The sequence below is a fragment of the Lithobates pipiens genome, unplaced genomic scaffold (assembly GCF_037356315.1).
Source record: "Lithobates pipiens isolate NorthernLeopardFrog02 unplaced genomic scaffold, aLitPip1_a1.2 Scaffold_19, whole genome shotgun sequence".
NCBI lineage: Eukaryota > Metazoa > Chordata > Amphibia > Anura > Ranidae > Lithobates > Lithobates pipiens.
In genome coordinates this window covers 351,189,167-351,261,255 of record NW_027507764.1, presented here as the reverse complement: position 1 = coordinate 351,261,255, position 72,089 = coordinate 351,189,167, and positions in this window count along the sequence as shown.

The window sequence follows — 72,089 nt, the reverse complement described above, 5'->3', positions numbered from 1 at the left end:
GCCGCCCAGAGGGCTATTTAAGGGCATCCAGAGGGCTATTTAATCTGTCACTGTGCCTCCTTGCTGTCCAGTCTACAGCGTTTCCTGTGACCCTGCTACCTGTTACCAGCTGACTTGATTCCTGTCTACCCGGCCTGTTCCTGATGACGTCTGCTTGGATTGATCGCTGCCCGCCTTTTACCGACCCGGCCCGTACCTCGACTACCCTTCTGCCTCCATTTGGTACCTGCTCTGCCTGCTAGCATTGATCCAGCCTGTCTGACTCTGCCTGTGTTCCTGCCTGACCTCTGAGCACCTTCCTGCAACCTGTCGATCCAGCCCTCCTGCTGTACTACAGGACACCTCCTCACTGTCAGCTGCCAAGCTCAGGCACCTCTGTACTTCTACTGTTCCAGTGTTCCTGTCAGATTCCTGTGCACCTGCTGAATTACAGAACTCCTCCCAGCTGTCTGCGGTATTCCAGTCACCAGTTCCAGCTTGCTGTTCCTGCCTGCCTTTCTCCAACTACTTCAGAGGTCCGGACCAGTCCCACACCTGCCATCTATCAGGCACTTGTGCCCTCTGAACTCTTGAGTCCCTGTCTCCACTACCAGGGGTTCCCAAGCCAGAGGCTTACGAAAGGCCGCTCCCTGCATTCTGGGCTCCAACAACAGGTACGTGACACAATTCCTTTATTAAATTCTTCTTTCATCTTCTTTCTTCTGGTCTTCTTCCTTCTTCCTTTATTCATCCTTCAGTTTCTTCCCCCATCTTCTTCTTCCTCTATCTTCTTCTTCCTCCGATCCTCTTCTTCTTGCTCCGGTGTTCTCGTCCGGTATCTTCCTCCACAGCGTCTCTTCTTCGTTGTCGGACAGCTCCGCACAATGTGAGGTTCCCGCTGTGTGACACTTCTCTTCTTCTGACAGGTCTTATATAACGAAGGGGGGGGCCACCCGGTGACCCCACCCCTCTGATGAACGGTTCCCCCACCCGGTGACCCCGCCCTCCGTTATATAAGACCTGTCAGAAGAAGAGAAGTGTCACATAGCGGGAGCCTCCCATTGCGTGGAGCGGCCCGAGAACGAAGAAAAGACGCCGTGGAGGAAGATGCCGGACGAGAACACCGGAGCAAGAAGAAGAGGATCGGAGGAAGAAGAAGATGGAGGAAGAAACCGAAGTATGAAGAAAAGAAGAAGGAAGAAGACCAGAAGAAAGAAGATGAAAGAAAACTTTAATAAAGGAATTGTGAAAAACTGTCTCTTGTCATTTTTAACACTTTTGTCACTTTTTTGGTGAAATGGTAGGGTAAGTACCCCCTTACCAGTTCACACAGGGGGGGAGGCCAGGATCTGGGATCCCCTCGTTAAAGGGGGCTTCCAGATTTCGATAAGCCCCGCGCCTGCAGACCCCCAGACCCCCATAACCACTAGCCAGGGTTGTGGGGATGAGGCCCTTGTCCGCATCAACATGGGGACAAGGTGCTTTGGGGGACCTTCCAATGTTGAGGGCATGTGGCCTGGTATGGTTCAGGAGGGGGGAGTCCGGAGGGGGGAGTCTGCTTTTCCTGCGGCCTGCCAGGTTGCGTGCTCGGATAAGAGTCTGCCATGTATTTTGAGGAGGACCCCATGCCATTTTTTTGGCGCGGGGTTCCCCTTAAAATCCATGCCTGTTCTTACCTACTCAATGTAAACGCACATCTTTTAAATTATAAATAAAGTCATGTTTTAATTGACATACTACCCCCAGAGCGGCGCTGCTCTACCTATCTTTTCTATCAGTTTAGTGTGAATCTAGGGATAGTGCAGTCAGTGTGAGTGTAGTGTGACCACCATTTATCTTTACCTTAGTGTGAATCTAGGAATGGTTTAATCAGTGTGAGTGTAGTGTCACCACCATTCCCCTTTACATTAGTGTGAATCTAGGTATAGTTCAGTCAGTGTGAGTGTAGTGACCGTTTATCCCAGTGTATTTTATTGCTTTATTGCAAGTTTAATGCTATATATTTCAGTGCGGTACATGCCATTTAATACAGTTTATTTCAGTGCATTACTGCAAGTTTAATGCTGTATATTTCAGTGCATTACGTGCCATTTTAGAGCATGTTTAACGCAGTATAGTTTAGTGTGTTACTGCAAGTTTAGCACGTTACCTTCTGTTTAATGCAGTATAGTTCAGTGCATTACTGCGAAATTGAACGCCGCATATTTCAGCGCGTTACTTGCCGTTACTGCCATATATTTTAGAGCATACTGCAAGTTTAACGCTGTATATTTCAGTGTGTTAGTGCATGTTTAACAAAGTATATTTCTGTGCATTACAGCAAGTATAATGCTGTATATTTCAGTGCATTACGTGCCGTTTAACACCTTATATTTCTGTGTGTTAGTGTACATTTAATGCAGTATATTTCAGTGCATTACTGCAAGTTTAATGCAGAATAGTTCAGTGCATTACTGCAAGTTTAACCCTGTATATTTCAGTGCATTACGTGCTGTTTAACACAGCTATTTTGGTGCATTACTGCAAGTTTAATGGCATATATTTCAGTGCGTTAGTGCACGTTTAATGCAGTATATTTCAGTGCATTACTGCAAGTTTAACGCCATATATTTCCCTGCATTACCTTCCCTTTAACACAATATAGTTCGGTGCATTACTGCCAGTTTAACGCCATATATTTCAGTGCATTATGTGCCGTTTAGCGATGTACATTTCTATGCATTATTGCATGCTTAACGCAGTATATTTCAGTGCGTTACTGCAAGTTTAACGCTGTATATTTTCAGTACGTTAGTGCACGTTTAACACAGTATATTTCTGTGCATTACTGTACATATACTTATACATATATATACTTGATGCGTCAGTGCATCCACATACACATTTCCACATCTTTATTACATTTTGTCTGGGAGGACAACAAGGAGAGGCAGACATTCCCATCGCACTGTGGACTTGGTCAGTCATCAGGCAGGGCATCATTTCCTCTGTTTAGTGATGTTGCCCATGCTATCTAGCCACAGCATGCAAAGGAGGTGGTGGACTGGCTTACTAAACCATCCTCATCCTTCTCATCCTCCATCACTCAAGCAGCAACTAGTGCTCAGTCCACTATAGCGGCCACAGTGGCTAAACCTGACTCCTTATCCACAGCTATTTCTGCCATAGCCCAGTCAGTTATTTAAACACAGCATCAGCTTCTTGCTCCTTGACGAAGAACAGACATTATTTAATTCAGATGTTGGTTCTGAGGTTGAGGAAGGTAGGAATGTGAGCCTACAGAGAGGGGAGAACACTGGTATACAATTCGGCTGTTATGTTCCCCCAGCTGTAGCGTATTGCCAAGTTGTCTCCAGTGGCAATGAGGATGGAGGAGATGATGATGATGATGAGGTCACTGACTTGGGTGCCAGATGGAGCAGAGGAGGAAAGTGAGGGTGAGGCACAACCCCAATGAGGCAGCCATCAAGGAAGAGTAGAGAGCAGCCACCCTATTCCATCACATTGTGGAGCTGTTATCTCCCGGGCCACTTCCCACATCTCAGATATCTGAGCCTTTTTTAGCACATGTTGCAATTTGCAAACATTGTTTTAGGCATATCAAACGTAGCAAAAACACCAGCCATTTGGGTACCACATGCTTGAAAAGGCATTTAACCTCCCACCGCTCAGCCAGTTGGCAAGAACACCTGAAAGCCACACAAAAAGGGCACAATTCTGTTCCTCCTCCTTACTCACCTCAGTCCCTGCTATACTTCATGACCTCTCAGCAGCCTCCACAGACAGGGATGATGGTATAGCGCAGGGTGTCCCAGGTCTTTGCAGCACATCTGCCAGTAGCATACCACCAGCTGTAGACTGTAGCCAGCAAATTTCTCTGCCCCATCTGCTGCAGCAAAAAAACAAGTACAGTCACTGTCACCCACATGCCCAGTGTCTAAATGCAAGCTTGCCAAAGCTGCTGCCTCTACAACTTCTGCATCTCCGTTTGATGGATTCTGCCCCCTTCCGTGAATTTGCATTATGTGCTGTACCCCAAAGGCAAGTTCCCAGTAGCTATTTCTTTTCACATAAGGCCAATCCAGCTCTGTATCATCACATGGAAGGCAATGTTGTGGCATCGTTGGGCAAGGCAGTCAGCCGCAAAAGTCCACATTACTACTGACATGTGGTCCAGCAAGCATGGTCAGTGTTAATATATTTAGTTCACAGCACACCGGGTAAATCTGCTTGCAACTCAGGAAAATGCAGAACAGGGCACAGTGCTTCAGCTTGTTGTGCCCTCATGTCTCCATACAGCTAGTGGGGATGATACAACATTTTTCAGCTTTACCCCCTCCTCCTCCTACTCCTCCTCCATGTCTTCTTCTGCAGAATTGTCCTATGAACCTATGAATACCCACTAAGCGTTCAATGGGCTATTGAATGAGTCAGGTTAAAAGGTACCATGGAGTGCTTCAGCTGGTGTGTCTAGGGAACATGAACCAGACCGGAGCAAAGATTCTTGCAGCTCTGCAGGGGCAGACCCAGAGGTGGTTCAAGCCCCACCAGCTGGAGCCAGGAATGGTAATGTGCGATAATGGCACAAACCTCCTGTCCGCTCTTAGACAGGGAAAGGTGACACATGTGCCATGCCTGGCACATGTCCTCAATTTGGTGGTGCAGCGTTTCCTAAATAGGTACCCAGGGTTGGAAGATCTGCTAAAGCAGGCCAGAAGAGTCTGTAGACATTTCAGGCAGTCAAACACAGGCAGTTCTAGGTTGGCTGAAATTCAGCAGGAATTCCACCTGCCTGTAAACTGCCCGATTTGTCACATGCCCACCAGGTGGAACTTGACTTTGCCAATGCTACAGTAGCTGCATATGCAGCAGAGGGCCGTCAACAAGTACCTGTGTGAGTATAGCACAACAACAGGCTCAGGGTGGCTCTGCTTTTTTTTCCTACGCTAATGGCTGCTCACAAAGAATGCATGCACTGTACTGTCACCATTAGGTGACCATAAGGATGGTGAGATGTGACAATGCATGCATCAGTGACACTTAGACTCCGCTTGACATTATGGACAGGGCACTCAAGGCAGAGCACTGGGAGGAAGGTGATGGCTTCCTTTGCTCCCAAGGCCCACTTTATGCAGACACCATGGTTTGCACTCCACAGAACACACAAAAGGAGAGGGAGAAGGAGGAGGATTCTGGCAGTTTTGGAGATATTGAAGCAGAGGAAGATGTATGTCAAACAGTAAGAGATGGTTTTCCATCCCCAGAACCCTTGGGAGTAGTACGTGGATGGGAGGAGGCTTCTCCAGATACTATAATCCTTAGTGACCACGAGGAGCCTACTTCTAATGCCTGCGCAAAATTTCAGTGCATAGGCTCCCTCATGCTTCAAAGCCTGTAAAAGGACCCAAGAATATGTGACATAAAGGAGAAGGATCAATTTGGTTGGCAACCCTCCTTGACCACTGTTACAAGGGGAAAGTCTCAGAACTCATCCAGAGAGTGCAGAAGATTACATCTCTTGAGGACACCTTAAAGAGGAGTTTATCAAACACTTTTACCGACTCTGGTAGGTTACAGTGTCGTGAAAAATGTTGAGGCTTCTGTTGGTCAAGAGAGGAGCTGTAGTGATGCATTTCACCATCCAGGGCTGTCAGCTTCCACATTCCATTGGCAGTGTCTGCGTCACATGGTGGATGATAATCTAGGGGTGAAAACAGAGATGGAGAGCTTTCCAGTCGACCAGGCCCTGGTTTACTGGGTCATGAGAATAGACCACTGGCCAGAACTTGCCCAGTATGCAAATGAGCTGCTGGGCTGCCCTGCATCCAGAGTGCTTTCCGAATGGGCAAGCTGGAGGCTTTGTTACTGATAATAGGATGCATCTGTCCACAGACTCTGTGGACCATCTGACATTTATCAAAATGAATCAGTCCTAGATTACCAGCAGCTATGATGCCCCTGATGCTGATGTTGCTTATTAAATGTTTTTGGGATGTGGAATCTCTGCAGGACTTCTAGGCTGCCTAGCATTGTGGGTGTTGATTTATTCTGTAAGAATGCTTTTGGTGTAGGTTTCATGGGCACAATTAACATCCAAAGACCAATTTTGGCAGGTGCATACCATTGCAATTTTTGACAGCAAGGCCAATTCTTGCTTTCATCAAGAGTACCTCTATAGGGTTACGGTGTGAAGGTGCCGCCAACCCCCAAAGATCAATTTTTCTACACCTGTTTGACAGGTGCATATCGTTGCAATTTTTGACAAGTCCAATTCTTGCTTTCATCAAGAGTACCTCTTATAGGGTTGGGGTGTGAAGGTTTCCACCGACACCTAAAGACCATTTTTTATGTACCTGTTATTTCTATCCAAATCTGTGGAAGAGACACCAGAATTTATCCAAAAAACTCTAATCTTGTTCCCAGTGCACTACATTGTTGCCTCATCATACAGACTGGCTGCTCAAGTCGTTGCTTACAAAATAAAGAAAACTTGCAGGGAAAATTAAAAAAAAAAATGTATATATGAACATTCGATGTTGAAAATTGACAAACTCATAAATGTCACCACTGATAAAGTGCAAAGTGGTTAAAGTAAAAAGTCCAAAACGTTCATCCAAAATTGAGTGAATAAATAAATAGTTCTTCAAAATGAATCCACCAAAAAACAAGTAATGCTGAAACTTCACACAACTTCTCTATGCTCAGAGAACTATAATACACTATGGGAGGCATTTATTTCATTTCCACATGCAATCTGGAATCCTGAGTGAAATATTGAGAGCCGATAGCCAGGAGCCCAGAAGTGGAGGATCACCAGAAATATCCTTAAGGCTGATTCATCATTTTATGGAGGTGAGAGTTCTGTGAGCACTGAGCAGTTGTGTGAAGTTTCAGTTGTGTTCGGCCCAGGGTAAGTAAACACTGCTGTAGAGATGGCCATTGAACGTTTTTGCGCATTCTAGACCTAAATCTCATAGAAGTCAAAAACGTATCTCATAGGAGTCAAACAATCAGTTAAATGTCTTAAGATTGCACAATTGAAACTCAAAACTTCTTTTCTGAGATTTAAAGTGCCAATAATGTCACACTCATACACATAAAATATCCATAAATCCCATTCTAGTATGGCAAGTCAAGATTTAGTAATGAGCTAAATCACAAGCAAAAGACATGAATACTATAACCAAGTCAAAATGAAAAGGATGAAGGGAAGAGTTATCAAAGAGATTAGTTGAGGAGGGAAAAATGGCATCTGCCAAAATAGGCTGCAAGTAAATATGTGTAACAATTAATGTTTACAGTGACAGTGGTGAGTGTTAAAAAATCTAACAGCCTTTGTGTTTATTGGTGAAACAGATGGGCTTATAGTCATCCATTAAGATACTGTCATCGTAAAGCTAATGTTCACATTTCTTAGATGAATACTACATTGGCGCTTAGGATGTATGAGCCTAGGATAGCCTCCTGGAGCAAATTATTGTTTTCTGTTTTTATTTGTTTGCTAATGTAAATGTTTCAGCGCTAATTTAACATGTAAACGAAAGTTAAATAAAAGAAAATTTATTGTACTCCAGTGATCAAAGACTATTACTTCCCAAATTGAAATAAAAAATTGAAAAAAAATGACTCCACTCTTTTGCCCCATATGTTTGAATTAATGTAACATAATAGGATTTTAGTGGCAGTATGAACACTTGCTAAAACTGCATACTTAGCAGTGCTGTTATAGAGCATTTGTTGATTTTATTGGAATAAATAAAATAGTGTTTCACTGTGAGTTTACTGCAAAATCATATTTTTGTTTCAGATAAAATGCTATAATATTTTGGTATTTGTATGCAAAACTTACAGCAGAGCATAGTAAAATATAATTAAATAGCTCCATTGGATAGACACAGTTGCATGATGTATATACACATCAAACAAGCATGAAATGTAAAATCACTGAATAAATCCTGAAGGGGTTTTCTAGGATAAACAAAAATAGGACCTTTGCTACTGATATGGAGGGCACTCGTCACAGTTGTATCCTCCATGTTTAACATGCTTCTGCATTTAATCTAGTTTTGTTTTGATTTAAATAATATCTGTATCGCAGCTAGGCTGTGTGAAACAGTAAGAAACTTTAGAAAAGGAGTATTCTCCAGACTTCCACTATGTCATGAATTCAGAATATTATTTTCTGCTATTTTCTGCTACAAAACATACCCAATAAAAATATTGATTGGTTTGCGTAAAAGTTATAGCATCTACAAAATAGGGAATAGATTTATGGCATTTTTATAATTTTTTAATCTTTTACTAGTAATGGCTCGTAATGACTATTAATCTGCGATTTTTAGCAGGACTGCGATATTGTGGTAGACAGATCGGACACCTAAATTAAATTTTTGACAGTTTTTTGGGAACCAGTGACATTATTACAGTGATCAGTGCTAAAAATATGCACTAACATTGTACTAATGACACTGGTAGGGAAGGGGTTAACATCAGGGGCGATCAAGGGGTTAAATGTGTTCCCTGGGTGTGTTTACTAACTGTATGGGGGATGGGCTGCCTGGGACAACACACAGATCCATCTTCCTGCATAGCAGAAAGACAGGATCTCTGTGTCATCTCCTGACAGAACGGAGATCTGCCTTGTTTACGTTAGCAGATCCCCATTCTGTCTCTAAGGGGAGCGATCGCAAGCAGCCAGGAGACATTGAGTCTGCCGGACTCGCTGATTGGCTCCCCCGCTGGCCAATCGTTGCACGCATGTGCCCACAGAAAGCCGTGCACGAGCCCGACACACACCTATGGCGATTCACACAGCCGAGCCAACCTGCCACAGTATAACTGCGGCGGCTGATCCGCAAGCCATTAAATAATAAACATGCTTACCTGCTCTATGCAGTGGTTTTGCAAAGAGCAGCCTGGATCTTCCTCTTCTCAGGTCCCACATTGGCACTCCTGGCCCTTTTCTCCTGCTGGGGGGCATCCAAACAGGTATGCTCCTGACTTGTGGCTCTGAGTATCCAATTACACACTGAAATGCGGCACGGATACGCCCCCTCTGACTCCTGCTTGGCTCACTGGGTGTGAATGACAGCCAATGGCTCCTGCTCCTGCCAAAAGCCAATCAGGAGTGCGAGTCCCCGGAGAGACAAGGGTCTCGTGGACATCACTGGATCGAGAAGTGGCTCAGGTAAGTATTAGGGGGGCTGCTGCACACAGAAGGTTTTTTACCTTCATGCATAGAATGCATGAAGGTAAAAAACCTTGTGCCTTTACAAACACTTTAAGATCAGCAAGGCACTTATATCATCTCTTGGCACATTCTACTAAGTCTTTAGTGCAAGAAATACCATCCCAAAAAAGCCCACGACTATGCAAAGTGAAAAAGTTTGGAACTTTAAACATAAGTACTAAGTTCAGTGAATATGTACAGAGCCTTACTAACTAATAAATGGTTAAAGAAGAAGTACGGTAATTAAAATGCCTCTATATCCCTTGTTACATTTATATATTCTAGCTTTTGTCTATAATGAATAACATTTTTACAACTCTAATTAGTGTAGAATATGCCCAAAATATACAGAAAATTAATATTCTCACAAGTATCCTGTATGTCTGGTTGTGCTGATGTCCATAGGCAAGGCATGCATCCTGGAATTAACGGGTCAGATTTGACATGTTCAAAGGCATAAAGAGGTATGGGTGTACCGATATGTTAATATTAACCATATGACCTTGGGAAGATTTACCCCCCTTCATGACCAGGCCATTTTTTGCAATATGGCAGTAGGTTACTTTAACTGACAGTTGTGTGGTTATGTGAAACTGTACCCAAATACAATTTATGTAATTTTTTCCCATAAATAGAACTTTCTTTTGGTGGTATTTGATAACAATTGCATTTTTTTTATAAACAAAAAAAGGCTGCCAATTTTGAAAAAAACAACATTATTTTTTACTTTCTGTTTTAAAACATATCCAATAAAAAAATTCAAATGTCTTCATAAATTTAGGCAAATATGTATTCTGCTACATGTGTTTGTTAAAAAATCCCAATAAGCATATAGCCATAGACTGAGTATAGCCTCAGATAGAGAAAAAACACAATACACATAACAGTACCATCATCCCAGTTGATAATTGTCCAGAAAATGGGGATTCTAGGAATGCCCCGGTATTCCTAGAATCCCCATTTTTTACCCAATAAGCATATGTTGATTGGTTTAAGTGAACGTTATTGCATCTACAAACTATGGTATATATTTATCTAATTTTTTTTTTCTATACTAGTAATGGCGGTGATCAGCAACTTATAGCAGGACTACAATATTGCGGCAGACAATCGGACACTAACTGACAAGTTTGGCACTTTGGTAATCAGTGACACTACTGTGATAAGTGGCAAAATATGCACTATCACTGTACTATTGACACTGGCTGGGAAGGAGTTAAACATCTAGGGCGATCAAAGGGTTAACATTGTACCTAACCAGGGTTTTTGTGTACAGTGTTAGGTGCTGTTACTAGGCGAAGATATGGATTTTATTCCCTGCTTTGCAGGAACACAAAATCCATTCCTTCCCCCCTGTCAGAACGGAGATCTGGCTTTTTTTACATACTGTAGGCAGATCTCAGTTCTGTGTGTTTTACCAATGATCGGCGGGTTTTGGAGGACATCCAGTGCTCAACACCCACAGATTGGCTGTGACTAGATACAGCAGTAGCAGGCCGCCGGCAGAGTGCTTGCCCCCTGCAGGCTGCGGTGCAGAATTACAATTATATACTGTACATGATCCTGCACAGGAGAGCCACCCTGTAGTAGTAAATCTGCCATGGGGTGGACAGCAAGTGGTTAATATTGTCATACCAGACTAGCTCATTTTTTTGGGGACTTTGAATGAGACGTCTGACATCTAGTGGGTAAGGGTAAGTATCTAGAGTAGCTTTTGTATATTACATATGTATGTACATAGATGGAGTATACCATATAAAAAAAAACAAATAGAAATGCTGAGAGAAAGTTTATTGAAAAAACTCAGTAATGGAAAGATATACCTGATTAACATCAATGGAAAACATACACATGTTCATAAATTCCAGAACGAATTTGCTCTCAACATGTCTATTTTATTTTTATATGGTATACGCCATCTATGTACATACATATGTAATATACAAAAGCTAGACCCACTACCCACTAGATGTTACAGGCCACATTTAAAGTCCCCAAAAAAAAACTACCTACACAATATGCTAATAACATCGGATTGTTAGTACAGTGACTCCAACCGGTTGGGTTGAATAAAAAAAGAACTAGTGGTGTGTACTAGGCATTAGACTCTTAAATTCTTCAGTTCTTTAACAGGCCATATATAGACTGAAATCTATCCGGTTCAACAGGGATTGTCTGAATTTCGATCTATGTATGGCCACTGTGGTTCAACTGCTCTGTTGGAAAATGTCTGCTCAATCAGCACTTCAAGCTATAGACTGTGTATTCTGACGGTGAAGAAGTCTCCCTGCTGTAAGAATACAAAGATACAGAGGGAAGAGTATTCCCCTATACACATTCAGGTAAACGAAAAAGGAATGTGTGACTTTGAATAAGGCAATTGACTTGGTAGAGTGGTTGGTAAACATTATTTATTTGTGACAATAGTATGAAACAAGTAAAAAAGTAATTTCATATATATACATACACATGCACACATGGCATGAACATAATGGATACATTGATACATATATGTCAGCTTAGCAGTACATGAGAATTAACGAATATTGATAAAATGGTACAAATACATACATGTAAATATGCCATAGAAACGGCATTTGGCAATAAGATGAATGATATCAATCTTGAGCATGAGTAATTGTAAATATAGTACAAGATATTTCCTATTAACAGGCATTGGTACACCATATGCAACAGAGCTGCTGTAAAAACAAAGGAAGATACACATACACATTAATAATTACATAGTATTCAAAGAAGATAAAAGGTATATATATATGGGCCAGTGAATAGGTAATGAGCCAGACTTGACTGAGCTCCCCATGGAAACTTGACGTGTTTCATGACTATATGCCATTCATCAGGAGTTAGGTACAGAGATAAACTGTAAATACAAATGGATATGTAGTATTAGTTAATATATTGTACCCCTAAGGGGAGAAAAGACCTCATGGGGAGAAAGGGGTCTATATTTACAGGTCAATTAAAGCTCCGTGCTTGGCTAGCATCGAGGAAGATGGGAACCCAAACTGGTACAAATATTGTCATAATAGGTTTTTATGGTAGCTTTACATGACTTTCTCATTCTTCTTTATATAATAGGACAGTCAACCACCTTTTTTTCTGGTAAGAGTGTCAATCAAAAGTAACATAAAATAGCCAGGAGACAACACCATCTACCTCATTAGGATCATCACCAGCAAACAGTAGGAGGTTAAAGTGGATGTAAACCTGATTCATAAAATGTGACCTAAGCGTATATATCTATAGTGCTTTTTTATCTCTCTCCAAAGCACTCAATCCTGTGTGTTTCTGCTGTTTTGTTGCTCTGATATCAGCATGATAACTTCTGACAAGTTGTCCGTTAACCAAGATAAAACCAACCTGAAATTTTTGTCCTGGGAGGTTGCTATAAATAGATTAGCAGAGAGCTGGTCTATTGACAGCACAGCTCTGCACATTCCTTCCTTCCTTTGCCTATATAGAGTGGGGGAGTGTGCCTTTCCAGTGTATGCCAAGTCTTCACTCCCAGTGCTGAACAGGAAGAGAAAATTTCTAACATGATGTGCACTTTCTAAAGAATATATAAAGCTGAGGACAGCAGATATACATGTAAAACCATATTTAGGAGGATTTGTTTCATCCCTGTGTATCATCTGATGCTGTTCAATTCATTGAGTATATGTGAGGAACACTAGTTTGGTTGTTGGGCAGTGAAGGGTCAAAGAAGCACCACATCCCAAATGTGAAATTTTGTACAAACAGGAAAACGGGACTTTTAAGGTGCCAAGAAATTTCAACTTAACACAGGAATTGAAATATATTCAAAATTTTATTTCATAACAAGTTAAAAAGTAGTAAAAAAATGAATCACATACCATGCGGTAATGTAACAATGCAGCCACTTCTGCTCTACATGTTTTGCCCAGAAGGGCTCCTTCAGGAAACTTAAGAGTGCTCCATGCAATCGATACTATAAATAAAGAAAACAAACATTAGTAAACAATTACAATACAGATATTGCATATCAATTCATAGATTAAAGCAGAGGTCCACCCTAAGGTGGACCTTCCACTCATTGGAACCCTCCCCTCCTCCGGCGCCACAATTGGCACCTTTCAGGGGGGAGGGGGGTGCAGGTACCTGTACAGTACAGGTATCTGCACCCACTTCCGGCGTAGATTCTGCAGAAGGTACGCCCCTTTCTGCAGAATCTACGCCCCTTTCCGAAGGTCCCCCGCTGCCTGCTGGGAAACACACGGATCCCAGAGACAGCGGGGACCATCCTTATTGCGCAGCGCAACTCGCGCATGCGCAGTAGGGAACCGGGAAATGAAGCAGAAAGGCTCCACTTCCTGATTCCCATACCCAAGATGGAGGCGGCAGCACCCGAGAGACGATCGAGAGATCGGCTTCGGGTGCCGACATCGCGGGCGAGCTGGGCGGGTAAGTGTCATTATTTTAAAAGTCAGCAGCTGCAGTATTTGTAGCTTCTGGCTTTTAAAAAAAAAAAACGGCGGACTCCCGGCGGATTCCCGCTTTAACATGACACTTATCATCTATTCGTTTTACTGAAGACTCTATTAGATACATGTGTATTGAATCAAGGAAACAGGCCTACACATTGCTTAAAAACAAGAACTTGATAGATCGATTGAATGCAGGACGTGTTGTGATCATAGGAGGAAGACAGAAAAAAAGCTAAAAACACAAAAAGTATATAAATAGCCTCAAACAACTAGGTAAGGACGATCCTGCACTGGTTGTGGCAATAGCCAGCATAGGCTTCCCACTTAAAAGAATTGTTATATGTAGTATTTACTTTAGTTGTATTGTAGGTTGTAACCAGTAGGTTCACCCTTACCTCTGGGAAAAATAATCAGCCCATGAAAATGGAGAACAAGGGGGAGCATTTGAGATGAATAGCAGGGAAGATATCCCAAATGAGTTGTGCCTGAATCAGTGGGAATCCCTTCCAATTTGATGCTTAGGAGACCTGCTCTCAGTTCAAATTTCAACTTGAGACTTCTAAGGAGATAAATATATATGCAGATGCTATTGGTATTTGACATATAGAGTGTTGCAATTTGGCAGGAGGGTTAGGCCCTAACACACAAGTCACCGCAGCAGGGGAGGCCAAACACCAGTCTCCCACTGAACACATGTCCCAATGTGGGCACCCTGCACAGGAAGACCTGCGCACCACGCCTTCACCATCCATCACTTATAATCTTAACTTTTTGATACATCTTATCCTTATTGTCTATCTGTTCTCACCTGACACTGGTATAGTCCACAGATTGTTGGGAGGGAATGGAGAGACACAATCCCTCTCTCCCACAGCTTCTGTCAGTTGTGGTGGCTGAACACCACTTCTTATCCTCCCCCATCCAGCCAGCATCTGACATCACCCAAGGAATGTGGATGCCTAATTGGGGCCAATCCCCACACACCAGCCAGGTCCAGCGGATATGGTGCCATCTTGGAATATCCCTGCTCACAGCCCACCGCACGGTATATGTGAGGGTTTACATCCACTTTAAGACAATGTTTTATGTAATGTCTTGTAAAGTTTTTTTTATAAATCATCCATGGACCATAGTATACAATGGTAATAGCCTTTTCAGCCCTCAAACTGTTGGCTATCCTTTTGTAAAAAGTTGTGGATAGTCTGTGGCTGCTGTGTGCTCTTCCAAAAATCTCAACACTGTCCACATATATGAGTCTTAAGGTGACTCCTTACACTGCTCACGCTAATGGACTTTCTGTCAGTCCATGAGTCAAATTCTAGACTGATATATAGCTTTACATCTCCACTACTACTACACCTAAGAAAAACCCTGTATTTATGTTAATAAGATGCTTTTATTTTTGTCTCCCTGCCTGAAACTTGGCCATTGGTCACTGGTTAGTTACCACTATTATCATATAAATAATGTGATAATTAGACATATACAATGCTGTAAAATGAATTACAAAATCATTAGGTAAAACGATTCAAGAGGTCAAAATATTAAGTTTGGGCTTCTTGCACAATACTACTGGTTTTGTGGGATAACCATTATATTTGTCGATTTTTAATACATAGGAAAAGGAAAAACAAATATTCTACATTTTCAGAGACCTTTCCAGTATCTAACAAAATCCTACCTGAGGTTCACTGCAATAGAACAGGGATTATACTCATCTCTGTGGTGACCATTGTTTCCTACCCTCCCTTTGTTCCAGCACTGCAGCCTCCATAAGACTTTTCAGAATTTGAGACTTCTGGAAGTATCACATGCCTTGTCCTTGCATATGGTATCATATACCTTGTGTTCCTTGTTATAGGAAATAAAAAATGGTGCTGAAGAAATTTTATTAACTAAAATTCAATGGTTTCAAGTCCATTAAAGTCAAGCATGGATGCAATAATAGAAATATCATGCAGGCGATAAAGCACAACGTCAGCACCATTTAGAGCAAAGCATATAAGCCAGACTAAGTGTAGTATTAAAATCACCATGGTTTTTTAAAGGTGCATCAACTGGAAATTCACATATTTGTAGAAAACAAGCAGGCATGTATAGTGTTAATCCATGGCTGAGTGCGGGGAGTCTCCCATGGGATCCTTGTCAGTAGCATGCAAGATGACGCCGGAGAGGAACTGACATGAGCAGGAGGATGTGCTACCATGGATGAAGGCGGTAACACATTTCAAGGCTTCAGTCTCTTCCTCAGACCTATTTGGCTGTTGTACCAGGCAGTCTGATAAAGGCTATGGGTGGGACTATAGAGGCCACCCAGCTCTGAACTTGCCGATGTTTAAAGGGAACTAGTACGACAACCAACTAGGTCTGAGGAAGAAACAGAAATTTCTAAATACATGACCACCCCAATCCACAGCAGCATGTCCTCCTGCTGATGTCAGTTCTGGTCCGGCGTCACCTTGCGTTCCACACTGGTTGTCATGGTACTTGGCTGCTTCCAGGTTACAGGTTTCCCAGAACCAGCCACCATTCTTCATTGAAGCTGCTACAGACAAGGATTACTACTATACATGCCTACTTGTTTCTACTTTTAATAAACTAAGGTGATTTTAATACTGCACTTAGTCGCCCCCCCCCCCCCGTGTTTTCCCTTCTCTGTCCCATGTTGTGGCTTTTATCTCTGTTCTTTATATATTTGCTATGGCTTGCAGTGATGTAGGAGTTGTAAGAAGGAACAATAGCATGCAGCGAGGAACACAGACATCTGATACTCTCATAAGTGTAGAAAACTGAAGAGTCTTTTTTTAGGTGGGACAGCTAGAACATAGTGAAGGTAGGAAACAAGGGAAAAGGTGAGTATGATCCCTCTTCTATTGCAGGGAACTTTGAATAATATTTTCGAGTCTGACAAGGTCTCTATTGCAGTAGCTATGAAAATGTTTAGTTACATTCAAAATTTGTTGTCAAGGCTGCAAGGGTGATTACAGTATTTCAGAAAGAGACCTGTACACAGGATTTTGTCACAAGAGCTTCAGCTCCAAAATCATAATACTGTAAAACAAAAATCAAGATCAATACAGATTGTTATGACAATGTTTTTCTTTCCACAGGGCCAAGGTAGGAATCTGAATGTGAATCTCACAATGATCAGAGTGATGCTTAACAAATGTGTCAACTCTGCAACGATTGACATTAACAGAAAGCAACAAGACTATAGCTATGAGACAGAAACAGCATGCCTATGATAAAATTAGCACTCAATCCCCAATAGTCAGATCAAGGTTACAATAAATCTAATATATGGAGAAATAGTAAGATACATTGCTGTCAGTGTATATATTCTAGGCCAGGGATATAACAAAAATGTAACTTTTCACTGGCTTTAATATAAAAAGGGTTAGTTCAGCCTTTAAGTTCATAAGTATACAGAAGGTTTGGACCATGTAAGTCAATTTAAACAGTCCGATTTAATGGGGCTTTTATCATGAGTGAACTATAAATGTATTAATTTCACCAATACAGTGGATTTTCTTATGTTTGTACACTTTCTTCTGTCTCACAGATTTACCCACCTGTTTTCTTTCTGTAGGCATAAACATGAAACTACCATTTCATATTTGCCAACATTTAAAACATTTTTTTCCAGGGACAACTTTCTTTGCTGTGCATCCAGCAAGCCATTGTATGCAGAGAATATATTTTGAATAGGGGTGGGGTATTAATTTAAAACAGAAATGGTTCTACAAAAGACAAATTGTTAACCTACTGCCATACTTCATTTAAACAGAAATAACAGAGCTGTACTTAGGGCTAAAGAAAAGTAAAAAACAAAACAAAACAAAAAACAACAAAACATTAGCAGTAACAATAAACCTGTAGACACTGAACCCCCATTTTAAAGGTGCAGGCTACCCTACATGAACAACAACTCTTTTGCATAGTAAAGGAAAAAAAATACATAAAAATTCAGTAACAAAGCTGTCCCATGCATACAGCATACACATTCTATATTATTACGTACTTGGGTTTAGACAGTAGAAACCAAAACATGATAGAACGAATTATTTAGCAAAGATCTTTCTTACAGGGGTGTCAATAAGGTGGTCCAATAAGGTCATCCGTAGTGCTGCAGCTAGTACAGACAGTTGCTAGGCACCGCATCTCCACTGGGTTGCCATAGGTCCTGAGCACTGATGAGCTGAACGTAATTGGGTTCAATTTGGAGCAGGTTTGGAGAGCCAAGTTTGATCAAAATCCTATTGAAGTCAATTGTAGCCAAATGTTAAAAAACTGTAAGCCCTTGTACACACGGTCGGACATTCCGTCGGAAAATGTCTGATCGGACCGTGTTGTCGGATAATCCGACCGTGTGTGGGCTCCATCGGACTGTTTCCGTCGGAATATCCGACCGACAAAGTTTTAGAGCTGGGCTATAAAATTTTCCGACAACATGGTCCGATCGGACTTTGTCCGATCGTTTGTACAGAATTCCAATCGGACAAAGTGCCACTCATGCTCAGATCAAATTCCTAGACCAAAGCTATTGGCTACTAGCCTGAACATAGTACCGTCGTAACGAAATAACGTCATCACATTACGAATGATCGGATTTTCTGACAACTTTGTCCGACCATTTGTATGCAATACCAGTTTCGGACAAAATCCGTCAGACAAAATCTGACGGATTTTGTTGTCGGAATGTCCGACCGTGTGTTACAAGGGCTAAGACCATTTTCCTGGCTAATATGCAGGAATTGTCAAACAAATGGCATGGGGGGCTGAGCACAGCCTAGGTTGATATACCAAAAGAAAAATACATTTTTTAAAATTCATTTAGCGGAGGATCAGTGATTTTAATAAAGGTTTAGATGAAAATACCACTAAACAACACGTCATTTTCACAATCCATGGTCTCCTTGGAGAACATACACCACCGAACAGAGGGAAAGCGTGTTATTCCTGGGCTGGAGACTTACTAGTCGATATTCCTCCAGAAGGTTGGGAACATACAGTATTTTCCATACTGCACACAAGGGCTCAGAAATGCCCCATACACACGATCAGAAATTCTGCCAGCAAAAGTCGGATGTGAGCTTTTGGTCGGGAATGCCGACCGTGTGTATGCTTCATCAGACTTTTGCTGGCAGAATTCCAGCCAGCAAAAGATTGAGAGCAGATTGAGAGCAGGTTCTCTATTTTTCGGTCGGAAAAAGTTCCTATCCGAAAATGAGTTCCTCTGTATGTAATTCGGACACGCAAAAAATCATGCTCGGAAACAATTCGATGCATGCTCGGAAGCACTGACATTTTTTCAGCTCGTCGTTGTGTTGTACATCACCACATTCTTGGCGGTCGAAAGTTCTGAGAACTTTTGTGTGAACGTGTGTATGGAAGGCAAGCTTGAGCAAATTTCATTGGAAAAACCATCCAAGTTTTTCCTGATGGAATTTCTGATCGTGTGAATGGGGTATAAATGTTTCAATTTAGGAAGCTAATTATAAACTTTTGTCCAGGTAGTACAGGACTCCAGCATTGTTACACAAATTTGACCCATCCCATCCCAACCGATGCTGGAGATGTCAGCAGGAAGTGGACATTCTTCTGCATGTATGGAGAGAATGCCCACTCCTCCAATCTTTCTGGTCTGAAGTACACTTAATCATTCTCCAAGTAACAACCAATACCTTAGAGTACAATCCAGCACAATACCTGTTGCATCACACCTCACTTCCTCTCAAAGTGTATTACAAATTACTCGCAATGGTAAATGCAGCTAAATTATGCAAAGTTTCAGAGATGAAGGAATTAATTCATATAGCTAAAGAGTCTCCAGCCAAATATAATTCAAAATGGGCCTGCTGGCTCCATTTTTGAACAACAGATACAGTATCTCACAAAAGTGAGTACACCCCTCACATTTTTGTAAATATTTTATTATATCTTTTCATGTGACAACACTGAAGAAATGACACTTTGCTACAATGTAAAGTAGTAAGTGTAAAACTTGTATAACAGTGCAAATTTGTTGTCCCCTCAAAATAACTCAACACACAGCCAATAATGTCTAAACTGCTATCAAAACAAAAGTGTGTGCACCCTAAGTGAAAATGTCCAAATTGGGCCCAAAGTGTCAATATTTTGTATGGCCTTAACCCTCTTGGGCATGGAGTTCACCAGAGCTTCACATGTTGCCACTGGAGTCCTCTTCCACTCCTCTATGACAACATCTCAGATCTGGTGGATGTTAGAGCCCTTGTGCTCCTCCACCTTCCATTTGAGGATGCCTCACAGATGCTCAATAGGTTTTAGATCTGGAGACATGCTTGTCCAGTCCATCGCCTTTACCGTCAGCTTATTTAGCAAGGCAGTGGTTGTCTTGGAGGTGTGTTTGAGGTCGTTATCATGTTGGTATACTGCCCTGCGGCCCAGTCTCTGAAGGGAGGGGATCATGCTCTTCTTCAGTATGATACAGTACATGTGATGTTCATGGTTCCCTTAATGAACTGTAGCTTCCCAGTGCCAGCAGCACTCATGCAGCCCCAGATCATGACCCTCCCACCACCATGCTTGACTGTAGGCAAGACACACTTATCTTTGTACTCTGCACCTGGTTGCTGCCATCTGAACTAAATAAGTTTATCTTGGTCTCATCAGACCACAGGACATGGTTCCAGCAATCCGTGTCCTTAGTCTGCTTGTCTTCAGCAAACTGTTTGCAGGCTTTCTTGTGCATCATCTTTAGAAGAGGCTTCCTTCTGGGACGACAGCCATGCAGACCAATTTGATGCAGTGTGCAGCGTATGGTCTGAGCACTGACAGGCTGACCCCCCCCCCCCCCCACCCCTTCAAACTCTCCAGCAAACAAATGTCTATTTCAAGAAGACAACCTCTGGATATGATGCTGAGCATGTGCATCGGGAAATCTGACACTCACTGACATTGGGGGGAACTGACTAACGGCCACTAACATCAACAGTGACATTAATTCAGTGATCAGAGATAATACTATACACTGCCACTGTACTTAGGACACTGGCTAGAAAGGGGTTAACATCTAGGGCAATCGAGGTTAAAAGTGTGCCTATGTGTAATGTGTGTAAAATGCAATGCTTTTTACAATGATCTCTCAGGGATGAGAAAATGACAGATTGCCCCTTTTATACAGAGCTCTGTGTTGTTTACCAAAAGGTACAAAACTTTACCTAGAACAGCCACTCGCCAGCAGTAGACTGTGGGTGGGCAGGCAGTAAGTGACTAAATGTGGTGGCTCCATTCGTTTTTCTTTTTCTTTTTTCTTTTATTTTATTTTTACCTGATAATATGGCTGATAAGTCAGTTATTTTTCAACTTCCTTTATCCCAGTATGCATATATGTGGACCCAATGGACTTGGCTTTTTTCCGCAGGGCTGCATATATTTGTATATGTCTTTGTGCTGGGAGTGTGCTGCTCATTATGCGCCCAGCACCCATAGTCTCACCGGGAGCTCTGGGTCCCATACTAAAGATCGGGACCTGAAAATCCTGGTTCTAGATCACCTGATCGCTGTGATAGCCTCTGATTGGCTATCACAATGATCAGTCACTGTGAAGCCCACCCCCGTGTTTTGCTCTCTGTGAATAAAAATCAAAAGAGTGGAGGTATCTTGGATATTTAACTCTTTAAAGCCAACATCCCAAAACATAGAGATTCTACTAAAAAGCAAATCCCCTCAAAATGGCAGGACTTTTCAGGCATAGACTGTAAAACTTACAACATACATGTAAAATCATAAAGTAGCTTCATTATAATATCAAAAAAAGTTCACATAAATAAGAAAAAAACACAAACAATTCAATATGTTCACGTGTACAGCTTAGTTACATGCGACCAAACTTGTTGCAGCACAATATGTGTATATATAGCATCTATGTTGCATCATCACATAACAGAGGCAAACAGAACAGTAATGTGCATACGATGTAGCCTACGCGTTACGGAGTTGGTTGCACTCCTTCTTCAGGGATCATTCATTTATGCAACTCTGTATTATTCAAAATCTGATCTAAAATAATAGATAAAAAAACATTTGTACATATATGTATACACTATTGGTATAACAAGGGAGGGGGGGGAATATTTTTTTTATATTAAATAAAATAAATTCGTTTTTTTACTGTATAACAACAATTTTTTACTTAGAGATGCCGATTCATGTCATACTCACATACACAAAAGTATTCCCCTATTGAGGTCATGGGGTGACCACTTGATATCAATCTTCAGATTGGTATAGTCGCAGATGTAGAAAGTAAGAAGTAAATGAACATCCCATAGAGGGACGGGATGGGAGGTGGAAAAAGCACTTTTCTCCTCTCTCCTTTCTCCCAACACACCGTATAAGACTGTGAAAAAAATATAATATAAATAAAAGTAAAAAAGAGGAAGTCTCCCAAAGACACGAAAGGGATCGCATAGGTAAAGAGATGGAACTTTTACCTAAGCGGTCCCAGTTCCTGTTATGTAAATCTGTGTTGAGCCTACCATAGACATTGAAAACTGCCTCCATGGCACATCAGAGATATCACCACTAGGGATGAGCCGAACACCCCCTGGTTCGGTTCGCACCAGAACTTTCGAACGGACCCCACGTTCGTTACGAACGTTAGAACCCCATTGAAGTCTATGGGACTCGAACGTTCGAAATGGAAAGTGCTAATTTTAACGGCTAATATGCAAGATATTGTCCTAAAAAGGGATTGGGGACCTGACTCCTGCCTCAGGGGACATGGGTCAATGCAAAAAAAAGTTTTAAAAACGGCCGTTTTGGCGGGAGCACTGATTTTAATGATGATTAAAGTGAAAAAAAAAGTGAATTATTCCTTTAAATATGGTGCCTGGGGGGTGTCTGTAGTATGCCTGTGAAGTGCCACGTGTTTCCCGTGTTTAGAACAGTCCCTGCACAAAATGACATTAAACGGAAATAACACCATTTAAAACTGCTTGCGGTTTTAATGTTATATCTGGTTCCTGCAATATGGTTGAAAATCATTGAGAAAAATGGCATGGGTAGCCCTCCCTGCCCATTACCAGCCTATTTGGGTCTTGTACGCATATTAAGGGGAACCCTGTACCCATATTAAAAAAAGGAAATGCGTGTGGCCCCCAGGCCCTATATACTCAGAACAGCAGTATACAGGCGGTGCAAACAAGACAGGGACTGTGTAGGTTTGTTGTGTTAAGTTGAATCTGTTTGTAATTTTCAACTGGTACATTTTTAAAGTGTAGCTCCAGTCAAAAAAACTATTTTTAAGCTTTTTGGAAAACATAGGGAAGGGTTATCACCCCTGTATAATTTGTTTTGTCGTCCATCTTTTTTCATCTCACTTGCTGCTGTCTCCTTGCGTTTGCAAGTAGGAGATGTTTGTAAGTTGGATGTTTGAAAGTAGGGGCCTGCCCTATATGCTCTGCAGAAATGGCGGAACAAGGTGTTGGTTTTGCCACAACATTGTAAGCCCTCAAAGTGACTCTTGGTGGGCGCTGGAGCGCCCTGCTGTGAACGATTATATCAAGAATTGTAATTACATGCCATTGTTGAACAGTGGTAGAAAAATTGACCTTTGGTGGTTGTGGTGCTGGTGCCACAACACTATAAGTCCTCACTGTTACTCTGGGTGGGCACAGGAAGGGGCCCTCCTGTGAAATATTATATCAAGAATTGTAATTACATGTCCCTGTTAAACAGGGGCAGAAAAATTTGGCCTTAGGCACTGCTGCTGGTGCCACCACACTGCAACCTCTTCCATATACTCTAGTTTTTTTGCTGGAATTAGCCCTGCTGCAAAGCATTGCATAAAAAATTGTACTTAAACGCCCCTGTAAAACAGGGGCAGAAAAATTGGGCCTTAGGCACTGGTGCTGGTGCCACCACACTGCAACCTCTGCCATATACTCTAGTTTTATTGCAGGAATTAGCCCTGCTGCAAAGCATTGCATCAAAAATTGTAATTAAACGCCCCTGTTAAACAGGGGCAGAAAAATTGGGCCTTAGGCACTGGTGCTGGTGCCACCACACTGCAACCTCTGCCATATACTCTAGTTTTATTGCAGGAATTAGCCCTGCTGCAAAGCATTGCATCAAAAATTGTAAAACTGTTAAACAGGGGCAGAAAAATTGGGCTGCTGGCATCACCCAGAACCAAAAATGTTCTTCCAACATATCAGCGGAGGAGGAAGAGGATAGACAATCAACATAACAGGACAGTCACTCAGCATCAGCATAGGCAGTCTTGAAGGGATGTGGTATTTCAAAAAAAATTATTCGGTTACATCAGCTTCAGGTGCTTGGTAGCTGTGGGTGATCCAAGACTGATTCATCTTGATGAAGGTCAGTCGATCAACTGATTCGGTGGACAGGCGCACCCTGTGATCGGTAACAAAGCCACCAGCAGCACTGAAGGTGCGTTCCGAAAGAACGCTGGATGCAGGACAGGCCAGTAGCTCAATTGCATACTGTGCAAGCTCTGGCCAGTGATCCATCCTCAAGACCCAGTAAGCCAGAGGATTTTCGGTGGGAAAGGTGTCCAAGTCTGACCTTGCCCCTAGGTATTCCTGCACCATGTAAATTATACGCTGGCGATGGATGCTGGAACCAATCATACCTTGGGGCTGCGGACTAAAAAATTGTCTGAAAGCATCAGTCAGACGGCCACCTTCTCCACCGCTCCTTCTGACCGATGCCTCAGCAACACGTTGTCCAGGACCAGGAGTTTGTAACCTCCCAGTCTCTGGGAACGCGTTGCACAGAGCTTTCTGCAAGGCCTCCCGGAGATGTCTCATCCTCTGCTCCCTCTGCGATGGCAAGATAAGGTCGGCAACCTTACCCTTGTACCGTGGATCAAGGAGAGTGGCCAGCCAGTAATGGTCCCTCTCCTTGATCCGAAGAATACGAGGATCCTTCCGCAGGCTTTGCAGGATCAGGGAGGCCATGCAGCGTAGGTTAGCTGAGGCATTCGGTCCGGAGTCCTCTGGGTCACTAAGGACAACATGATCTGCAGCTACCTCCTCCCAGCCACGTACAAGTCCACGTGTTTCTTGGGACTGTAAATCATCCCTATAAGACTGCTGCTGCTGCTGCTGCTGCTGATGCTGAGTGCCAGCCTCCACCTCCATGCTGACACAATCATCCTCCTCCTCCTCTTCCTCCTCCTCATCCTCTTCCTGTGTGATGGGTGGCACAGCAGGAACACTGTCTGGATAAAGGGGGCCTTGAGATTCAAGGAAGTCCTCCTCTTCCTGCCTCTGTTCTGCCTCAAGTGCCCTGTCCATTATTCCACGCAGCGTATGCTCCAAGAGGTGGACAAGAGGTACAGTGTCACTGATGCATGCACTGTCACTGCTCACCATCCTTGTAGCCTCCTCAAACGGTGACAAGACAGTGTATGCATCCCTGATCATGCCCCACTGGCGTGGTGAGAAAAAAACAAGCTCCCCTGACCCTGTCCTGGTGCCGTAGTCGCACAGGTACTCATTGATGGCCCTCTGCTGCGTGTGCAGCCGCTGCAGCATGGCCAATTTTGAGTTCCATCTGGTGGGCATGTCACATATAAGGCGGTTCTTGGGCAGGTTCAACTCCTTTTGGAGCTCAGCCAGCCGAGCACAGGCATTAAATGATCGGTGGAAATGCACACAGACTTTCCTGGCCTGCTTCAGGACATCATGTAAGCCGGGGTACCTGCCCAAGAACCGCTGCACCGCCAGGTTAAGGACGTGAGCTACACAGGGCACATGGGTCAGTTGTCCCTGTCGGAGGGCGGAGAGGAGGTTGGTGCCATTGTCGCAAACCACCATTCCTGGCTTAAGCTGGCGTGGCGTCAACCACCTCTCGGCCTGCCCCTGCAGAGCTGACAAAACATCCGCCCCAGTGTGGCTCCTGTCCCCCAAACAAACCAGCGCAAGCACGGCATGGCATCGTTTTGCCTGCGTACTTGCGTAGCCCCTGGAACGCCTACGGAGCACCGCTGGTTCTGAGGACAGAGCACTGGAAGAGGCCATGGATGAAGAAGAAGAGGAGGGGGTGGAGGAGAGAGGTGTGTCACAACCAATAGTAGCATTTTGGAGGCGTGGTGGCGGAACAACCTCCAACACTACTGCACCTTGTCCTGCATCCTTCCCAGCTGCCAGAAGAGTGACCCAATGGGCCGTGAAAGACAGGTAACGTCCCTGTCCATGCCTGCTGGACCATGAGTCAGCGGTAATATGCACCTTACCGCTGACCGCCCTGTCCAGCGAGGCAAGGACATTGCCTTCCACATGCCGGTAGAGAGCCGGAATCGCCTTCCGTGAGAAAAAGTGGCGTTTGGGGACCTGCCACTGAGGAACCGCACATTGTACAAACTCACGGAAGGGGGCCGAGTCTACCAACTGAAAAGGCAGCAGTTGAAGTGCTAGCAATTTAGCGAAGCTAGCATTCAACCGCTGGGCATGTGGATGGCTGGGAGTAAACTTCTTCCGCCGGTCCAGCAGCTGGGGCAGGGACATTTGCCTGCTATAATCGGACCTGGGTGTACCACTAGCAGAGTTCCCGGAAGCACTTGGCTGTGACACACCTAATTCTACACCTTCATTCCTCTCAGAGCAGGTTTCAGAGAGAACTGAAGGTCTAGTGGGGTTGGAGATGCCAGCTGATGAGGAGCAAGGAGAGGTCCGCTTTGTTCTTTGGTGTGGGTCTTTGAGGTACGCTTGCCAACGAGCTGCATGGCAGGTCAACATATGTCTGGTCAAGCATGTGGTGCCCAAGCGGCTGATGTTTTGGCCACGTGAGATACGCTTGAGACATATGTTGCAAATAGCAGCGGTGCGATCTGATGCACTCGTCTCAAAAAAGGCCCACACCAAAGAACTTTTAGAATAACGCGCAGAGGAAGCGTTCTGCGCAGGCGGAGCTCTGTGGTGTGATTCAGTCGGTGTGCTGCCCCTAAGCTGGCCCCCGGAGGGCATCCTGCCTCGTTGGACATGTGCCTCCTCCTCCTCCCTCCTTCCAGGCACCCACGTGGAGTCAGTGCCCTCATCATCCCCTCCATCTTCATCGCTGTAGCAAACCTGGCAGTATGCTGCAGCTTGTGGAACATGACTGCCAGATTGCTGTCCTTCTTGAGCATCCCCTCTCTCTGCACTCACGCTACTGCCTTCCTCTAGCTGAGTGTCATCATCAGAGCCCACCAAACACTGGGCATCCTCCTGGAGCATGTACCCAACACTGTGCTCAAAGAGTTCAGGAGACTCCTCAGGAGGACGTGGTGGGTCTAGGGAAGGAGTCACTGATGATGACATTGAGAGGAGGGAAGACGATGCGTTGGCAGCTGCTTTGCTACTACCCTGAGACTGGGTGAGAGAGGATGAGGAGGATGAAGAGGGCTTGGTCATCCACTCTACCAAGTCGTTGGCATGTTGCAGTTCAACATGTCCAGCTGCAGAAAAGAAGGACAAGCATGTCCCATGGCCACGTGCTGATGACAATGCACCGCGTCCACGACCAGCACTGTTGTCTCTAGACACAGAGCCTGCTTGCCCTCTTTTATCGGCTCGCGCCTGTCTGCCTCTCCTTGCTGGCCTTCCAGACATGGTAATGGCCTGAAGGGAGTTGGGTAAAACAGTAGTTGGGTAGTTTATATTGTGCTGGAGGCACACAACACCCACTATCTCCTGCAGATGCCTTTTTTATAGAACAGCAGAGATAAAGGGGTATATACAGATGTATACTGTGCTGTGCTGGAGGCACACACAACTTCCAATAACTCCTGCAGATGGCAATTGGGCTCAAATAGAGAACAGCTATGTAGGTGGATTATAGCGGTATGTACTGGGTACAGAGCACGCAAAAAGCACGCACTATCTCCTAACACTACTGACTGCAAGCTCTATTATTAAAGATGGATCACTAGCTATATAGGTGAGGTGAATATCACGGTGTATACTGCGGTCAGGGCACGCAGACAATAACCAGAAAACACCAGAGATAAAGGGGTATATACAGATGTATACTGTGCTGTGCTGGAGGCACACACAACTTCCAATAACTCCTGCAGATGGCAATTGGGCTCAAATAGAGAACAGCTATGCAGGTGGATTATAGCGGTATGTACTGGGTACAGAGCACGCAAAAAGCACGCACTATCTCCTAACACTACTGACTGCTATTCTATTATTAAAGATGGATCACTAGCTATATAGGTGAGGTGAATATCACGGTGTATACTGCGGTCAGGGCACGCAGACAATAACCAGAAAACAGCAGAGATAAAGGGGTATATACAGATGTATACTGTGCTGTGCTGGAGGCACATACAACTTCCAATAACTCCTGCAGATGGCAATTGGGCTCAAATAGAGAACAGCTATGTAGGTGGATTATAGCGGTATGTACTGGGTACAGAGCACGCAGACAGCACGCACTATCTCCTAACACTACTGACTGCAAGCTCTATTATTAAAGATAGATCACTAGCTATATAGGTGAGGTAAATATAGTGGTGTATACTGCGGTCAGGGCACAGACAATAACCACTACACAACAGCAAGATAGGAAATCAGCCAAAAACGATCGGTGTGTACTGTGTTGAAGGTACACAGAACACCCACTGCTTCAGATGCCAACACACTACACGAGGCCGCCTCAAAGGTGGCCTTATATAGTGTGGGGCGTGCACTACACAGCCTGAGCTATGATTGGCCACAGGCAGGATGCCTGTGGCCAATCATGGCTCTCCTCGCTGCTGGCGCTGCGATTGGCCAAGCATGCGGGGTCACAGTGCATGCTTGGCCAATCATGAGCCAGCAATGCACTGCGCCATCGCAGTGCATTGTGGGCCGTGCGCGCCACACGAATTTTGACGCGAACGGACCAAGAGTTCGGATTTTGCCGAACGGACGAACAGCCAATGTTCGAGTCGAACGTACGTTCGACTCGAACAAGAAGCTCATCCCTAATCACCACCTTCTCTCAAGCATCCCTGGCTTTTTGCATGGGTTCTCTATGCTCTTTCCACTCTACTACTATCTGATTACCCTGCACCCTCCCCTCTTTCAATCTGAGAGTTTCTCTAACCCTGGGAATTCTCCACTATTAGGAGGACAACACTGGCCAGAGTTAATTTAGTATTTCAGGGTGAATCTGGTGGTGGGTAACTTGAGCTGGGGCCTACGGTTCCCCACTGTTCTGGACTTCTGGGTTCTCATGGCTGCAAATTTCCTTGGTTTTTAAAAGATGCGGCTATTGAGGATATGAATCCTTATCCATATGGTTAGTAAATACCTATAACCATACCTCCCAACTTTTTGAGATGGGAATGAGGGACACCTATCAGTAAAAGTATGTAGGCATAGGACACACCCCTTATCACGCCCCCTTAAAGGAGAATTGTACAAAAAAACAAGATTGGTTAAACCCAAAAGTGCTTTTTTTTAACCAATACTATTCCTTTATATTGGCTTTTGGGATTTACAAAGGCAGCAATTTAGAAATCAGATGAAAGGTTTAGCAGTGGGAAACACTTTTTGATAGATAAAAAGAGAAAATGAGGGACAAATTAGGAGGAATGAGGGACAGAGGGACATTGTTCCAAATCAGGGACAGTCCCTCGAAATCAGGGACAGTTGGGAGGTATGCTGTAACAAAACTGTGCAATAATAAAGATGTTTGTGTAACTCTCTACTTGCATTTCCCCTTTGCCCCTTATTTTCTGTACTATAGATACTACTGTGTATACATAACCACTTACCCCTGAAGAAGAAGAAATACGCAATCCTTTTGGGTACTATTCTGGCTCTCGTTGTACCATTTACACATATTTGTGGTTATTCAAATTTTTCAAATGTCATATATTTACTGTAACCGCATCAATATGCTCATGTTTTAATTCTTCATCAAACTTTTTATTATTGGCGTAATAAACTTTGTACTTTTATACTACTATTACCTTTAACTTTGGAGCCTATGCCCCCTTGAAGTCCCATTAGAGGGTTTTTCTAGTATTTTTTAAATTTGGGAATGTGAGCATTAGGGATGAGCTTCGTGTTCGAGTCGAACGTACGTTCGACTCGAACATTGGCTGTTCGTGCGTTCGGCGAATTCCGAACGTTTTGGCCGTTCGCGTCAAAATTCGAGTGACGTGCGCGCGGACCACAATGCACTGCGTTGGCGCAGTGCATTGCTGCCCGATGATTGGCCAAGCATGCACTGTGACCCCGCATGCTTGGCCAATCGCAGCGCCGGCAGCGAGGAGAGCCATGATTGGCCACAGGCAGGATGCTGCTGTGTAGTGGTTGTTGTCTGTGCCCTGACTGCAGTATACACCACTATATTCACCTCACCTATATAGCTAGTGATCTAGCTTTAACCACTTAACAACTGCCCATTGCCGATTAACGGCTTCAGGGCGGTTGTTTAACTCAGAGAGGCCGTTAATTAACGGCCTCCCAGAATTCTGCTCTCGCGCGCCCCGAGGTGTGCGCACTCGAGAGCATCCGTGACCGCCGGGTCCACAGGACCCGGCGCATCACGGTAAACGGCCGCTCATAGCGGCCGTTTACCACGTGATTGCTCCGTCAAATGACGGAGTGATCACTTGGAAACAAACCGGCGTCATGTTATGACGCCTGTTCCTCCCTCCCCTTTCTGTACCGATCGGTACAGCGGAGGGGAAAGAGATCGGTGTCAGCAGCGATGTGGGCTGCATCTGCAGTGCCCACATCGCTGCTCACCGAATTTAACCCCTCAATTCCCTGCCAATACTCTGCAATACCAGTGCATACTCTGCAGTACCCTGCCATTACTCTGCAGTACCCCGCCATTACTCTGCAGTACCCCGCCATTACTCTGCAGTGCAGTACCCTGCCATTACTCTGCAGTGCAGTACCCTGCCATTACTCTGCAGTACCCCCCATTACTCTGCAGTAACCCCCATTACTCTGCAGTACCCCCCAATACTCTGCAGTACCCGCCATTACTCTGCAGTACCCCCAATACTCTGCAGTACCCTGCTATTACTCTGTAGTACCCCGCCAATACCCCGCCAATACTCTGTAATACCCTGCCATAAATTGCCATACCCAGCCATACTCAGAGATACCCAGCCATACTCGGTGATACCCTGAAATACCCAGCCATAGACGCCCCCCACCCCTCACCGCCCTCCGGTGCTTCTACCAACTCGCCAGTACCATCAAAGCCAGAATCTTTTTTTTATTTTTTATTTCAGGCTTCCCAGCCTAGAGGTGAGATGTGGGGTCATATTGACCCCCCAGATTTCACTGTAAAGAGGACCTGTCACCCCATATTCCTATTACAAGGGATGTTTACATTTCTTGTAATAGGAATAAAAGTGATCAAAAATATATTTTGGGGGAAAAAAAATGTCAAACTAAAATAAATAAAGTAAAATGAACAATAAAAAAATAAAATAAAAATTAAAGCGCCCATGTCCCCATGTGCTCGCATGTGCCACACATGTGAGGTATCGCCGAGAATGTTAGAGCGAGAGCAATAATTCTAGTCCTAGACCTCCTCTGCAACTCAAAACATGTAACCAGTAAAAAAATATTTAAAGCGTCTCCTATGGGGATTTTTTAAGTAGCGACGTTTGGCGCCATTCCACGGGCATGTGCAATTTTGAAGAGTAACATGTTTGATATCTATTTACTCAGCATAACTTAATCATTCACTTTATGCAAACATTGGGCTAACAAGTGGTTAATAATAGAGCTTGCAGTCAGTAGTGTTAGGAGATAGTGCGTGCTGTCTGCGTGCTCTGTACCCAGTACATACCGCTATAATATAGGGCAGGCCCCTACTTTCAAACATCCAACTTACAAACATCTCCTACTTGCAAACGCAAGGAGACAGCAGCAAGTGAGATGAAAAAAGATGGACGACAAAACAAATTATACAGGGGTGATAACCCTTCCCTATGTTTTCCAAAAAGCTTAAAGATAGTTTTTTTGACTGGAGCTACACTTTAAAAATGTACCGGTTGAAAATGACAAACAGATTCAACTTAACACAACAAACCTACACAGTCCCTGTCTTGTTTGCACCGCCTGTATACTGCTGTTCTGAGTATATAGGGCCTGGGGGCCACACGCATTTCCTTTTTTTAATATGGGTACGGGGTTCCCCTTAATATGTGTACAAGACCCAAATAGGCTGGTAATGGGCAGGGAGGGCTACCCATGCCATGTTTCTCAAGGATTTTCAACCATATTGCAGGAACCAGATATAACATTAAAACCGCAAGCAGTTTTAAATGGTGTTATTTCCGTTTAATGTCATTTTGTGCAGGGACTGTTCTAAACACGGGAAACACGTGGCACTTCACAGGCATACTACAGACACCCCCCAGGCACCATATTTAAAGGAATATTTCACTTTTTTTTTTTCACTTTAATCGTCATTAAAATCAGTGCTCCCGCCAAAACGGTAGTTTTTAAAACTTTTTTTTGCAGTGACCCATGTCCCCTGAGGCAGGAGGCAGGTCGCCAAACCCTTTTTAGGACACTATCTTGCATATTAGCCGTTAAAATTAGCACTTTCCAATTCGAACGTTCGAGTCCCATAGACTTCAATGGGGTTCTAACGTTCGTACCGAACGCGGGGGTCGTTCGCAAGTTCTGGTGCGAACCGAACCGGGGGGTGTTCGGCTCATCCCTAGTGAGCATCCACTCCTAGTCTCTTTCACAGCAAACCGTAATCTATATTTACAAATAGGGTAGCAAACACCCATCCCTCATTCTTTGTTTTGCTCTCTCTGGACTATTTGATCATTATGACTAACTATGCAGGTAAAAATTGGGACACAGTTATGTCTGTTTTTTACAAGGAATTCACTCAAAAGGAACAAAAGAGCACTGAATTATCATCCATATTCTTTAACCTTAGGAAACTTTTAGAAAAAAAATCCAAACTTCATTGGCGCATACACTCCTTTGAGCAATATATAAAAAATATTATTAACCCATTTTGGTTACGGATACAATTTTTTACAACTATGGATACCATTTGAGTCCTTTAACCACTTCAGCCCCGAAAGGTTCTACCCTCTTCCTGACCAAAGCGCTTTCTACAATTTGGCACTACGCTGATTTAACTGGTAATTGCACGAGCATGCAATACTTTACCCAAACTAATTTTCGTCCTTTTTCCCCATAAATAGAGCTTTCTTTTGGTGGTATTTGATTACCCATGCGGTTTTTATTTTTTGCGATATAAATAAAAAAAAAAAAAAAAAAATGTTGAAAAAAAAATGTTGAAAAAAAAAATGTTGAAAAAAAATGTTTTCTACTTTTTGTTATAAAAAAAATACAATAAACTCAATTTTAGTCATACATTTAGGCCAAAAAGCATTCAGCCACGTCTCGGGTAAAAAAAAATCAATAAGCGTATATATTTATTGGTTTGCACAAAAGTTATAGCCTCTACAAACAGGTCAATTTTCTGGAATTTATGCAGCTTTTAGTTTATGACTGCCTATCGAATTTCTTGAGGTGCTAAAATGGCAGGGCAGTTTAACCCCCCCCCAAATGACCCCATTTTGAAAAGTAGACACTCCAAGGAATTTGCTGAGAGGCTTGTTGAGAATATTGAATATTTTCTTTTTTTGTAGTGATTGAAAAATCACAAAAAAAAAAAAAAAAAAATGACACAAAGTTGTCATTGAAATTATATATTGCTCAAACATGCCATGGGCATATGTGAAATGACACCTCAAAATACATTCTGCTGCTTCTCCTGAGTACAGGAATACCACATGTGTGGGACTTTTTGGCAGTCTAGCCACCTACAGGACCTCTAAAAACCAAGCACTGTCTTCAGGCTTTCTAAGGGTAAATTCTTGATTTCACTCCTCACTACCTATCACAGTTTCCGAGGCCATGAAATGCCCAGACAGCACAACTCCCCCACCAAATGGCCTAATTTTTAAAGTAGACACCCCAAGCTATTTGCTGAGAGGCATGTTGAGTATTTTGCAGATCTTGTTTTTTGTCACAAAACTTTGAAAAAAGAAAAAAAAATACATTTTCCTTTTCATTTTCAGCAAATAGCTTGGCTTGTCTACTTTCCAAAAAGGGGTCATTTGGGAGGTTTTGACCTGTCCTTTGTACTTTATGCACAACATTAGAAGCTTATGCCACACATCACCCACTCTCCTAACCACTTGAAGAAAAAGCCCTTTCTGACATTTTTGTTTACATGAAAAAATACTTTTCTTTTGCTAGAAAATTAATTTGAATCCCCAAACATTATATATATATTTTTTAAAGCAAAGACCCTACAGATTAAAATGGCGGGTGTTGCTATTTTTTTTCACAGAGTATTTGTGCAGCAATTTTTCAAACACAATTTTTGGGGAAAAAAAAACACTTTTTTGAATTTTAATGCACTAAAACACACTATATTGCCCAAAAGTCAAATATAAAATATGATCTTATGCATCGATGTAAGATGTTCAGCATCCTATATGTACCTCTCTCATTCGCCTAGTAGCTAGTAGAGGTACATATAGGATGCTGAATATCTTACATCGATCCCTGCAAAGTGGCGGTACAGTAAGGAGCGGTGAGAGACTATCCATCATTCCCGCATTTCCTGGGTCCGTCGTGACCACCTATGCTTCAGTATGAGCTATTCAAGAGTGCTGAGACTTTTTATATGTGGCACGTCTATTCATCCTTTGATGTGAGTGTAATGTGAGAGGTTTTTTATGTGTGATTAAAAAGTTTTATACTGTATCACGCTATGGAAGCAAATCTTTTCTTTGTTACATGAGAGCATCTATGGAAACAGCCGTGGAATTTAGGAGAACAGCCGTGGCATCTATGAGAACAGCCGTGGCACCAGCCCTTTATTCTGAATTGGAAATTTGGATATCCCATTTAAACCCTGTAAAGGGGAAAAGTGTATCCAGCCAAACACGAAAGTGTGAGGCATATACAGCAGGTGAGTGTAATCACATAAGGGGAGAGGAGTCACATCTAGAGCGGTGTGGTGGAGAAGTGTAGAAGTAATCTGCTTTTTATTCAAGAGACACTGGTTAATTTTTTTGACTGTTTTCTTCACTGTTTCTTCACTATTTCATTATTTGGATTATGATCTGAAGATTCAACGTATGGACTATGATTTCACTGGGTTACATTATATTGTGGACACTGTCTGATAGAACTTGAAATAATTCACTTGATTTCCGTTCTTTGTTTATTTATTTATTTTCAGTGTTGAACAATTATTTAGTCACAAGGTGATTTGTTTCAAGATTGTATGTATTTGCCATCACTATTCATCTGGTGATATGCACTATATAATAATTTGTGTTAATTGATTTTGATACAATTTATTTTTTCATTTTTTATTTATTTCTGTATGCACGGGGCAGGGTTTGCACAGTGAAGTAACATTTAGTAATTCATGTTCACTGGAGTGGATCTATAGTATTTAATATTTTTAAATTCACTGGTGTGGATTTATATTATATTTAGCGCTGCTTATTCTATCGTTTAGATAAGGGATATTGTCCCCAGATCGTTTTCAATCTTTTCTTCGATCGAGTAATATCAATAATTTTAATTTGAAATTCGTTATGACCTTTGACCCTAGCTCAATCACATTTTTTGATGTCCAGATCCACAAAGAGGTAGATGGCTTACTAACCAGTATCCTCTATCGCAGTGATGGTGAACCTTGGCATCCCAGATGTTTTGGAACTACATTTCCCATGATGCTCTTGCATTCTGCAGTTTAGTCGTGCATTATGGGAAATGTAGTTCCAAACCATCTGGGGTGCTAAGGTTCACCATCACTGCTCTATCGCAAGCCTACGGCTGGCAGTTCTATACTGCATGCCAGTAGTTTCCATCCTAAGGTCCTAGTGACATCCATACCATATAACCAGTATCTGAAAAATCAGACGAAATTGCTCATATGATGCTATTTTCAAACAAGAAGCAGATTCACTTAAAGCGAGATTATTAGCATGAGGATATTCACATATTTGTCTAAAGAAGGCCTTATGGAGGTCTTGTACTAAGACAAGACATGATCTGTTATGTAATCCATCTTCCTCACTCAAAAAAACAACCCAATTCGTATAATTACTCGATTCTCTTATCAGCATCATTCCATTAGGAAAATTATTGAGAAATATTAGCATATGCTCAGATTGGATACACTAGTTGGTTCCTTTGTACCAGACACTCCCACCTTTACCTATAGATGTGCTAAATCTTTGAAAGACATATTTGTTTCAAGTAAGTTTAAGGGCAGAGAAGACAGGGACCCATGTAAACGGTTAGGCACATTTAGATGTGGAGGTTGTAGTTATTGTAGATTCATGCATATGTTATATCCTATCCCGTAAAGCTACCCAATGGGGAACAATATAGTCCCAAACATTATGCAAACTGCAAGACAGACAGAGTGGTTTAACTCCTCTTATGTGAATGCTCTTGCTTTTATGTAGGTGTAGCACTGATCCCCGAAGGAGTTGCTGGTTTTATTGGGCTTACCGTTACCTTCTTGACTGCTTCTCCGTCTAGGGGTTCCCATGGTAGATGGCCCAAAGAAATGTGGAAACTGACACTGAATCTTCTTTTGGGTTATTTATTTGAAAACAGAAACAGAGTCTTTCAGTTTAAGGTAGAGGGTTAGGAGTAAGTTCAGGTACTTCAGACTACAAAAAAATGGAAAGTCTCTTATAGGAAAAAATCCAGAGAATAGCAATCGTTTCACAACTGGATTTTACAAGCCGGTAGGGTGTTAAGTAAAGTCTCTGCCACAGACTTGAGCATAGGATATTTGAGAAAGTCTCTGCCACAGACTTGAGCGTAGGATATTTGAGAAAGTCTCTGATCCATGTAGTGTCCTTCAACAAAGCCTCCAGGCTCCTTCAGAGAAGCCAGCCTTGCGCATGGCCTCCCCCTGAAAAGTCCTCCCCTGGGGTTTCTCCAGATGCTGGGCCTCTCCCTTAGATGAGACAGCACGGACAACCTTTGGATCAATAGGCCCCGAAATCCATTCAGGCCTGTCCCTGCAGTTGCGTTGCCTCAGGCTAGCCAGCCCGAGACTCGAAATGCATGGTTCCGCACCCCAGGCCAGGAGGGCCATGGGGCTGGGTCAGGAGGACCCCCCGAACCGGACAGGCAAAAAACTCCTCCAGACAGAACAGAGGCCCACGTGATCTCGGCACCTTAAATACCACTTTCCAGAATGCACAGCAAGAGAACACTCCCACTAGGCTGGTTTCCGAAAGAACAGTGGCATTCAATAAACCCAGCGACATCTGCGGTCAAGGAGAACCCAGTGCAACCCAGCTGGACTAGTACTGAAACCATAAATTTAGAAAATTAGCCCCAAAAACCAACTGTGATTTCAGGAAAATTTACTTTGAAAAACATATAGCGCCTGCTCGTCAGGAGCCAGTGCTACATAGGAAAGACAAAAAAAAGGTAATTTTGGCAACGTGCATATAGACACATTGCCTCCATGAAAACCTGTAATCCTGATCTCTCCCTGGTAGCCACGACACACAGTGGAATTTTTCCCAAAAAATCCTTCCTAATTTTGGATAGAATACACCCAGGCCTAAGAGGGGGCCAACACGAGCAAAGGTGGATATTCCATCCTTAACCACTTCAATACAGGGCACTTATACACCTTCCTGCCCAGACCAATTTTGAGCTTTCAGCGCTGTCGCACTTTCAATGACAATTGCGCGGTCATGCTACATTGTACCCAAACTAAATTTTCATAATTTTGTTCCCACAAATAGATCTTTCTTTTGGTAGTATTTGATCGCCTCTGGGATTTTTATTTTCTGCTAAACAAATAAAAAAAAAAAAAAAAAAAAACATGTTTTTTTTTGTTTCAGTTACAAAGCTTTGTAAATAAGTACGTTTTCGCCTTCACTGATGGGCACTGACAGGGCTGCAGTGACGGGCTCTGATAAGGCGGGACTGATGGGCACTGATGAGGTGGCACCAATGAAGTGGCACTGATAGGCGGCACTGATATGTGACACAGATAGACACTGATAGGTGGCACAAATAGGCACTGATAGGTGGCACGGATTGTCATGGATAGGTGGCACGGATTGGCATGGATGGGCGGCATGGATAGGTGGCACGGATAGGCATGGATGGGCACTGATAGGCAGCTAGGATGGGCACTGATAGGTGGCATGGATGGGCACTGATAGGCGGCATGGATGGGCACTGATAGGCGGCATGGATGGGCACTGATAGGCAGCATGGATAGGCGGCATTGTAGTGTAAAGTATTGTAGGGATGTATGCCAATCAGTGCCAAACAATAATGCATGCCAATCAGTGATGCCCATTGTGGGCACTGATTGGCATCCAATATGGGCACTGATTGGCATGCATTATGGGCACTGACTGGCATCCCTGGTGGTCTAGGGGGGCATACCTGGTGCTGGGCATCCCTTGTGGTCTGGTGGCTTCCCTGGTGGTCCAGTGTGGGCATCCTCGGGGGGGCTGTGCTGATAATCGATCAGCACAGACCCTCCCTGTCAGAGGAGCAGCCGATCGGCTCTCCTCTACTTGTGTCTGACAGACACGAGCGAGGAAAAGCCGATCACTGGCTCTTCCTATTTACACTGTGATCAGCCTTGATTGGACACCGCTGATCACGTGGTAAAGAGTCTCCGTCTGAGACTTTTTACTGAGATCGTAGTTGCGATGTGTCAGACTGACACACCGCAACAATGATCACCGCGATGCGTGTCCCCGGGGGCGCGCAGCGGCTTAATATTCTGATCACCTCATATGATGTCCGGTCAGGATACCACCGTCATTTTTCTATATGGCGGGCGGCAAGTGGTTAATGCCATCTGTCCCCCAGGTCTGAATGACTCCTTATCATTTAGACCTTTCCTAGAAAGTTTTACATCAGGGGGACTAGAAATCGACTAATCGAGTATTCTGTTGATACCAATGCTTCTTTGTATCCTTTCATCAGTGATTCTATTTGTATTCTGCTTGTTTCTTAGAAATGTTTATTTTTGGTCTCTGTATTTCCTCTCTATGGGTTACTAACTGTTAAACAGTCCCTTAAATGTCTTATTACTAATGTCCTGTATACTATGACATTAATCTCTCTTTCAGTTATGATTTCTGTGGGATATATGCATGAAATTAATTTGTGTCCTATTTCCTTTTTTTAAACAGCTATGTGATTTTCAGACTGCCCTCTAGATGGGGTTGTTCCAATTGGCCCATTCTCTTCCTACCAACCCAGCGCACAAAAGCCACCAGTGACACTTCTTGTTGCTGTCAGTTTGCCCAATGGGTGACGTGGCGGCGCGGGACACATCCTGGTCATCATGACACCACTGTGCGCCGGTGATCCGAAGACATATGGCTCAGTCATGAAGCCAGTGGGTGTGGCCATGCATCACTATATGACGCAGAGACGCTTCAGTTCTCCATCTGGCATCCCTGTTGTCTCAACCGACGCGGCCTTTGCACGGCCTTCACGCAGGGGTGGTGCCACGTGCTGCCAGCTCATGGGGCATTACTATCGACCCTCTCTTTTACACCCACTCTATCAGGGACCTAATTTCTGCCCCAGTAGATTTAAGGCAGATGGATGGGGGCAACTCACTGCGAGCTGCCCTCCAGAGCACTTGTTTTTCACGAATGAGCCGATTTGATAAGCTAACTCCTTTGGCTGCATGTTTGCAACCATTCAGTCCTATTGATATCACTTATTCTTATCAGCTCTTCCTTTTGTTTTATTTCCTTTTTACCTTCTGCTTATAGGCTACGTATATCCAACTAGATACCATCTGATTCTATATATAGCAGAGAGCTATTCCTACATATTTCTGATGATACTATTTTAAGTAAGTCTTTCACCTATTATGCATTGAGGATAAATTAGAGTTACCAAGCTAATCTATCTAGCTCAGCTGATACCTCTGAACTCCTATTAATTTTAGATACCATAATTGAAATTACTGTTTCAATATCTCAGTGCTCTGAAAAGCAAATAATCCAGCCTACCATACTATGAAGGCCTAGGTGGGTAAAAAGGCTAATTTGAACAATTATTTCATTACAAGCCAAATTATTGATTATTATGTTTTATATGATTTCCTTGGTCTGTGATCCACGGTGTGGTGTATCTCTTTGGGGCAAATCTGGTGGTGCCCCTTGTGGGTAGCCTGACCTGGGGCCTACAGCTCCCCACTCTTCTGGACTTCTGGTGTCTTATGGCAGCAGATTGCCTTGGTTTTAAACAATGCGGCTTTTGAGGATATAAAAATCCTTATCCATATGGTTATTAAATACCTATAACAAAACTGTGCTATGATAAAGATGTCTGTGTAAATCTCTAATTGTATTTTCCCTTTGTCCCTAATTTTCTGTACTATAGATACTGCTGTGTGTGTATATATAACCTCTTACCCCCCAAAGAATAAGAATTACGCAATCCTTTTGAAACGCATTGGGTACTATTCTGGTCCTTGTACCACTGACAGATATTTGTCGTTATTCCAATTTTGCATGTGTCATGTATTTACTGTAATCGCATTCAAATGCTCATATTTTAATTCTGCATCAATCCTTTTAAACTTTGTAATTTTATACTACTATTACCTTTTCCTTTGGCGTCTATGCCCCCTTAAAATCCCATTAAAGTTTTTTTTCTGGTATTTTGTCAATTAGGGATGTGGGCATCCTCTTCTAGTCCCTTCCACAGCAAACAGTAATTGAATTTAGTATTTTGAATGCCCTCTTGCAGAAGATCCCTCCACAGACAACAATATCTATTTCCTCAATCCTGGAAGGATAAGCTGTCAGCCCTGTGCACCTCTTCTATCCCCGCCCCCGTTTTCTTTTCTCTACGTAGGTTGTTTTACGAGATTATATTCTTTAAATAACCATTCTTATATGTTATTCAATTTCCTAAGTCAGAGACCTTCATATTATAGTTTTGGCCTCTACTCTCCTGTTTCAGCATTATGTACATCCTGATAGTGTAACCTATATGCTTGTCATGAGCTGACACATTAATGGGGCGAATGCCCGCTGTTCATCTGACATACCAGTTAATGACTATAGGATGCTTTTGTATTTGCTGTTTACCCAGAAAAAAAACTTGTTTGGATAAAAAAAAAAAAAATGAACATTTTATTTAAATAACACTCTGCCTGGGAAGTGGAACATCTATGCGGTGTATACAACCTGCTACAGCAACACTGACATTTACAAAAGAAAAAAGTGTATTTAAACCGCTGGCAAAATTACGGCTTAATTCTGTTTGTAAACAAAGAGGCCATGAATTCCATTCATCTATACCAGACTTTTATCCTAGATGAGGGTCTGATATAAATGGTAATTGTGGACCCTCACCCAAAAACAAAAGAACTGGCATAGGGTTTGGCCTACTTCATACCAGGCCCTTCAGGGTTGGTGTAAATTTTTAATGGGTCCTCAAACAAACGTAAAAGCAGCTTGAAATCCTCCAAAATTCTACATCAGATCCTTTAGAACCCCCCTCTAAAATCCTCACCAGACTCTTATCTGAACATGTAGCTTGGCAGGCCACGAAAAAGTCCTATGATGTACATCAGGAGTGCCCAACCAGTGGCCCGGGGGCCACATGTGGCCCACGGAGGCCTCTGATGTGGCCCGCGACCTCCTGCTCTGGGATAGCGGGTTGGCAAGCCCAGATTGTGAGCATCAGTGTTTTGAATAAATCCACTGGTAGAGCTTCTGTTAAAAAAAAGCCACTGGTAGAGGAAGCAAGTGGCTGCAGAGCCACATAAGCCAGTGCTTCCTGTATAGTGCCAACTCCTATCACGGGTGGAGTGATACCAAATGTGCTATGGCCTGGGACAACAGCCAGCGATACCTGAATTGAAGACTGTTATTAAAGGTAAGTTTATTACTTAAATCACAATGTATAATATTGTACAACTGTACAATAATATATATATATATATATATATATATATATATATATGGGCATATCTGATCTGCAGTGGTTACTGGGCTGCTTTCAAACTGATCGATCCCCAGGTGCGGTGCAGAACACCAGCGGGTTACCTGCACTGAGCCATAGACTTCTGTTATTACCTGCAAGTTTAGTGCGCTTTCAGAAAGTGCACCACACCTGCAGGATATAATAGAAGTCTATGGCAAAGTACAACTAACTTGCAGGAAAGCCACACGTGCACTTGTCTGTACCCTCTGTGTGGCTAAGCCACAGCGCATCAGTGTGAAAACAGCCTTAGGCCCCATTGACACTATTGGTCTGACCCTCCGTTCACCTCTATCGAGCTGCAGATGTAAACTGATATGTGGCCGTTTACACCCCACCTACCTTCCAATCCGATCCATATCCTTCTATCTGGGCAGATGGGATAAAAGGGCCTATAGAGTAGAGTGGGTTGTATCCATGTCCGCATATGCAGAGTGGACATGGAACTGTCATTCTTCTCCGCCACTCATTGTGGCCCGCGACCGGTTACCAAATCACTTAAGTGGCCCTCACTCTTCAAAAGGTTGGGCACCCCTGATGTACATCAATCACATCATCCAGCGATGTAGATCCAAGTAAATCATGATGCCTGCAATTCATCGACCTGCCAAAAAGAAAATCCTGCCAATCGCCAAAAACACATCTGTTTCTGTGGATCTGCTTCTGACAGATGACAAGGCCAGTGCATGACACATGTTTTAAACAAAGAGGTAGTGTTTGCTGGGCAAAGTCATTGACCATATATGGCACTAATCATATAATCAAGGTGTAACTATGTGCACTGTGCATTACACATTCCTCTGGTCTATGCGTTATGCACTGCTAACCCATGTACTGTACATTACACACTTCTGAGAAATGCACTATGCTGTGTATTTTATACTCCTAACCACTTCAACTTGACATGCGGCTGACTACTGCACTCTTTATATTATAAAACAGTTACTGGTTGTTAAGTATTCATTGACTATGTTAACAAAGCTCGTGTCTTTAAGACTCTTTCCTGTGTCATAGTATTTAAATCATATTTTTGGATGCCAGGAGTGTGACAGATGCTTTTGTGTACACATTGAGTGGGCTAAAGTTTCAAGCTTATCCATCAATTTGGCCACACACACAATTTGCTGCATATATATACTTCTCTAGTTGCACAAGGCTGACCCCAACCCTGGAAAAAAAAATAATCCATGGCCCTGCTTCCCTGCCTATCCAATCTACCTCTCCAGCCTCAGCCAACAGTAGGGATGAGCTTCGAGTTCGAGTCAAACTCATGTTCGACTCTAACATTGCCTGTTCGGCGAACAGTGAACAATTTGGGTTGTACGCGGCAAATTCGAAAAGCCGGAACACCCTTTACAAGTCTATGGGAGAAATCTAAAGTGCTAATTTTAAAGGCTAATATGCAAGTTACTGTTCTAAAAAGTGTTTGGGGACCTGGAACCTGGGTCCTGCCCCAGGGGACATGGATCAATGCAAAAAAAAAGTTTTAAAATCTGGTGTTTTTTCAGGAGCAGGGATTTTAATAATGATTAAAGTGAAACAATAAAAGTGTAATATTCCTTTAAATTTCCTACCTGAGGGGTGTCTATAGTAGGCCAGTGAAGGGGCGCATGTTTCCTGTGCTTAGAACTGTCCCTGCACAAAGTGACAAAATTCATTTAAAATCACTCGCGGCTATAATGAATTATCGGCTCCCGTAATACAGAGAACACTTTGTATTTATCAATTCATTCAATGATAAAAAAAAAAGCGTGGGGTTGCCTCAAATTCAATTACCAGGTCTGCTATGGATATTAAGGGGAACCCCGCGTCAAATAAAAAAAAAATTGATGTGGGGATCCCCCTAAAAATCCATACCAGCCCCTTTATCCGAGCACGCAACCTGGCAGGCCGCAGGAAAAGAGGGGGGACGAGAGAGCGGCCCCTCCCTCCTGAACCGTACCAGGCCACATGACCTCAACATTGGGAGGATGCTTTGGGGGTCTATGACCCCTCAAAGCACCATGTCCCCATGTTGATGGGGACAAGGGCCTCATCCCCACAACCCTGGCCGGACATGGTGGACATGGTGCTTTGAGGGGTCACAGACCCCCAAAGCATCCTCCCAATGTTGAGGGCATGTGGCCTGGTACTGTACAGGTGGGGGGGGGCGCTCTCTCGTCCCCCCCCTCTTTTCCTGCGGCCTGCCAGGTTGCATGCTCGGATAAAGGGTCTGGTATGGATACTAAGGGGGAACCTCACGTAAAAAAATTTTTTAATTTGACACGGGGTTCCCCTTAATATGCATACCAGACCTGAAGGGCCTGATAATTGAATTTGGGGGAACCCCACGCTTTTTTTTTATATCAATGAATGAATTGTCGGCTCCCGTAATACAGAGAACACTCATTGAGTGTTCTCTGTATTACGGGAGCCGACAATTCATTATAGCCGCGAGTGATTTTAAATTAATTTTTTTTCTGCAGAAATGACACTTTGTGCACGGACAGTTCTAAGCACGGGAAACATGCGCCCCTTCACAGGCATACTATAGACACCCCCCAGGTACGAAATATAAAGGAATATTACACTTTTATTGTTTCACTTTAATCATTATTAAAACCACTTCTCCCGAAAAAACTGCAGTTTTTAAAACTTTTTTTTGCATTGATCCATGTCCCCTGGGGCAGGACCCAGGTCCCCAAACACTTTTTAGGACAGTAACTTGCATATTAGCCTTTAAAATTAGCACTTTAGATTTTGAACGTTCAAGTCCCATATACTTTAATAGGGTTCTAAAGTTCACACGAAGTTTAGGTCTGTTCGCAGGTTCTGGTACAAACCGAACTGGGGGTGTTCGGCTCATCCTTAGCCAACAGCCATAGACAGGCCCACTCCCTCCTACCACTGTGCACCTCTCATCCTAGGTCCCTGTGACTGCTTTTATTGGATGGCTACACAGAGTGTTGGTTGCTGTATTGTGGTATTGTATGTTTTAAAAGTGAGAAGCTCTTGGCTACAGATGAAACTGGACCAAAGGGTGGCCTTTAGCACTGGCAAAATGAGGAATGAACTGTAGTATTATACTGGAAAGTGACCATTGGTGTAAGTAGACTAAACTGAAATGTAGTCTGGAGTACCAGCAGATTGGACCAGTGGGGGGTCTGTAGCAATTGAACTTTTAAAAGATTTAGAAGATTAGGTCCCTCCTTTCATGGGGCAGGCTGATGTTTCACCCCTCAAAACCCTAAAGCCTGGTACACACTAACAGTTTTTTTTGTTCAACCCAACGTGTTGAATGAAAAAAACTTGACAGCTCTGCTTGGAGCCACTGAACTAAGGATCCAATGTTAGTACAGCGATCTCCACTGAGCTGTTGTGTTCTGACAGGGGGACGCCACCCCCCCCCCCCCCCCCCCCGCCAGAACACTACGATCTGGGAGCCAGTTGGCTGCTGGTTTTCTAGCATGCTTGTCTGACAGAAGCTGGCCAAATGGCTTCTATCAGACTGACTGACACAAATGGGTTGAATGTTGGCTGGTTTTTATTAAACAGGCTGATGCCTCCTGACATTCGGCCCGTGTATACTAGACATAAGAGTTTTATGTAGGTGTGTTGAGATTGTTGAGGACAGTGTTGCCCTCATTGATGTAGAGTTCTCTAGGTCCTCTGTGAAGACAATTATTGGCGGATAGGGTGTTTTATGCTCCAATCCCTGGATTTTGGTCATTAAAGAGAGGGACTACTATTGGGTGCCCAACCTATTAGACACCTGATACAAGGGTAAAATGGTTGATATTCTACCACTATCCCAGAGAGAATCCAAAATTCAGCTGTGTGGAGAGGTGATGTATAAGAACCTTTTTTCTGCATTTCCTGATAGTGACAAGATACACTCTGATGACCAACGTGTCACTGATCCTCTGTACCCGCAAAAGAGGAAAGGCGCTGACAGCGACTGCCTTATTGTCGCTTTTAGGAGTATTTTAAACCACAGTGGCTAGGACTATCACTCACTAGCACTCACAGGCAGTGCCTGAACAACATTATTGCTGAATATATTGCATTCAGGGCTGATGCATAGACTCTCAAATGTGAGCACTTTATGGACTATTGCCCAGGCTGGACTTCTTGCACAATATGCACGATAGGTTCTGGATTTGCTCTGAAGTCATTTTGCTGTCTGAGAGGGTCTTCAGTGCAGCAAGAGGATTTGTCATAGAAAGTCAGGGTAAGCTTTGGGTAGACCTTCGACATGCAAACTAAATAGAAACAATTGGACAGTTAGTTCATCTGAATCTCCAGCTCCTGTAGGTAGAAGTCATTTATTTATTTGTAGTTACTAGGACACTAAGCCATAACAACCAATGATGCTGTGTGGCAATGGCTGCCTATGATTCACAAGCATTATTGACTATTAGGATACAGGTGGCTGCACAACATCATTGGTTGCTAGGATGCAGGAAGCCACCAGCATCCTAGCAACCAATATCACCCAGCTAATTTCAAATAGTAAACAAGGTTGCAGGCATCCCAGGTGATTCCATTGACCAAATGTGGTCATGATAAGCATTTTTAATCAATGATGTCATCCAGCACCTTGGGACCTTTTTTTCACATTCAGCTGCCAGCTAGAAAAATTGAATAATTGGCGAGAGAGTCCGAGGGAGCAGATCGTCATTGTGTTTGTGTTGGCAGGGTCGTCAAAGTATTGTTCGTCGGGATTCATGATGGTTGTGCTTTTATTCATGGTATACATTTGTGAATAATTAACCAGTGGTATCTCTAATATGGATCAGTTATGGATATTATAATTATTATACAGGATTTATATAGCGCCAACAGTTTGCGTAGCACTTTACATGAGGGCAGACAGTACAGTTACAATACAATTCAATACAGGAGGAATCAGAGAACCCTGCTTGTTATAGAAGAGAAACCCAGGCACCCCCCCCCCAAAATGCAAACCCCCAAAATACAATGATGTGGGGTCAATCACAATGAACGACGCCCACCGACCTGCCAACATGATGCACGCCAAAAGTACTACAAATTAAATTTCCTGGCCCAATATGTGAATGTAAATAAAGGTTAATGGTATCTCCCAGGATCAACCACTCCTTTCTATAAATTAAGCTGCCGGGCTGGGAACCTTTAATGATGATTGATGAAGATTTTTTTAAATGGAGGGCATTATTAAATGTATTGTATTGTATTGTGTGTTTTTTTTTTTTAATGAGTAACCCAGAGTAATGTACCCCTTACTCATTCATGTAAGGGGTGATGGATAACTAGATGCCCCTTTATTATAAAGGAGGCTTCAAAATTATGAGCCCTCTTCCACCAGATCCCCACATCCACCCGGCCAGAGATGCGGTGAACAGGACCTTTCTCCATCCATATTAAAACGAAGTGTTTTGACAGGTGGGGTCCCTTTGGCCGGGTACCCTCCCCATACTGAGATCATTTGTCCTGGTATGGTTTAGGAGGGGAATTTTAGGGGAGACTGTACTTTGTTTTTGTTTTTTGCCTGGGGTCCCGATTTAAAATCTATACCACACCCTTATCAATGATAAGAGTCTGGTATGGATTTTGGGGGAACCAAGAACTCAAAACTAATTTCTATTTTTGGTCAAAAAGGAAACCTATCATAGTGATGGGCCAATAAGATATGTGCAAGTGTGGGAGGAAGCAGGCAAGCACACTATCCAGGCATGTCTGGATATGCATGAGAACCCCTACAGGGATGTAACTATATTGCATACAACTAACAGCTATCTTTTTCCAACTCAATCACTTCAAAGAGAATGTATACTCATAATAATAGGCTGAAGGGCTATAAGGGTAAATGCACAATGGTGACGGTGATGCAAGTCTATATACCCGTCAGATTCTTCAAGAACCTTGCCTTAAAAAATACACCCTTCCCTTTAAAAGCATTAGCCTTCACATTAGTGGCATTTCAAAAGATAGTGCAAGTTGTGGTGAGGTGGATTTTTGGCAAATTAACAAATTGTTATTTTTGATGAACTGGTTCCCCCTTACTATGTCACATAGGGCGTGATTTACTAAGAAGAAGACACTGCACCAATTCATACATTAATTGGTCATTAATTGAACATGAAAACCGGCGCACATTGAAGCGCAAATAACGATAATAAATACCTGCATATGTAAACTGCAACTGGCGTTAGGGTAACTGCAGTTTTGTCATTGATGATAGCGCACGCTCAATGCAATTGGTTAATTTCATCTCATTGGATGTCTTGTTAGGCAATTAGTAGGTGTACTCAGTTAATTAACCCTTTTCATGCTAATCTCATTCCTATCACTTCTAATATATATGTGACATTTGTTTTTTTCTTTTTTTTACCTAAATCTTTTAATACATTACAAAGAACAGAGAAGTGTTTCTAAACCCAATAAATGTATATTTTCAGATCTTGATATTTAAAGGTGACCATACACTGCAATCAGTTAGATCTTAAATATCTGAGAATTAGTGCAAGAGCCTGTTTTATTTCCTATATTTTGAATTAATTGTTAAAGTGCGTCTTCCTATTAACTATTTTGCCTAAATATTGAGTTGTACAGAGATTGGCCAATCAGATTGCATAGTGCATGACCATCTTAAGTGCTAAATTTGGAATGTAGATGTGCCATGACCCACTTGTATTTTCCTAACAATATTTCTTGGGCATTAAACAAGGCACATGAAAAAACACCTTTTTATAAAGACATGCTAGAGTGATCAGGAATCTTCAAACTATGGCTCTCCAGCTGTTGGGGAACTACACATCCCATGAGGCATTGTAAAACTCTGACATTCACAGACATGACTTAGCGTGATGGGAATTGTAGTTCCTGAACAACTGGAGGGCCATAGTTTGAAGACCCCTCTGCTAGACCATTATTATGCCTCCAGAATTGGGAGTGTGGCATCTACCCAACTTCTCTCTGCTGGTGGACACAAGAACCTACATCAATAGATATATCTATATATATAGCTATATATACATATATATATATATATATATATATATATATATATATATATATATATATATATATATATATATACACACACACACACACACACACACACACACACTGAAGCAGGAAGCAATATACATTGGCCAGGAAGTGAATCTGTACACAGGAAGTAGGTGTGTGTTTTGAGGCCAAATCATTTGGACATACACACATGACCCACAGACACACCACCCCATGTAAAATAAATAAAAAAAGATCTTAATTTGCAAATAAGAATCATCTCTTCCTCAGAGAACAGTGACCTGGGCATGGTGGGAAGAAATTAGCAGCAGTACAAGCAATTTCCAGGAGGGGCGTGATGTCCTTCCTGTGTTCCGCTCCACTGCTTCCGGGTACATACCTCCGCCATGGGTACATACCTCCGCCATGGGTACATACCTCCGCTCACACAGCAGCTGCGCATCTCACATACACAGTGGTGGTGCATCTAGATGTATTTGGCGTATCTGCAATTTTTATGGAAATTAATAGTAAAGCAGACACAGATTTCCAGGACTGGACTAACAAATGTTTATAGTGAAAGGCAACTGGTGTTTTCTATTAAACAATGTCTAAATAGGCCATTGACATGCATCACAGTTGAGCTTAGGAATGTGTCTTTGCAAAGTTAAACTAGATGAAATCCTTTCTTATTTTTGTTTGGGGATGGAGTGCAGAGGGATTAGAAGTCTTGTCAGTTTTTGGGGATGTTTGCACCCCTGATAGGGTGAAGACACCTCCCAAATTTTGCCAGTTTCTCCTTCTAATTTATTCACTTTCTGTCACATAGCCAAACAGGAAGCAAGGGTAAAACCCTACCAATTTGCTTCCTTATGAACACACATGTCAATCTAAATAGTTTCCCCATTAGGTAAATTGCACTCTAGAATTTTGCTGTGTACACCCCAAATTATTAGGTATCTTGAACCAAGGGCACTTGGAAGTGCAGTTGCTGGTGATCCGAGGGGGACATGCAAGGAAAATAAAAAAACAGCATCTTTGCTTCTACATGATTGGATGATACAATCACCGGTGCTTCCCCTCAGATTTACAGCTAGTACACTTGTATTGCAGAGTGGATTTTCCTTTAATAAACCCCAAAATACTTAATAATTTGGGGTGTACACAACAAAGTGCTAGAATGCAATTTGCCTAATGGGGACACTAGTTAGATTGACCTGTGTGTCCCCAAGAAAAGATATTGTTAAGGTTTTACCCTCACTTCCTGTTTGGCTATCTGACCGGAAGTGAAGCCAATTTTCAGAAAAGGGAAACAAAGCCCAACCTAAAAAAGGCAAGCAGGGGTTCTAACAATCACTTGGTTTCCCTCAGATGCCCACAATTAGAATAAGATTGTCTTGAGCTCAATTTTAGCTCAGTGCTCTAAATCAGTGGTTCTCAGCCCTGTCCTCAAGTACCCTCAACAGACCATGTTTGCAGGTTTACCTTCATCTTGCACAGGTGCTTTAAATCCCCGTCAATGACTTGGTATTTTGGACAGCTATTTAGTTAAGATAAATTCCCAAAACATGTCCTGTCAGGGGTACTTGAGCACTGAGGCTGAAAACCACTGCGCTAAAATGGAAAATTGAATACTTACCTCTCTGTAATTTTCCTTTCCTGGTTCCTATCCATGGCAGAATACACACAATCAGTGTGTATGCTACCATGAAGGTACCAGGAAAGTAGCTTTTAGACACATCAAATATTTTTTTTTGCTTTTCCAAAATTAGAAAAATCCAAAATCCAGAGGGGCAAACAAAGAGCCTTACGTGGGCAAAAGTTATACAACAAATACCATTGCAGTCTACGAGAACTGACTTGTTAATTTTTTGAGTCCCCACTTGGCTGGCCTTTATTCTAGTTATTGGTCTTAAAATGGGTAGGGGGGCCCAGGTCCCACCCTGTGAGACATGTATATTAATGTCACCAATTTGGATAACCCCAAAAAATTAAACAAGGAGAAGTGCCTTTAAAATGCAAAATTGCTTAAAAGCTAGTAACTTGGGGGGGGGGGGGGGGCTTACTCTGCCTGTAAAGTGGTGCATCTGTAGCATGTATCCAAAATGCTGTACGGCTTTAGAGAAAACGTATACAAATCTAAATTGCAGCTGCAAGATTTTAACCCAAAAACTAAAATAGTCTGCCCCCCCAATACATCCAAGGCCATTTGAGTCTGTTAAGGCATTAAAATGAGAACCCCAAAACTAAAAAAATATTGTGCCCCTCCCACACAATAAAAAACCCTAGCCAAACACACAGCAAGCCAGCTCATGAAAGGAGGGTGGATGCTTAGGGGCTCAGGTACCCCAAAAGTCAACCACCTTGTTCCCATATTCAGGGGGTCAAGGGCCTCTTTCGCTTAACCCTGGGCTCGGATTGTGGGGGGCTGGAGACAGGGGACTTTACGGAATGTGGAAAACGCCTTTAAACTAGTGGGTACAAGGTGCTTTGTGGTTGGTATTGGCAGCCAGCTATGTTGAGTGCATGTGGCCTTGTATAGCTCAGGATGGGGTTGGTAGATCTCTCTGCTCTTCTCACCCCTTTCCTAGCTGGCCCTGTTGTATGCTCTGAAAAAGGATGTAGTTTGGATTGGTGAAGGCAGCTCACAGCCTTTGGAGAATAAAGTGGAGCGTGGCGTTCCCCTTTAAAAGCAAAAGTTAGCCCATGGAGACCCAAGGGGTTAGAGGAGGGAAACAAGAGCATTGTAGAATGGTGTTTGGAGTTTCCCTTTAAAAGCAAAAGTTAGCCCATGAAAATCCAAGGGGTTAGAGGGGGGAGACAAGAGCATTGGAGAATGGAGTGTGGAGCTCCCCTTTAAAAGCAAAAGCTAGCCCAAGGAAATCATATGCATTAGAAGGGGAAGGTTAAATGCCCTTTTTGGAGAAGCTAGAGGAGAGAGAGTCTTTTTACATAATTTTAACAAGGTGCATGTCACATGTTGCCAACGTAACATGCTCATATGACCTGTGTGCAAATCTCCTTAAAAAAATAAAAATAAAGGTGAACCAGCGTAAAAAAAAGTGTCAAGTTTAGAGGTGCGCCCATTCAACCCGTGCAATTGCATGTATGTTGCTTAACATTTACTAAGATTTTAGCCACGCAGTGAACAAACGCATGTGAATGAGTGCAACAGCCACTTGCGAATGCGTACTGCTTACATTGATCTCACGGAGTTCTAAATGTACTTGCAATCACAGCAGGCTTTCTCTAAAAAAGTTACTTTCTCATTCTATTTTGGGCATATTTGTTACTTGGGCAGTTGCTACTAAACTTCCTGAAATCACATCATCTTATTGGCACCTCCATCTTCTGTCAATATTGATTTGGAGATGCCGTGCGCCATGTTCATAGTGGCGCACAGATTGCATTCTCCCACCGCCGAGATCACTATAGTAAATGGGGGATTTGCGCTCTGTTACCGGCGCACCATTTGGTAAATATGAAAATCTGTATTGCGCCTCCCTGTGCGCCTCAATTGATGGTGCACGGCTTTCGTAAATCACCGCCATAATGTTAACAACACACACGCACATGTGTTGATTTTCAGATTATTTTAGTGGTTGCCATGTATGTTATATATATTTGTTTACTATTAATTGTTCATTTTCAGAATTACAAACAATGTAAATTAAACAATTGGATTTCCAGGTCATTGTATTTCAGCACATTCAAGTTTGTCCTGTTGCATAGTTAGTGTACAAAAACCCTCATTCATTTGCATTGTTTAAACCCGTGGGCTTTTATTTCCGTGCCGTAATGTATAATTTGAATTTATCAGATGAAAAGTATTCCGCAGACTATTTTAGGATTTCCAGTTTGAAGAGAAACATACCCAGAATGCTATTTAGGACATCTCTGTATCAGCCTGAAATATTTTTGGATCTGTCAAATTCTCAGATGTTTGAAATACTTTCCTTTGATCCTAAAGAAAAAGCACTTTGAGAGTATCAAGTCTGAACATGTTAGTTGTGTGCTGACTTCAGTATTTCATTTACAGTATGACTACTGCGGCTCTGACTTTTCCAAAAGTGAGTCACACACTGCTAGGACAAAGCCAGGAAAGTATACCGTTATGACGTGTATTTTGCAAGGCGTGAATCAAAGAATGCAGTAACAATTTTCTATATTCTAAATTTCTTTTTTGCTCTACCGTATAGTAAATATTGAAGATGTAACACACCTCGGGAAAGACACAACTGTCTCCTCATTGACCTTTGCCCCCTGTGGTGAACAGGTACTTTGTGAACAAAGAGGACCAACACGTTTTGCATACCTTTAATGCACTATAGCCCGAAGGGTATATCATGCAAGGTTAAAGAACAGCCTTTAATGGTTGGTTTCAAATTAAATAAGCTTTACTTGTAACTAAAGGAATATAGTTTAGTATAACGTTTGTTAAGAGCTATTGTTTAAAAATCCTGTTGTTAAGACAGACTGGCTAAGCCTGTATTTTCTTTTGCTTGATTCATAGATAGTGACATTTAAGAACCTATTTTTTTTATAATTCCCATTTTTAATGGAAATCTCCATTACTCTGTTTGGGTTGGCAGGTACAAAATCAACAAAGAGATTACATTTCAATGGCAAAACACCATAATCCTGAGGCAAATGATTTGTCCAAATTTAATAGAAAGTACTTAGGATGTATTGTTTGATATAAACACTAGTTCTAATAAAACGGTGCCTTAGGAACCATTCCTCAGCTTGTAATACCCTATTTGTGTTGGCCCGTGCGTTTCAACTTTTCATACACTTGTAGAAAATGAATGTGTTGGCCAAAGTGAAATTGAAGCAGAGTTTTAACGCGGCAATATTTAATAGATGTATCCTCTCTTCTGTCTTATGAAAGATTATTAGATAGAGAACGCAGAGAAAGGAGAGCGCAAACAATGACCTACTTAAAGTATAAGTTCCATTTTGCTCACAATGAACACTTGGAAAAAAACTCCTGTGGGTCTGTTTTACAAAAAGAGCAATAACTTTACTATACAGTTCCAATGTGTGCTCCCCTGTGGGCTGCTATAGGATTGAATGCACTTCACATTGCTGCGCTAAATTGCTGTGCTCCGATTTGTCTTTTCTTCTGCAGTGGAACACATTTTACTGCATTAGAATATGTATGCCATAGAAACGCTGAAGATTGACGGCAAAACAAGTCCAAGTGGTTTATAAATCTGCGATATTTTAAAACATTTTGTGTAAGTAGAAACTTATATTTATCCCAAGCATGTTTAAAGCCCAGCTGAACTTTCAGTTTAACTCAGCTAAATACATTCCAGGTGCATCAAAACAAAAGATGCTTAAGCCTGGTACACACTAATAGTTTTTTTCCCTTCAACCCTGAGGGTTGAACCAAAAAAACTGTCAGCTCCAGCTGGAGCCACTGTACTAACCTCCCACAGTTAGTACAGTGGCTCCAGCTGGAGCTGACAGTTTTTTCTCCCACGCTGAGCTATTGTGTTCTGACAGGGGGACAGGGGGACACCCTCCCGCCAGAACATTCCGATCAGCACCCTCTACCATTGGCTGAGAGTGCTGATTGGGAATAGGTTGGATGCTGGTTTTCCAGCGTGCACTTCCGACAAAAGCCAGCCGAACATCCCACATGCACATGGGCCGAGTATTGGCCATTTTGTTTTGAACCGGCAAATTTCTCCCGATATTCGGCCTGTGTGTACCTGGATTTTCACACTAGAATGGAAGCCACTTTACCTCTCCAGCCACTGTAGGGAACAGTATGGTGCTTGATTCAGCACATCACATACCTCCCTTTTTTTTTGTTTATACACAAACTTTATTTGAAGTGCGCAAAAGTCCACTTAAAGAGGAGTTATGCCCTGGGGAATTTTTTTTTTAAGTCAATTTTTTTTAATGTATGGACATTACCTATCCAGTGAGTCCGTGATGTCGGCACCCCAGCATATTTCCAGATCAGCTGTCAGGTGTTGCCGCCGCCATTCACGGTAAGGGAAACCGGCACTGAAGCCTTTTGGCTTCATAGCTGGTTCCCTACTGTACATGCGCAAAGCGCGCTGTGCTTTTTAACTGGCCTAGCAATGGAGGAAGGAGGAGAGGGGCCGAACTTCCAAGGGATGGCGCCGTGGCTCCGTCTACTGGAAGTGGGGATATGTACCTGTCAAAAACAGGTACCTGTTTCCCCTCCCACCGAAAGGAGGCAAATTTGGCACGGGGGGGGGGGGGCAGATAAGCAGAAGTTCCACTTTTCGGTGGAACTCCACTTTAATTCATGTCGCTGCTGCACTACTGTACTCTACAGTGTAATGCTATTTTGTGCAGCCTGCTGTAATAAAAGCATTTCTACATTTTATTCAGGCTGTGTTTCAGTGCAAGTGGGACACACAGAAAACCATTGTTTTCTGTGTGTCCTTGCGTGGACAGGCTTTTTACAATGCAGTAAAATGCCTGTCACCACACTATGTGTGAATTCGTTGTTACAGTGTGTCATCTGTAAAAAGCAGTCAAAGACCAATAATGGCCATAAATGCTTTGTTTTTTTTTATCTTATTGATCTGCAACCTGATCAAAGTGATTGAACCCACAAGCAATTGAATAGCCATAAGTTCCTTTCCAATAGTTTTAGATACACTTTTGATCAGATGCGACCAAACTGAGTTGATTGTCAGAATGTTATCAATCTTTTTACATCTCACAGTGGCCATGAGATACTTTGTTCATGAATACGATCGTATTTCAGTGAATCAGATTATGAGATTACATAGTGGAAAAAGAGATGTGATTAATAAATTATGATTGGAAATTACCATTGAATCTAAACTATTGATTGAAATCCACTTCTTGGGGTGTGACATATTGATCGAATTGCTTATTGACAAAAGAATCATTATTCCTAATGAAAGAGATTGATTGCAAAATAAATCAGAGTGTGTGGCTACCATAAGTGAAAAAGCCTGCCCCCTGACAGCATGCTGGAGAAAAGAAATCTTTCTCTCTGTGTTGAAGCAGTAGTGTCTTTGCAGAGGTCCAACATACCCCTTGCTGGGTCAGACCCAATACTCTACAATTAGGAAAACTGATCCCTACTGATGGAAGCACTTCAGCTATGACTGAGCAGGGGGGTGTTAAACTACTCCAGAGGGACCACAACTTCCACACAGAGAACAATGGTTCTTCTCTACAGCATGCTGGCAGAGGACTGTTTTTTCTGTTTAAGCAGTATCTTCTTTATGCAGAAAACAAAACTTTAAGGCAGGCCATAAATGATGAGGTTTTCTTTCTTGTAACCACAGGATGCAGTAAAAAAAAACACTTGATTTCCCCATCAGCACAGTCAGTGTTGATGGGGGAATCCCAGAACTATTGTGTTCTCTTGGTGAGGGAATGTGGGGATCTGTCCCTGCCGGGAAAACACAATGCATATTGCTAGTGGCTATAGCAATAGAAATATATATCACATGATGAAAATCCGACATGCTGGCTGTACCCACAACGATTGATGGATTGCCTTGGGTACAATCAGCCTGCCCATAGATGGATTGAATCTCGGCTGGTTCCTGCTGAACCAGTCGAGATTCGAACCATATGACCGGCTTAAGACTTTGCTCAACTTTTGTTTTGATGCACCTGTAGTATATTTAGCTAATTTAATCTAACAGTTTCGTTTGGCTTTAAAGTGGATGTAAACCCTCACATATACCCAGTGAAGTAAACAGCCTCAGATGATACACAGGGATGAAACAAATCTCCCTACATAAGTTTTACATATATATCTGCTGTCTTCACCTTTATATACTATTTAGAAAGTGCATGTCCTGTTAGAATTTTCTCTTTTTGATTCCCCTGTAGGAGTGGATTATTGCTAGACACTGTGAGACAGCTGATTGGAGGAAAGGCACACACCCCCTCCCCACACATGCAGAGGTTGCCTGTGAATAATTTAGCTGTCTGCTAATCTATTTATAACAACCTTCCCCGACACACACTTCAGGCTCTCGTTTCGGAGAGCTTGTCAAAAGTTATCAGACTGATAACAGAAGAATGGAGCAGGACAAAGCTATGGGTGCTTTGAAGAGAGATAAAAAACACTATATGTATATATAGGTATATGTGCCCAGCTCAAATTTCATGAATTGGGTTAACATTCACTTTAACCACTTTCAGACCGGACCAATTTGCTGGTCAAAGACCAGACCACTTTTTGCGATTCGGCACTGCGTCGCTTTAACTGATAATTGCGCGGTCGTGCGACGTGGCTCCCAAACAAAATTGACGTCCTTTTTTTCCCACAAATAGAGCTTTCTTTTGGTGGTATTTGATCACCCCTGCGGTTTTTATTTTTTGCGCTATAAACAAAAATAGAGCGACAATTTTGAAAAAAACGCATTATTTTTTACTTTTTGTTATAATAAATATCCCCCAAAAATATATAAAAAAACATTTTTTCCCTCAGTTTAGGCCGATACATATTCTTCTACATATTTTTGGTAAAAAAAATCGCAATAAGCGATTATTGATTGGTTTGTGCAAAAGTTATAGCGTTTACAATATAGGGATAGTTTTATAGCATTTTTATTAATAATTTTTTATTATTTTTTTTTTTACTAGTAATGGCAGCGATCAGCGATTTTTATTGTGACTGCGACATTGTGGGGGACCCATCGGACATTTTTTACATTTTTGGGACCATTGTCATTTATACAGTAATCGCTGCTATATAAATGCAGTGATTCCTGTGTAAATGACACTGGCAGTGAAGGGGTTAACCAGTGGGTGGCAGTGTAGGGGTTAAGTGTTCCTAGGGATGTGTTACTAACTGTGGGGGGGTTGGGCTTTCATTTAGTGAACACTGATCTCTGCTCCAATGACATGGAGCAGAGATCAGCGTCACTAGTTGCTAGGCAGAATGGAGAAATGTTGTTTACAATGGCACTTCTCCATTCGGCCGCTCCGTGAGACGATCGCGGGGATGCCCGCGGCGATCAAGTCCGCGGGTCCTGCAACCGGACTCACGGGGGTCCCGACCAGCGCGGGAGCACGCCGCTGGCGGCGCGCTCCCGATGGCAGGGCGCCAAATTTAAAGGGACGTACATGTACGCCCATTTGCCTGCCCGTGCCATTCTGTCGACGTACATCGTCGTGCGCTGGTCGGCAAGTGGCTAAATTTGTTTAAAATTTTTCACTATTTCTGCAGGAAAGCTGTTAGAAGCATTCAATTTTACTCGTTACATAGAAATCCTTGAGGTTAGGTTTGAACTTTCCTCCCAACAATTTTGGGTTCTTTATCTCAACTTCAAATTGGAAATACTGCCCCCCTTTCTTTCTCTGTCCTGATATGTTTAGTCCATCAGACTTTGCACCTTTTTTTTTTTGCCCATCTCTTAATCACTTGAAGTCTGGAAGGTGTTACCCCCTTCATGGCCAGGCCATTTTTTGCGATACGGCATTGAGTTACTTTAACTGACAATTGCATGGTAATGTGACACTGTACCCAAATAAATAGAGCTTTCTTTTGGTGGTATTTAATCACTTCTGAATTTTTTATTTTTTGTGCTATAAAACAAAAAAAGACTTTTGAAAAAAATATATATTGTTTACTTTCTGCTACAAAACATACCCAATATAAAATGTAAAAAATCTAATTTCTTCATCAATTTAGGCCAATATATATTCTGCTACATATTTTTGGTAAAAAAATCCCAATAAGCGTATATTTTGCACAAGTTATAGCGTCTACAAACTATGGGATATATATATATATTTTTTCTACTAGTAATGGCGGTGATCCGCGACTTACAGTGGACAAATCAGACACCTAACTGACACTTTTGACACTAATACAGTGGTCACTGTACTAATGACACTGGCTGGGAAGGGGTTAACATCAGGAGCAATCAAATAGTTAACTGTGTACCTAGGTTGTGCTTACTCACTCTGGGGGAGGTGCTTTGACTAGGGGAAGGCAAAGATGTGTTCCTGATTAGCATAAATACAGGATCAATGCCTTTCCTTCTGACAGAATGACAATCTGCCTCGTTTACAGACATTGAGTCCACAGTACCCACTACTGGGCTCCCGCTGCATCTAATCAGAGTGGGAGCGGGTCACTGGCAGTGCACACGTGCCCCAGACTCGGACGTCTAAGATCACATACTAGGTCTGTGAGATCACATACTAGGTAGGTGATCTGGCACAGAGTGGCTGCTCTGCCACAGTATATCTACAAGTGGTTAACTTGCCCATCTCTTAAATGTTTTTGTAAAAGAGGACAACAGAATTAGAAAAAATGTTAACTTGTGATCTAACCAAAGCTCTCTTTTGTGATATAAGGACCTTCTACCTTCCACTGGTGATCCCTCTAGCGATGTACCCCATAATTTAACTTAAATCTGAAGCAACAAAAATCTGAAAGATTGGTGTATGGCAACCAGTCAGCTTCTGTTTTTCATTTTCAAAGATTAACTTAACAAGCTGAAGATAGAAGTTGAGATTAAGCTAATATTAAGTTGTAAAGCATGATATAGTAATCAGAAAATTGATTGGCTATATTGTGGGGGTTGACAATTTTGTGGTGCAGGGTGGGATGAAATAAGTGAGCAATTCTTGTTTTTGCTCTCACTGCTTTGATTCTATTGGCCAGGTATATGCCTTCTTTATTAGCGTTTACATATGATTGCATTCTCAGGCGCCGGAGGTGTCTTTTTTTATATTGCTGTGTGAGCATGTTCTGTAGTTCCTCCCTGAGTTTTGTGTTGTGTTTGAGAACCTGGGAGTGGTGGATCGTTTGTTGTTAGATTTTAAAACATGGATCTCAGAGAGCAAGGTATTAAGTTTAAAAGAGTGTCTTTTTTTGACCTAGCCCCTTGTTGTATGAGGATACCTCCCATGAATGCCTAATGGGCATTCCATAGAGTATAGGGGTCAGTTACTGAGGCTGCATTGTTAGTAAAGAAATCTTGGAGATGCTGACAGATTATTGCAAGGCTTTGGGGCTCTTGTAGGAGCCTTGTGTTACAACGTCAGGTGTGTGTAGTGGGGGGAACCCTTGTTCTGTAATTGCCATAGATATCGCAGCATGGTCAGACCATGTGATATCATATATATGTGAAGACACCTCTTTTAACAACCATTTGTCTGTCAGAAACATGTCTATACGTGAGTAGGTGTAATGTCTTAATGAGAAAAAAGTATAGTCCCTTTCATTGGGATGATGACATCTCCAGGCATCATATAAGTCTAGTGGTTCTGTGTGTTTTTTAACTGGAGCGGTGGAGTCTGCTGGAAGATTGAAGTCTCTGCATAGGAGAAGGTTTCCATATTTGAGAGATGTTATGCGCTACGCAGGAAGCAAATTTGGTGAAAGTTGGGTGCATATAGCGCCACAATGGTATAAGGCTTTGCGTTAATGTCACATATATGAATGATATATCTACCTTCGGCATCTAGAGCAGTTTCTCTGAGTTGGAAGGCAATCATGTTTTTTTTTGCTAAGAGGAAGCCCCTCTTTTTTTTTCTGGGCGCATGCTAGGAAGACATGTGTGTATTCTTTGCGTGAACACTTGGGGGTCTCGAATGCTGCAAAATGAGTTTCCTGAATGCTCAAGATGTTCACTTTGTGTTTACACGATTCCTTCCACATAGAGAAACGTTTGGCTGGGTGGTTCAGCCCTCTAGTGTTCAGCGAAAGACATTTAAGTGACATTATTGGTTGGTGTGTTGGATTTGAATGGTTTTAGTAGTAAATTACTCACAGTTATGGTATGACAGAGTGGTGTAGGAGAAAATTTTCTGGAGTTGTAGGATCTTCAGTACCGTGGCGCAGCTGATCAGTGTGGGTCCCATCATGCGGCTGGTCTTCTCCAGGTTATGTACAAGATAGTCCTCAGGAGTGTGGGTTTGAAAGGAGTCAAACCAATGTTGGCTAATGACCCTATGTGTACCAAACATGGGTGAGGGTAAAAGAAACAACATTAGAGTCAACAAAAGCAATAGGTAAGCAACCATAAAAAGAGGATCGGGCGTCGCTGCCATTTTGTTGTGGTCTGGGCTGCAGTGAGGGGAAGAAGCTGGAAAGCTTTCAGGGCTGTGAATGGCTCCTTTTCGGTGCCTCATCATTGCAGCTGTGTCCTGTGGGTAGGAGCTGGTGTCAGTGGCTGTGTAGGAGCGGCGGAGGCTCAGTTTGTTGTATAATCCTTCTGGTGGCCAAGAGGAGCTCCAGGGCTACATATCCATCTTGGAGCTCGGTTGCCACGCTGCCCAAAAATGTTTGTTTTTATAACATGCATTTGATTTTCTAATGGTCCGAGGGGATCAAGTCAACTTTCATTTTCGACTGCAGTGACTAGAAAACTTGGGAAAGTCCTTTGGAAACATCATTCATTCCAAAATCTAATTTTAAAGACAACTTTTTAAAGTACTTTTGAAAGACATTTGTGAAGTCATAAAATGTACTGATAAGAATTTTTGTTTGAATGTTCCTACGACCATTCAGTAAAAAATCTGCTAGCCTATGACCAACTTTAGAAGTGCCAAAATAGAAGAGAAGTACACCTCCCACCTAACAGATTTACAATATTAAATTTTTTCATAAATTGCTATTCCGTGAAGAAAAGAAAAGCGCTGGAAGGAGTTAGCATGATGACTTCACCCACTATTTATTAAGGAAGCGCCAACATAGTTTTCTATGAATTTTAAGCCCTGCAAACATCACTAGTTATTTTTTGTTCAACCTAGCGGGTTGAATAAAAAAAACCTGACAGCTCAGGTCGAAGCCGCTGTACTAACAATCCGATGATAGTACAGCGATCTCGCCTGCTGTTCATTTGAGTGCTGACAGGGGGACAGTCCCCCACCAAAACACTACAGTCAGATCTCCCCCAGCATTGGCTGAGAGCGTTGATCAGTAGCCAGTCAGTGGACCTTCTTCGGTCATGAGTGACTCTTTGTCAGAAGGCCGACTTCTGTTGGACCAGCTGCCATACACATGGGCTGAATATCGGCCGGTTTCTATGCTACCTGAAATTTGGCCTGAGTGTACTAGGCTTTATTCAGTTTTTTTATGTGAAAGTTTTAATAAATAGTGCAAAATGGTTTTACATTATTGGAACTCTTTTTTTTTTGCATCTTTATTCTTATGGGAGATGCCTATAATACTTACTAATTGGAAATGGTGGATGATTGAAAACAGAGGAATATTACACAACTGTGTATTGACATCTTTGGTTTAATGAGGTCCTGCTATCTGGTGAGTTTTTCACCTTATGATTTATGGTGGCAGTGGTGTTCTCCTCTCATACTAATTTCCTTGCTTGTTGGAACTGATTGGATTACCGCTATCCACATTGGGATATCTTTAGGATCTATTGTGTGGACATTGTGGGTATGATTTGTCATTTCCAAATGGGTAGTCTTACCCTTAGCATACATTTCATTAATTGCTTACAAATAGCCTAAAATAAAAGTGAATTCAAACTGCCAGCAACAATGCTTACTGGATGGGGCCCCAATGTTCAATTTAGACATGTTTATTCTATACCCAAAATTGCATCTGTACCTTTGGAGATGGTATATGATGGCAATAAACAACACTAGAACTCAAAAAAAAATAGCATTTTTCTAAATCAGGAACCTCAGCACTTCTCAAATTTTGTTATAGTACCGTAATATGGGCAGAGATAAGACATAATGATACATAATGTACAGATATATGATACAGTATGTGCTAAATGTGAAGGCACTAGATGGACATTCTTTGCCTTTAGGTTAACAATAAACCAGTTGCCCAGACTGGGTTTGCACTGCCAGATCAACACCATATTACAAGGGAAACGCATTTGTATACAATTTGAATATATATAAAAAAAAATATTTATATAAAACATGCTTTAAAATGCAGGTTTGTTTCCAGGACTAAAGCAGCAGAACTGCAATTAAATTGCTCAATACACAATTGAAAAAGGTATAGACCTTGAGAGGTGACAGTACTATTCAAAGTCTGCATCTCTCCAGCATTCTGCATCACTTCACTGACTTTAGATATCTCATTGGTCTAAGAATAAGTATCATCACCATACTGCTGAGTTTCTTCCCCCGCTCACCCATTCTAAAGCCCCCAATGCCTAAAACAAGTTAGATAGCCAACCTATGCAATCCAGTGTACAGGAAATTTTGACAAGTTAACCTAAAGAAAGATTTAAGATAATTATATCACCAATATTTAAAATATAATTAACTTTTTTTTTAAAGGAAATGTAATTGACTTACATGATCCTTTTTCCCCTTTAGCAGTTTAAACATCAAAAACGATAATGGCAACCACAACAGAATGATTTTATGTTGTTTGTGCAATGGGTACTTATTCATTTGTTAATTATATTTATTTATAACTTTTCTTGATTATTTCTTTTGTGTTATTCCTTTGACTTTACGGTCATACAGAACAAGAGAGGCTACATTAAAAATCTGAGTCTATTTTAACTTTTACCTAAGCAAAATCCTGATTGTTTTAAGTAGCGTAATTTTAGATGAAGCTGTTTTTTCCTTCTTTCTTTAACAGTGCTTTTCAGTTCCTACAACAGGAGGTCTCAGACCCAGAAGTCTAAACCTGTTATTGTACTGTTTTTATGTCAGGGTGATAGCATAATAGCTTTTGTGACCTTTGAACCCACCCATAACAACTTTTGCTATACCGTATATTCATGTATTGATTTCTGTACACAACAGAGCCTGACAGTTTAGAAGTCTACACACTTCACATCTTCAAACTTGGCCTTCAATAACTTTAAAAAGCAAGGTAATGTATTCAGTTCTATAAAATTCAGTAGGGATCTATTTGAAGACATGTTAAAAAAGGACCGAAAAGAGAGTGGTTAAAAAAAAAAAAAAAAAAAAAATATATATATATATATATATATATATATATATATATATATATATATATATATATATATGTATTGTTGTTCAAGCTGTACACTGTACATTGTAGCAAAGTATAATTTATGCAGTGTTCGCATGAAAAGATATAGTAAAATATTTACAAAAAATGTGAGGGGTGTACTTACTTTTGTGAGATACTGTATATAATATATATTTATATATATATATTATATACAGTATCTCACAAAAGTAAGTACACCCCTGACATTTTTTTAATATTTTACTATATCTTTTCATATGAACACTGAAGAAATTACACTTTGCTACAATGTAAAGTAGTGAGTGTACAGCTTGAATAGCAGTGTACATTTTCTGTACCATCAAAATAATTAAACTCACAACCATTAATGTGTAAACCGCTGCCAACTAAAGTGAGTACACCCCTAAGGGAAAATTTCCAAATTGGGCCCAAAGTGTCAATATTTTGTGTGGTCACCGTTATTTTCCAACACTGTCTTAACCTTCTTGGGCATGGCGTTCACCAGAGCCTCACAGGTTGCCATTGGTGTCTTCTTCCACTCCTCCACATCAGCATCACTGAGTTGCAGGATGTTAGAGACCTTGCACTCCTCCACCTTCCATTTGCCCCACAGATGCTCAATAGGGTTTAGGTCTGGAGACATGCTTGGCCAGTCCATCACCTTTACCCTCAGCTTCTTTAGCAAGGCATTGGTTGTCTTGGAGGTGTATTTAGGGTCGTTCTCATGTTGGAATACTGCCCTGTGGCCCAGTCTCTGAAGGGAGGGGATAATGCTCTGCTTCAGTATGTCACAGTACACGTTGGTATTCATGGTTCCCTCAATGAACTGTAGCTCCCCAGTTCCGGCTGCACTCATGCAGCCCCAGACCATGACATGCCCACCACCATGTCCCAGGATCCAGTGATGTGGCCGTCTGAACCCTCGGTTCTCTCCCTTGCCTCTCTCTGGTGCTGGCATTACAAGTGTGGGCACCCAGCTGTGACAGTTTACCACGTCACAGCCAGGTGCGAGTCTCACTGCTCCTCATCAATGGCCAGGCAATCTTCTGACACCTGTGATGTGTCCCACAAGATTGCAGAGAGGGGGGCGGAGAGGAGAACTTCTGCTCGAGACGCCTAGGTGGCCCGAGAAGAAGTGGGAGCAGGTACCTATCAAACCTAGGTACCTGCCCCCCCCCCCAAAAAAAAAAAGACATGCCAAATGTGGCATAAAAGGGGGTAAGGAGTGTTTAAAACGAAAGTTCCACTTTTGGGTGGAAGACCACTTTAAGTGCAGACAGCTACTGCTGGAACAAGTGCATTCAGACAGAAAATGCTACAAAGAGGTTCAACAGAGATTCGTGATTAAAGGGTAAACCAATATATTATGAGAAATGGTAATCTATATGATATACAGTGTTTACTGTTTAGAAAATGAATTGCCATTCAGTTAGGGTGTTAAATGCCTTTTGTACTAAATTTCCCTGTAAGGCTAATTTAGGAGATTATGTTTTAGATAAATTTACCTGTAGCAACCTCTCATATTGTACTCTCTCAATCTCAGCAGTCAAAAACTAGAAGCAGGTACCACTGTAGTAAAACAATGATTGTTTCACTGCCTGGCGTGGTGCAGTGTTTACTAGCGCTGGCACTTGTTCCCATGAGAATTAGAGTCAAGCCAAAGATGATGTTGGAGAAGACTATTATTTTTTATGATCAGACTCAGTTTTTAGTGTCGTTAATGAATCTGATTCTAATGGGAGCTTTGGCTCTTGGAAAGCTGGGCAGTTCATCATGGTGGTGATATGTATGTGATTACCATCTAATGTAAAAAAAAAATCAGTAAATTCTACAGTATGTAATTAGATAAATACACATGGGGATAACCTCATTTACTTGTAACATATACAGGCTGATTAATACTGTGTAATGTTTGTTCTTTCTTTCAAGATGGCCTTATGCCCTGTACACACGATAGGATTTTTCGACAACAAAATCCATGGGATTTTTTCTGACGGATGTTGGCTCAAACTTGTCTTGCATACACACGGTCACACAAAGTTGGTTGGAAATTCCAAACGTCAAGAACGCGGTGAAGTACAACACGTACAACAAGCCGACAAAAAATGAAGTTTGATAGCCAGTGCTGCTCTTCTGCTTGATTCCGAGCATGCGTGGCACTTTGTACGTTGGAATTGTGTACACGATCGGAATTTCTGACAATGGAAAATTTGAGCACCAGGTCTCAAATTTTGTGTAACGGAAATTCCTATGGAAAATGTGTGATGGAGCTTACATACAGTAGGAATTTCCGACAACAAGGTCCTATCACACATTTTCCATCGGAAAATCCTATCATGTGTACGGGGCATTACACTGTTTGAACTTTGGATGATTTTCAATGAACTGGCCTAAATTTGCTTAGTGGGTGACCCTGCTAAAAATTCAGCTGAGTGGAAAATCTTCAGTTGAACAGTGGCTGCATTCAATCAGTGCATGCATTGTGACAGACGATGCTGGCTGTCAGAATACAATAGCCCAACAGGGGTATTTGTCCATCTACGCTGTATAGCATAGATGGAGGAATCTGTTCCATTCTTTTTTTGTTCTGAATTAAAAAAAGTGTGTATGACCAGGCTTAGTTTAGGTTTATCTGTCTTCTAGGGCTGGTTGAAAACAGCAGACAATTTAGATGATATATCTTTGTGTTGATTTTATTTCAGCAGCCAATTATCAAAGAAGTTGATGCAATTGTTATAATCTGGAACTCTACAACTTTGTATATGGAACACAGTCATGAAAATAAGGGACATACACAGTGTGTGCTCCCTAATCCATAGTTCTACAAAGTCATTGTGTAATGCTGTTCCTCTTAATGTAAAGCCTAGTATACACAGGCTGAATGTTTTCAATAGAAACCGTCTGACATTCAGCCCTTGTGTATGGCAGCCAGTCAAAGAGTTGTGTACGGCCAGCTTCTGTCAAATAGTCATGACCGAGAATGGTCTGCTGACCGGCTCCAGGCTGAGAGCGCTGAATGGACTGTTCTGGTGGGGGGCCATCCCCCTGTCAGAAAACAATAGCTCAGCGGAGAAATAGCTGCACTAACATCATATTGTTAGTACAGAGACTCTGACCTGAGCTGTCAGTTGAACAAAAAAAAAACTACTAGTTTGTACGAGGCTTAAGTCTTATAGTCTACTAAGACTAAATAAATGTCTATTTAGTGAACAAACACTACATTACATTTTATTACGTCCTTATTTAAGATCTGGGATATTCTAACTGTTCAAGTACTGCCTGCATACTTCCAAGCCCTGTGCTTTGCACTGGGTATTTGTGAGATACCCAGATGGGGCTGGCTAGTTAAATTCAAAAAATACAAAGCACATGGACTAGCATATCTAAAGAAAGTATAAGTTAGTCATTATACAGTATTTACCTTTTCAAATGCTTCAAAATTGGTCTTCTTAGAGATTGTTCTACACAATAGAGAACATAAGAAAATGTTTACACTCAAGATACCCCCAAGTTGTGTAACAATGGACTTACAGAAAATGGTCGATATGTACAAAACAAGTACTTTTCCTGTCGGTGCCAAGCTACCTGTTCTTTTGTTCTGCTGTTGAAGGGTGTGCATAATGGGGAAGAACACACCTAGTTTGTGGAAAGCCCACAAAAGCCTAGCCTGATGTGACATGACATAACATAAATTCCTGTGTAGTTTGTAAAAGCCTGATGTAATGAAAATCTGACTTACGTGTTTACACCCAAGCGCGCTAATGAAGGAAAGTCAATAAGTGTTAGCTGTACATAAAGCTTTAATGCTAAGAACCTGTTTTTTTTTTCAGTGCTGGAGTTTTTAGCACTGCAATAGTAAAATAAAATGAGTGCCCTGCGAACCTTAAACCACCAACCTTAGGCCTACTTAAGCCCTAAAAGTTATCCTAAACCCAAAATTTTTAAACCTAAGCCCTTTTCATTTAATTCCGACAAGCACAAGCAAAATTGTATTCCCAACACTTAACCTTTAACTCTAGTACACATTAAATGGTTCAATAGAAACCGGCCGGTGTTGGGCCGAGTGTATGGCAGCTGGTCCGACAGAAGCTGGCCGAACGTTGAAGGCTCATGAATGAAAGCGGTTTACACACCAGCTCCCATTTAGTGCACTTAGCCAATAGCTGAGAGCACTGAGTGTTCTGGCAGGGGAGGGGGGCGTTCACCTGTCAGAACAGGATAGCACAGCAGGGGCGAATGCTATACTAATATCAAATTGTTAGTACAGTGACTCCGATCTGAGCTGTCAGTTTTTTTTGTTCAACCCAAAGCAAAGCAGGGAATAAAATCCATTGCTTCACTTAGTAAAAGCAGCACATAGTAAACACAAACACTGGTTAGGCACAGCAGTCTGCCTTTTTTACATAGGCAGACTGCTATTTTGCCTTTCCTCCAAATGATCAGAGGGTTCTGACGACCATCGCGGCCACAGGACCCGCTGATTGGCTCCCGCTGTGTCCAAGCAAGAAAATCGAAAAAATGTATTTGCAAACAAAAATTGATGAGAACATTTGTACGAAAATGATTTTTACATTTGAAATTGACTGGACAAAAGCCATAAGAAATTACTTCGAAATTGTGTTTACTTTAACATTCAACTTTGGATGAATGTCAATTTTTCAAATTAAAAACCACATAAATTGTTCGATATTTGTCCATTTAACAAAAATTTTCATCCTGCTCATTCAAATTTTTTCTTCACTATGGAAGAAAACAAAAGTCAGTTTGTCCCCACTAATATTCAGAAAATCTAAATTAACATTCTTAAAATTAAAAATGTTAAAGTAAATTTGAAGAAAATTCTACTAATGTATGGTCAGCATTACTCTCACTGTAAAGGTCTAGTAGAGTGGTGCAGGAGGGCTAGAACCAACAACCTGTTAAAAGATAAAGCTTATTTTTTTTAACATATTAATCTTCAAATACATTTTGAAAGCCGATACAGTATATTCCAATAAAGGCAGGGATAGACATAAAATGATTATGCCTAATCTAGCCAGTTGGGTGACAGTTGTTCTGCCTGCATTGACTACTTTTAGCGTGGTTTGTAATAGTTAATTTTGGTTCTTATCTGTGCCTAGTGGTCTAGTATCCATGCTTAGCTTTATACAGTGAAAGTCCCTTACTTGGTGCTTGATGTAACGAAAAAAATTACAGCCATATGAAAATGCCTGACTTACGAAACAAGAAAAAAAGACATTGGTTTGTACTTATTCAGATCAAACTACTACTTCAAAGATAATTTGATAAAAGGAAGTTTTATTTCATAACAACAAGAATAAAACAGATTTATGGCTGTACCCTGTCTCAATATAAAGCAGCCATGCTTCTGTTAAATTAATACAAAATCGCTGTATTGTTATCCTTTCTAGTTGATACGTTCTTCAGTTTAACTGGCACAGACCTGGCCACAGTGTTTGACACAGGAAATGTAGAGAAAATGAGGCCAATCAATCATGGCATTTGATACATTGCCTTATTATAAAACATACAGTGTATCACTTCCCCCTCAAATTATCAGTCACAAAGAATTGCACAAACCATGTGAATGAATCCAAGAAAAAAAGACTCTCATATATAATTATATTGTATTGACTTAATAACTTGCTTAGCTGTGCACTTTGGGATTTTTTGTTTGGTTGCACTGACTAACTGGAGTTTAGAGAAAAGGAAATAGATTAAAGGAGTCAATGCATCCAGGAATACACTTATTATGTGCTGGCTCTTAGTAGGTTACAGCTTTATGACATTATATTTGTTACCCCCTTTAAGTTTTATCTATACACATATTACATATTCCTGAATATTCTGAGGCCTTCAAAGATTGGTCTGTGTAGCAGGTGCCTTGTTTTAGGCCTATAGCCTTCCCTTTCTTCTCAGGGATCGGATCTAGCCTATCAGATCTCGGAGTGCAGTAAAAAAGTCAGAGGGCATATTGTCAACACTGTGTGTCACTGACAGTCTGTCATGGATGCAGGGAACAAATATTCCCTTGTTCACTTGGTGCACTTCTTTACCACCAGCCATGACCCAGATATTATATCTGATTGGTAGTGAATGCAGGTGTAAACAGCTAGTATTAATTGGGCTGTCATTAGATCAGGATGAATAAACAGAGTGTGTGCCACCTTCTATCAGGTGTCCCTATCACAGTCACTTTTTACGCCAGGCTTCCCATTAGAGTCCCCCTTTACATCACGGTTCCCATCAGAGTTTCCCCTTACATCAGTTGTCCTCATCAAAGTGTCCCCTTACATGAACTGCCCCCATCAGAGTGCCCTCTTACATCAATTGTCCCCATCAGAGTGTCCCCTCCATCAACTGTCCTCATCAGTCCCCTCCATCAGCTATCCTCATCAGAGTTCCCCCTTACATTAACTGCCCCCATGAGAGTGCCCCCTTACAACCACTGTCCCCATAAGCTTGGCTTATGGATCAGTAAATAGACCAGACCTAGAGGGGGTAAAATCTTGAGGGAGGGGGCGCAGGCCTCCCTGGCACCACCTAAATCCAAGACTGCTTCTTGTTATATTTTAGGGGGGACATAGTTATTTCCATTAGGGGACTTGAAAAAAACGAACTAACATGTATTAATAAACATATAGGTTTGTGTCAGTATAGTTAATGCATGCATGCCTTTTAAAATATTGAAAACGTATACTTATTGAAATACTGAAAAGTATTGAACGTCATGAGCTTGGAATTATTACATAATGACACTGAATCTGTCTAAACATTGCAGAACACCATTGTACCCAACACATCGCCAGTTTACAGATTACTACCAATCACTATTTATTGTCAAAGAACAAGATGTCCAGGAAATTGGGTACTGACCCATTTCAAGAACTGAAGAATGCTAAAAAGAGAATTATAGTCAAACATTATTTAACTTTTCATTTAACACTTTTCTTGAAACGAACTTTAGGTCCACTTGTTACCCTACCAAGTGGTTGGAAGGAGAATCCCTTCTGTCGGTATATTTTATTCTAACAGCAGGACCCACTGCTGTCAGAATACACTGGTCAGTCATTGCAACCGCTGATCAACAAAAGTTTTCCAGCAGGGATAGTCACACACTGATTGAAATGCAGCCAATCCCTGCTGAACAAGCCTAGTTTCAATTAGTGTATGGTCAGCTTTAGAGTGCTCTGTGATGACAGCTTGCCCTGAGGGTGGACAGATCATGTCTACACAATCTACTGCCAGTGAGACTCTATTTAATTATGTTCAGATTGCCAAAACCCGCATGGTAAGGGTTGTGTACGGGTAGCCAGACACCCAGGTACTTTCTTGGGGAAATAGTAACACGTGGCCAAAACTATCCATATTGCTGGTTTCTAGTTTCTCAACTATGATGTGCCAGGAGTGTCAGTTGTTTCCCACAGAAAGGAGGACTTTGTCTGGTTTGGCTTAAATCATCTGAATTAGGTGACAAATATCTAATAGTACCCTAAACGTAGTTGATACTGTATTCTAGTGGCATTGACAGGTAAAGGCAAACCATTATTCAACCATTTTCATGGTAATCTGACCACTGGGAGTTGTCACTCCATGTGATTACCTGAGTATAAAACACATTATACTCAGCAAGTGTTAGATCACTATTGTTTAGCTCAGCAGGGTATAGGGGTTTAAAGTAAACAAGATAGTAATGAGGAGCCTCATTAAAATGTGTGATTTGCAGTGGGAATATTATATAGGGAAAATAAAATCTGATTGCGTATCTTGGAATGATTCTTTGAAATGCTTTCTATAGAAGTGTCTAGGAAGGTTTTCATTTATCTGGATCATGGTATAGCTAGTAGTAGTAGTCACACCCAACTGGAATTGGTCTGTAATGTTGAAGACGTGTTATACATTTTTCAAGCCACTTCAGTTCTAATGAGCGTCAGTATGATATTTCAGCATTTATATCCCCACAGGTGGCACAGACAGCTTAATTCAATAACCATGAATGTATAGAACGTGTAGATTTAGAAGTGGGAAAATAAATAAACAGGAATCCCCACTGCAGCCCAAAGAGGCTGAGTCCTGTGTGCCCCTGTGTGCCCATGTATGTTCTTCTCCTACAGGCTATTCGTTGTTTTATATATGCATTTTATTATTTCTTTATTTGAATAATTCCCAATCTACTACACCATGCTGAGCTGCTTGTTCTGTGTTTAACGCACTTTAGTTCCATGCAACCACTTTGGTTTCTTTAAGGTTCATAACACTGAGACCTATACTGCGCTTCTGCTTTCTGTTATTGCCAATGATGTGGTACGTTTGTTAAACACTACATGTTGTGTATGACTGCATGGCACTTTTGTCTGTCTGTCTGAACTTTTGGTAGAGTACTATTATTCTTTTTGACTTGTGCATTCTAATTATACAGCTTACAGTATTCATATTTGTAATATTTCTTGGACACTCAGTATTATGGATAAGCTTCG